The sequence below is a fragment of the Podarcis filfolensis genome (assembly GCF_964270895.1).
Source record: "Podarcis filfolensis genome assembly, chromosome: 13".
Classification (NCBI taxonomy): Eukaryota; Metazoa; Chordata; class Lepidosauria; order Squamata; family Lacertidae; genus Podarcis; species Podarcis filfolensis.
This window is the reverse complement of record NC_139615.1, coordinates 10,879,460-10,937,551: the sequence shown is the minus strand read 5'-3', so window position 1 is coordinate 10,937,551 and position 58,092 is coordinate 10,879,460. Positions and strand designations below refer to the sequence as shown.

Below are 58,092 nucleotides of genomic sequence, written 5' to 3'. Positions count from 1 at the left end.
CCAAACTGCACAATTTATTTAACCAACACTGAGGTCCTTAAAATTTTGTTGTTAAAATTCTGGTGTGGGGGAGGGTTAAATAATAGATTTTTAAATTGTTCTTATTGTTTGCAATATGATCTTTAAAACATCCTGAAGAAAAAATATTTAGAAAGGAAGGTAATACATTTTACATTCATATTCTACTAAATTACGATGGAGAAGAAGATTTATGATCGATGAAGAAGAAGGCAGTTTGGGGAGAGAATGAATGTCTCATTCATTGCACCTCTCACAGTTCAGAAGATTTTAGCTGTAATATTGCTCTCATTTCACTACAGAGGAGCTTGTGATTCTAAGAAAGAGGAGGAGGACCACTAAAACATAGAGATGTCCTCTATGTAGAAATTCCAGATTTGATGCATGAGATTTATTTTTGAAATATCTCAAACAAAAGTCTTTGAGCTAGAGGTTTTGAAAGCTACCCTGGTAAAGAACATTAATTAGTTGAACTCCGGATGACAAACATTCTTAAGAATTTTCTTCATAATTTCATTTTGTCTTTTCAGACATGGAAACATGTATCAGATGCCCAGCAAATAAGTATCCAAACCAAGACCAGGATCATTGCATTCTTAAAATACCAAACTTTCTGGGCTTTGATGAAACTTTGGCCATCATTTCAACTTTCTCGGCACTTCTGTTGTCTCTGATCACAGTTCTAGTGTTGGGCATCTTCATTAAACATCAGGACACTGCCATCGTCAAAGCCAACAACAGAAGCCTCACTTACATTCTCCTTGTGTCCCTTCTCTTGTGTTTCCTCTGCTCCTTGATGTTCATTGGAACACCTAAGGCGGCAACCTGCCTTCTCCGACAAACAAGTTTTGGCATCGTCTTCTCTGTGGCCCTCTCCAGTATCTTGGCCAAAACTATATCAGTGGTTTTGGCATTCATGGCTACCAAGCCAGGATCCACAATCAGGAAGTGGGTAGGCAAAAAACTGGCTTATTCCATCATCCTCTCAGGCTCCATCGTTCAAGTAGGGCTTTGTGGTCTTTGGCTGGCAACTTTTCCCCCTTTTCCAGATTTGGACATGCAGTCAATGAGTGAAGAAATTATATTCTTATGTAATGAAGGGTCAGTCTTCATGTTCTTCTGTGTTTTGGGCTACATGGGCTTCCTGGCCACTGTCAGCTTCACTGTGGCTTTCCTAGCTAGGAAGTTGCCAGACAGTTTCAATGAAGCCAAGTTCATTACCTTCAGCATGCTGGTCTTCTGCAGTGTTTGGCTCTCCTTCATTCCAACCTACCTGAGCACCAGAGGAAAATACATGGTGGCTGTGGAGATCTTCTCCATCTTGGCTTCTAGTGCTGGATTACTGGCTTGCATCTTTTTCCCCAAATGCTACATTATTGTAGTGAGGCCTGAGTTGAACACCAGAGAGCATTTAATACAAAAAAGATATAAATAATATAAGAATTTATGCTTCCATGATTGTTCTTAGTTTTCAACACTGAAACGTCAAAAATGTTAATGGATGAGGACAATGTGACCAAATAAAAATATTTCAGCTTTTTTGTGCTCTGTTTGTTGCATGTTATTGTAAGAGGCCAATCTGATCAAATGAGGCAAATGTTCACCTCAGCTTCTGAGCTTCAGTAAAAATCAGTAAAATTCTGAAAGAGAACATCAACATTACTCTATAGCTATTCTGATTAAACAGCTAATATGAATGAAGAGTAGAGAGTATTAGTAATAGAGTTGGTGGGGTTTTTTTGACTAAGTGATATATGAATTATTTAAGAATCTAAATAAAAAAGCTATGTTATATTTGTGAGGCCTGAATCCAACAATAGAGAGTAACTGACAGAGAGAAATATGTAAATGAGAGATGTGTTTAATATCTGTTCTTGGTATCAATCTAGGAACATGTGGTATTACAAATGTAAATTGGAATCCCCATGTGTGTCCACAACCTACCTAACTCCTAAAACACACTCCCTTGTGAGATCTTTTGCTGGAGTCAACTGGGCACAGCTCAGAGAATAGGCCCAAATTACCTTATGACCTCTCACAAACTGGACTGTTCCCCACAGTTTTGGTTTATGACTGAAAATGCTGAGTTGCAGTGATGGTGATAATGAAATATATTAGCAGTGGAAACATCACTAAATGCAGATTTCAGAACCTGAGATTTTTTTCCGAACCTATGGAGAGAGTATTCCTCAGTCAACTATATATACCTAAATGTGGGATGAGTAGAATAGCTGGTCATGTTGGGTGTCCTGACTAGCCAGGAACAAGATGTACAAAACTTCCTTAAGGTAGGAAATGCATTCAGGAGGACTCTCTTTAAGATAACCTCCTTGACTGCACTTTGTCATGTACACAGTCATTTGATTATTAAGGCCCCTGTCACACGGCAACTTGCTAGAGAGGGTTGGAAAAGAAATAGGCAAAGGGGGTGATTACCCAGGATACACTGCAGGTTAGGCCAACTTCTTAAAAGGTAAAGGGACCCCTGACCATTAGGTCCAGTCGTGACCGACTCTGGGGTTGCGGCACTCATCTCGCTTTATTGGCCGAGGGAGCCGGCGTACAGCTTCCGGGTCATGTGGCCAGCATAACTAAGCCGCTTCTGGCGAACCAGAGCAGCGCATGGAAACGCCGTTTACCTTCCCACCAGAGCGCTACCTATTTATCTACTTGCACTTTGACGTGCTTTCGAACTGCTAGGTTGGCAGGAGCAGGGACCAAGCAACGGGAGCTCACCCTGTCACAGAGATTGGAACCGCTGACCTTCTGATCGGCAAGTCCTAGGCTCAGTGGTTTAACCCACAGCGCCACCCGCATCCAACTTCTTATCCAGTTACAAACACAAAATGTAGGTCAAGCATAATAGACCTACATAATAGAGGTGTTATAGGGACTGTGTGAAGGAATGAAACTATGGATGCTATGCAACATCAAATGACTGAAAACCTGCTTCTGCTGTTCCTAAAGTCATGGTCTGTGAAAGGCTCCTAGGGCTGAAGGGTGGGGCAAGGCAGATGGGAAAAGCCATTGCCTGATAGCCAACAGAAAGTCTTTCTCCCCTCACCCCTCATTTCTCCTTCCTCTGCTTCTCCTGCACACCATGGGTACACTCCTATGGGAAGCTGCAGAGGGAGGAGAAGGAAGGGAACATAGGAACATTAGAAGCTAGATTATACTGAACCAATTCACTACTGCATTTAGTTCCATATTGTCTACAATGATGGACAGCAGCTTTATAAGGTTTCAGACTGGGGTCTCTTCCAGCAATACATGGAGATGTTAGGTACTGAATGTCAGACCCTCTGCACATGAACCATATGTGGTACCACTGTGTAATAGCTTTTTTTCTCTTTCTTCTCCACTCGTAGAAGTTTGTCCCATTTATAAATGGATGCAGTTGGATATCAGCCCTTCTTCATCTGTTTTGCTTTTCTGTTTTGGATTGTATAGTGACTTCTGGCAAACCAGAGCAACGCCGTTTACCTTCCCGCCGGAGCGGTACCTATTTATCTACTTGGACTTTGACGTGCTTTTGAACTGCTAGGTTGGCAGGATTTGGATTGTATAGTGACTGCTTTTTCCTTGAAGTTCATTTTACCATACATATTTTTGGGTTGGTGAGGATTCACAGAAGGGTCAAGGGTTCAATTAATGAACGATGGACCCAGGTGCATTTTTTAGGAGGAACTTCGACTTTGGCTCTTCACACCTCACTGCCAGCCCTGCGCCAGTTTGCGAGGCTGGCATCTGATCTCAGTGATTTACCTAGCAAACTAGTAAAATCTTACTTTTCCTAACTGAGAATTGCCTGAGGCAACAAATGTTTACTTGACAGTTCTGCCAAAGATGATGCTCCATGGAGTCCGTAAAAAATTGCAAGTGGTTGTCTCCCCTGCAATTATTAAAATGACAATAATTATGTCACCTTGCCAATGCCACAGAAGGCAAAATGTCGGGTAGGGGAGAATCAGCAAACAAGTCTGAAATGTTTATAGTCTCCCAGTGTTCCATAGACAGTTAGAATAATGCAGGAGAGAGAGGCCAGGCTCTGTGATTGTACAGGTCATATATCAAATCACATCATCTTATTTACCGTTCAAGGCAGGTATTTGCAACAGAGTTTAATGATAAGATGCATGCGTGTCCCTTTAAGTACTGAATTGGCAGAATCAGCTGCCTCCAAATCCATGCTGTTCAAATCAGGCTGCTGATGATGATAATGATATTGTAGAGAGGCAAAGAAGAGTCCATGTGTAGAACCTTGCTGCTGCTGCTTCTCCTGCTCTCCCCCAACATGGTGTGCCAAGTGCATAGTGCTAATTTTACCACAGCCAACCCTGTACCTATTCCACATGAGTGGTATGAGCCAGGTGACCCTGTCATTGGTGGCATAGCATCTCATATCCGCTACCTCTTCCCCACTGTTTTATTCAATAAACACCCCTCTGAAGTCTTGATTGACAGACCAATGTAAGTAAATAGTCCTTAATATTATTTTTTTCATTCTTTACATTTTTATATTTGACTGAAATATACTTTGTTTTGAATGAATAGTTTTAGAACTGTATTGATTTGATGGATGATATAAGAAATATCTGTGCATACAAGTTATGTCTGCACTGTCAGTTAGACATTAGGAATCCTTAAGATTTAGTGATCCAATTTTGCAAAGAGAAAATTGAGTAAGAATAGAACAGGGCGACATAAAAACCTAAGAAATGAAACAGTCAAATTTGCTGTTGCGACAAAAAATTTTCAGAGTGCCTAAAACAAAAATGAATTGTGAAGAACTCCAAACATATTTTGCTAAGCTGGATGTATAGACAGTTAAATGATGAATGTAATTCAATCTGTAAAGTGATGTATGTTTGGGCAAAAATAATAATAATCCTTCTTTCTCTTATAAGTCTGTGGTGTTTAAACTGGGGGTGTTTGCCCACAAATGAGATACTGGGACAGTAATGGATAGCTCATTGAAAATAATGACTCAGTGTATAGAAACTGTAGAAATGACAAATTCCATGCTAGGAATCCTCACTTAAGCCTTAAGGGACTGAAAACAAAACCACCCAAATCATAATGCTATCATACTAATTATGGAATAGTGTGTACAGTCCTGGTCACCTCATCTAAAAAGATATATTGTACATCTGGAAAAGGTTCAGAAAAAGCCAAAATCTATGGTGTGACTACACTTGGAATACTGTGTTCCGGTCACCTCATCTAAAAAGGGATACTGTACACATCATAATGCTATTATACTAATTATGGAATGTTGTGTACAGTTCTGGTCATCTCTGAGGCAGAGAGCAGCACAACAGTTCGTAAATGCTGGTCCAACTGTTAAGACGGTTCAGTTAACTGCCATAACTGTCAACTGTCATAACTTCCACAACTTGTATGACCTCACAGAGTTCTACAACTCTTGAAATTAACCTTTTACATATGCATTTTGGATGCTAACATCCCACATTCTGAGGGGAAGAAGAAGTAGAGAGTACACTCGCTATCATTGCTAGCATACAAGTAGGGATACTTGGTAGAAATACATGTGAAACTCCCCATTGCTGTATCTTTATTCTCTTGAAAACCTGATGATTTGCATTGAAAATGGCAACTGCCATCAGCTTTATTATCATTTAATGCAAGTTTGCATTTCCAGAGAAAGCTACAGCCAAAGGGATATAGCAGTAATTTCAAAAACTGTAGCATAGTCATATGACACAGCAGTTATTTCTAGATGAAGTGAAAGTCAAGAAAATTCCTGACCCATTCTGTATCGATCTATTCACAATCTATGTCTTTGAGAAATAAAATAAAAAATATTTGGGCTAAAGAGCAATTCAAATATTCTAACGGCACAAAACAAGGAACAAAACAAGACCCATCTTTCCTCTGAAAGTTCTCTCTCTCAGATGTAGATTTTGTGCACTATTTACTTTCCCCACAGAATAATGCCACTTTATTCACAGCGTGTTATCAAAGTTCTACCAGCACATCCTTGCCCTGGTGTTTGCGATTGATGAGATCAATGAGAATCCCAAGGTCTTGCCCAATGTCACTCTTGGGTTCCACATCTATGACAGCTACTATCAATCTAAGATGACCTACCGCACCACTCTGGATCTGCTGTTTAACTCATATACCTTTGTCCCCAACTACAAATGTGGCTCCCAGGAAAATGTAATAGGAGTCATTGGGGGACTGAGCTCTGAGGTCACCTTGTGCATGGCAGACATCTTGGGTCTTTACAAAATTCCACAGGTAGGAATATTCTGGGTAAGAGAAAATTGAGGTTTCACACTATAATTCACTCTTCAGCTCTCTTTGCAGTAGGAGTCTATTGATTCATAAATTTGGAGTGGCATAACAAGGACAACTGAAAGGGACTTAAATGTATGGGTTTGTTGTTGTTATAGCATGGGGGTCTCTAACAATGTGCATGAGAGGGGGTAGGTTACTAGGGATGTGTGATTAATGCATATAAGGGAAGATTAATTCAAAGGTGCCAGGTTGGTAAATGGGATATCCAGATGGAATCATATAAGATCCTGGGGAAAAATTATCAGTGGATCATATAAGATCAGGACATGTTAACTAGAAATGCTCTCCATATGAAATAGGAAATTGAGCAAGATTACTTGTGCATTTTTTATGTAAGAGGAAGTGGGTTCCCCCCAAAAAAAACAACAACAACCCAACAACAGTAAATTTGAGATGTGTGGGATAAATAGGTTTGTTATGAATACTTCCATCAATTCCTTATGGTTGTCTTTTTTCTTTTTCAGATTTCATATGGTTCATTTGAAGCAGCCACAAATGATCAAATTAAATTCCCTTCTTTTTACCACATGGCTCCTAATGAAGCTCTTCAGTATCAAGGAATTATCCAGTTGCTTCTGCATTTTGGATGGAAATGGGTTGGGCTCATCACTCCAGCTAATGAAGCTGGAGAACGTTTCTTGAATACCATTGAACCAATGTTTTTCAAAAATGGGATCTGTTCAGCATTCACAGAAAGAGCTGAATACCATGTGCATGCCACTGGTAAGATAACTGATATGCTGAGAGAGACAAGGATTTTGTCCCCAGCTTTCATAACAAGCAAAGCAAATGCAGTTGTTGTATATGGAGAAAGTGCATCTATCACATGGTTGTCAACTGCTCTAAAGCTGATGAAGTTATCTGAGTTCATATTTTCTCAGTCCAAAAAGAACTTACGTGAAGGAAAGGTATGGATTACCACAGCTCAGATTGACTTCATTTTATATGAACTTCAGAAAGTTATTGATGTTAATATACAAATGTTGCATGGTGCTATCTCTTTTGCAATTCATTCCAAGGAAGTTCGTGACTTCCGAGATTTTCTGCAACATGTAAATCCTTCCTGGGAAGAGGGAGATGATTTTATCTCAGGTTTCTGGGAACAAACATTTGATTGTTCACTTGCACACTCCACAAAGCCTTGTACTGGAGAGGAAATGTTGGAGAGCCTTCCTGCGCCATTTTTTGAAATGAGCATGACCAGCCACAGCTACAGTATCTATAATGCTGTCTCTGCTTTGGCACATGCCTTACATAGGCACTTGGCTGGATCCAACCGCAGAAGAATGGAGGCTGCCGGCAGACAATCTCCTCAGAATATAGAGCCTTGGAAGGTAATGTTTGCGGTTACAAAAAGTTTGGTTTACAAAGTGTTCACTATTGTGCCCTACCTTGATATTTTTTTGTCAGTTGGTATTTAGTTATAAATAAAACAATAAAAGGTATCCTGTTAAAGAAACAAACAATGAAGATTTCTACTGCATTGCAGGCTATGCTTCTTATAGCAGAACATAAATTAAAGAGGGGGTTTGTCATAATGTTAACTTAAAAAACAGCAACCCTCAGTTGTCATCTCCCCTCTCCTAGAGCACGTTCCTCTTAGAGTTAGAGTATCTGCATGGAGAAACAATTGCACATATTTCAATATGTGACTGATTGGTCCCAGTTATCCAGGAGCATATAATAACATAATACTGATTAAAAAGTGAGATGGAAAAAGGGCATAAAAGAAGTCTTTTACTGTGACAATATGTAACCTTTCTTTCAAATGTTTTCAAAAATTATCAATCTGACTGTGTCATGTATGGTATAAATTCCTTCATTTGCAGAAAACAAGAATGGTTCTGCCAATTGTACACTTTCATAAACTATACTTTGAATTAAAACTTTATAACCCCTAATTACAAAGATCTTGAATTCATCTAGGAAAGCTATTCAGCAATCTTAATCAGAATGTTATAATACTTTATAGACCTTTTGATTCTCTTTCCACCTAGCTTCATTCATTCCTACAGAAGATCTCATTCAACAACTCTGTTGGTGATGAAATTACATTAAATGACCGTGGAGAATTAGCAGCTGGTTTTGATATTACAAATTTGATCACTTTCCCAAATAGATCCTACATCAGGGTCAAAGTGGGAAGGCTGGATCCTCAGGCCCCTCCAGGCAAAGAGCTCACCATTAATGATGGACAAATTAAATGGCACAGGGACTTTACTCAGGTGAGGAAATTAATTTCTCAAATGCCAACATTTCAAATAAAATGGGATGCAATGAAAACAAGGAGGCTTTTTTCACTTAGCAGTTAATTAAATGTGATGTTTCCTTGGAGAGGAAAGTAAGGTTTATGGAGAGGAAATTCATATATAGATGGATAGTATTTTGATGGAGAGAATCTATGTTTGAACAATTGGCTTTACTTGTGGGAACATGCTAGCATGTTAGTTTAAGAGATCCTACTTGTTGCCCAGCTGATGTTAATCACAATTTGCTTTGTATGTGATATTATATTGTATATGATATGAAAATTGCCGTTCTATATATTGTTTATTTGTAATCCACCAAGGAGTAGGCAATGTCCTTTAAGTAATACTGTAAGGTCTAACACTAAATAAACATATGATCCACAATACGAAAAAGAGCAACATGCACAGAAGACATCACACATTAAGGACCAATGGGTATCAGATACTGTTGTCAGCCATTCTTTTATGTGAAGTCCCAGAGGAAGATCCAGTTAGTGGAATCTGATATAATGCTAAGCTTGTTACAGCATTGCTTGGGCTTAAAATGAACATTATAATCTTCTGGAGTTTGCATGATGCTATGTGCAGCAGGTATACATCTAGGCATAGATGTACCTAGTGCATCAACCTAAAAGGGGCATAAGCAGACCAGCCACAGAAGCCACTTGAGACCCTAGTGAGGAGTTGGAATCTCAAGGTAGTTTCAGACTACAAATTTCTTCCTTCACAGTGAGTCCAATCCCTCCCAGAAGGCATGCCAATCCTTTTGAGAGACAGCATCCACTCACCCAAAGCACTTTGGAGTTATAAGGATTCAGCCACCATCCTGTCCAACACAACCTTCAGACAGCAGTGCAGCACCTTCACTGTTTCTCCTCATTCCAAGGGAATTCTAAGATACCGGTGTTCATCATCAGTACACATATGAACACTGTGCTCCAGATTCCTTGAAGATAGCCCCTAACTGTTTCATATAAATGTTGAATCACAAAGATGAAAGAACCTGAAACCTCATGGGGAACCACAGCCCAAAAACCATGGAACTACACAAGATGCTCCTGGTAGAACATTCATGAAACAATTCTGCAAGTAGAAGCAGAACCTCTAAGTTATACTCAAATCTAATAATGCTTAACGGCTGCTTTTTATCCCATTTTATGTTCCACGTGCCCATATGGATCATAGTTTTCACGTTATTGGTCCTCCTATTGCTGATAGATCCCCTGATGTTAGATTAAATCCCATAAAACCTTTAAAAACAAAATTATTCCTATATATTTGGATAGGTGCCACCCCTGTCAGTATGTAATGACAAATGCCATCCTGGTTACGGGAAGAAAAAGAAGGAGAGAAGTAAATTTTGCTGCTATGATTGTGAACCATGTCCCAGCGGGATGTACTCAAGTGAAAAGGGTGAGAAATGTCATCTTAAGATAGACCAAACTGCACAATTTATTTAGCCAACTCTGAGATCCTTAAAATTTGTTGTGGTGTGGGGGTTAAATAATTTATTTCTGTATTGTTCTCATTGTTTACAATATAATCTTTAAAAAAATCCTGAAGAAAATATTTTTTCAGAAAGGAACGTAATACATTTTACATCCAAATTCTACTAAATTCTGATGGAATAGAAGTGATGGTCACTCCACGAAGAAGAAGACAGTTTGGGGAGAGAGTAGATGTCTCATTCAGTGGACCTCTCTTGGCTCACAAGATTTCAGCTGTAATGTTGCTCTCTTTTCACTACAGAGCATTCTAAGAAAGAGGAGGAGGGTCACTAAAAGATAGAGATATCTTCTATGTAGAAATTCCAGATTTGATGCATGAGATCTATTTTTGAAATATCTCAGACGAAAGTCTTTGAGTTAGAAGATTGAAAGCTACCCTGGTAAACAGCATTAGCTAGGTGGACTCCTGATGACTAAAATTCTTAAGAATTGTCTTTGTAATTTCATTTTGTCTTTTCAGAGATGGAAAGATGTATCAGTTGCCCAGCAAATAAGTATCCAAACCAAGACCAGGATAATTGCATTCCTAAGATACCAAACTTTCTGGGCTTTGATGAAACTTTAGCCATCATTTCAACTTCCTCTGCACTATTGTTCTCTCTGATCACAGCTCTAGTGTTTGGCATCTTCATTAAACACCGGGACACTGCCATCGTCAAAGCCAACAATAGAAGCCTCACTTACATTCTCCTTGTGTCCCTCCTCTTGTGTTTCCTCTGCTCCTTGATGTTCATTGGAACACCTAAGCAGGCAATCTGCCCACTCCGACAAACAGGTTTTGGCATCGTCTTCTCTGTGGCCCTCTCTAGCATCTTGGCCAAAACTATATCAGTGGTTTTGGCATTCATGGCTACCAAGCCAGGATCCACAATCAGGAAGTGGATAGGCAAAAAACTGGCTTATTCCATTGTCCTCTCTGGCTCCATTGTTCAAGTAGGGCTCTGTGGTCTTTGGCTGGCAACTTTTCCCCCATTCCCAGATTTGGACATGAAATCAATGAGTGAAGAAATTATATTGTTATGTAATGAAGGGTCCGTCCACATGTTCTACTGTGTTTTAAGCTACATGGGCTTCCTGGCCACTGTCAGCTTCACGGTGGCTTTCCTAGCTAGGAAGTTACCTGACAGTTTCAACGAAGCCAAGTTCATCACCTTCAGCATGCTGGTCTTCTGCAGTGTTTGGATCTCCTTTATTCCAACCTACCTGAGCACCAGAGGAAAATACATGGTGGCTGTGGAGATCTTCTCCATCTTGGCTTCTAGTGCTGGATTACTGGCTTGCATCTTTTTCCCCAAATGCTACATTATTCTTGTGAGGCCTGAGTTGAACACCAGAGAACATCTAATGCAAAGAAAGATATAAATAATATAAAAATTTGTAGTTCCATGATTGTTCTTAATTTTCAACACTGAAATGTCAAAAATGTGAATGAATGAGGACAATGTGACCAAATGAAACTATTTCATCTATCTTGTGCTCTGTTTCTGGGCTGCAAAATTGTTGCATGTTATTTTAAGAGGCCATTCAGACCAAATGAGGCAAATGTTCACATTACCTTCTGAACTTCAACTGAAGACAATGAAACTCTGAAATTGAAAGAGAAACATCAACATTATTCTATAGCTATTCTGATTAGACAGCTAATATGAATAAAGAGTTAAGTATTAGAGTTGTTTTTTACTAAGTGGTATATTATTTAAGAAACTAAATAAAGAAGCTATGTTATATTAGTGAGGCCTTAATTCAACAATAGAGAGCAACTGATAGAGAGAAATATGTAAATGACAGATGTGTTTGTAGTTTCACTAATGTTCTTGGTATCAGTTTAGGAACATGAGGTCAGACAAGTGTATATTGGAATCCCCATTTGTGTCTACAAACTAACTCACCCCTAAATATTACGGCTTGGTCTCTCCCACAAACGCGAGACGACTCTGGCTGTTAATTATTTCAGATTTATTGCTACAATAACAAACTAGGCCGGAGCTCCTCTACTCATCGTCCTCCCCAGAAGATGATATTGCCTGGACTGAGCTCCTCCCCCTTCCCAAGCACGGAAGCCCCCGCCTTCTCTTCCAGTATCTTTTGAGTGTCTCTGCCACTTTTGAAATCCTACGAGATTTGGCAGAGAGTGTTTCCTGCATTCCAACATCTTGCCCACTATCGGAGTTCTCACACATCTGTCTGTCCCTTTGGTCAGAGCTCAGATTACAGCTGCTCTCCCCCTCCTCTCTGCTTTCTGCTGTTAACTGTCCTCTCCCTGTGCCTGCTTCTTCTCCTCCTGTCAGCATCTGAGCTTCACTGACACTAAAGCACACTGCCTTGTGAGCTATTTTGCGGGAGTCAACTGGACACAGCTCTGAGAATAGACCCAAATTATCTTATGCCCAGTAAAGAGCTCTCACAAACTGGACTGTTCCCCATGGAGCTGGTTTATTACAAAAGAATAAATGATCTTTTAACAATAGATTGATTAGCATAGTTCAAAATATATAGAACCATGGGTGCAATTGAAGTAATATCCTCATGCATTCAAACTCAAAGTAAAAAGTTCCTACACTACAAGGGGAAGATAAAGGGATTGAGGATAACAGTGTGTTGTATGATTCCCAAGCAGGGTTGGCCCTCCCATGAGGAAAGGTGAGGCAACCATCGCTGGTGGCAAGATCCACAGTGGCAGCAGATCCCAATGTTGATTTTTATTCCCCCCTTGTTCCTGATGGAGACATTCACTCATTCCTTCTTCCCTGGAGAGGATGGAGGTGCCATTTTGTGGCTTACCTCAGGCACCAAAGTGTTCTGGACCAGCTTTGCTCCCAAGAAGATAGTGATCGATGCAGAGTTTACCTGTACCTATCCAACCAATGACTAGAGCAACTGCTGCAGCTGTGTGGGCATAAGGATGTGCTGGACCCAGGATCCAGGATCCAGAATCCAGGAATTCTATGCCTGAAGCTATTGTAGTTCTGAATGATATATCTGGGCTTCACACTGACAGGCAACTTCCCTAAAATCTAAATTGACTTTGATTTAACATCATCAAAGGCCATGTCATTCAAACCTCCACAAGTAGCATCTAATACAAAGAAAGTTATAAACAGAAGACTTTCTGGGTTCATACATGTTCTTTGTATTCTACATCAAAATATCAACATATGTAAATCAATTAGAAAATGTGGCCAAATGAAACTATTTCAGCAATTTAGGATTAAATGGTGAACATCTTATTTATGTAATAAAAAATCTTTTATTTCTGGGTTGCACAATGGTTGCCTCTTCTTTAAAGAAGCTGTTCTGACCAAATGTGAAAAACAGTTGAAAAGCGGATCCAAAGTTCAACTGAAGAAACTGAAACTTTGAGATGGAAACAGAAACTTATTATTTATTTTTATGAAGCTATATAGAGCTTGTTGTTTGCCAGGCCACTATAAATTCTGGACCCAGCAAGTGTCAGAATTTAATTAGGGTTTGGGATGCCAAACTATGTACTAGACATCTCTAATCCCCTGAATCAGCAGCTGATAAATATAAGCTAATTTCCCATGAAGTGATAGGCTGGGTGATGGGTCAAACGAAGGATCAAAGGGAACCCGGTGTGAAATGGCAAAGACATCCCCTCCCCAAAATTATCCAGTTCCCCTCCCCCATTACATTCATACAATTGACCTAGGTACCCAGAAGCCATTGTTCTTGGTGAGAACTTGCTGCTCACACAAATAGAAAGTTATCATGTTGCTTCCATCAACACCTTGATGACAAGGTACCCACGAAGGCACAAGAAGCAGGATCTACCACCCCTCCATTTTCTCGCTTCTCAATTACATGGTTGCATACAAAAAAACAACAACAAAAAACAAGCAAAGTCATGTTCTTCCTAAGCTATAATTCCATGAGGTGATAAATATATTTACTTGACAGTTCTGCCAAAGATGATGCGCCATGGAGTCCATAAAAAATTGCAAGTGATTGTCTCCCCTGTAATTATTAAAATTACAATAATTAAGTCACCTTGCCAATGCTCCAGAAGGCAAAATGTTGGGTGGGGGAGAATCAGCAAGCAAGCCTGAAAGGTTTCATAGACAGTTAGAATAATGCAGAAGAGAGAAGGCTCTGTGATTGTATAGGCAAAATTTCAAATCACTTCATCTTATTTACCATTCAAGGCCGGTCTTTGTGACAGGGTTTAATGATAAGATGCATGCATGTCCCTTTAAGCACTGAACTGGCAGGGTCTGCTGCCTCCAAATCCATGCTGTTCAAATCAGGCTGCTGATGATGATAATGATGATATTGTAGAGAGGCAAAGAAGAGTCCATGTGTAGAACCTTGCTGCTGCTGCTTCTCCTGCTCTTCCCCAACATGGTGTGTCAAGTACATAGTGCTCATTTTACCACAGCCAACCCTGTACCTATTCCACATGAGTGGTATGAGCCAGGTGACCCTGTCATTGGTGGGATTGCATCTCATATCCGCTACGTCTTTCCCAATGTTTTATTCAATAAACACCCCTCTGAAGCCTTGATTAACAACCCACTGTAAGTAAATAGTACTTAATATGATTTTATACATTTGTTAAATATCAATATTTGACTGAAATATACTTTGTTTTGAATGAGTAGTTTTAGAATTGTATTAATAAACTGTATTAATCAATTGACTGTATTAATTTGAAAGATTTGATAGACTGTATGAGAAACATCTGCGCATACAAGCCACGTCTAAACTCTCACTTGGACATTAGGAATCCTTAAGATTTAGTGATTCAATTCTGCAAAGAGAAAATTGAGTAAGAGAAGGAGAAGGGGTGGCGGCAAAAAACCGACAATGAAGCAGGCAAGTTTGCTGATGCGACCAAATTTTTCAGGGTGTTTAAAACAGAAATAGATTGTGAAGAGCTCCAAACAGATCTTTCACAAGGGGATATATGGGCAGCAAAATGACAAATCCAATGTGCAATCCAATGTGTGAAGTGATGTACCTTTGGGCAAAAAAGCCTTAATTTCACTTACAAATCTATGGTTTTTAAACTGGGGGTGATTGACCACAAATGAGATACTGGGACAGTAATGACAGCTCATTGAAAATGCTGACCTGGTGTATAGAAGCTTTGCAGATGGCAAATTCCATGCTAGGAATCCTCACTTAAGACTTAAAGAACTAAAAACAAAACAACCCAAATCATAATGCTATTAAACCAATTATGGAATATTGTGTACAGTTTTGCTCGCCGTATCTAAAAAGATATATTGCACATCTTGAAATGGTTCAGAAGAAGCAGGGGAAAAGTGATCAGATCAACTCGCCTATGAGAAAAGGTTACAACATTTGGGACTTTTTAGTTCAGAGAAAGGTGAGCAAGGGGTGACATTATATAGGTGCACCAGGTTATATATGGTGTGGTGAAAGTGGATAGATAATTTTTTTTCTCGTCTCTCATAATTCTTGAACATGGGAAAATCCTATGAAGCTAAATGTGGAAAAATTCAAGACAAAAGAACCTACTTATGCACACACTGAATAGTTAAACTGTGGAATTTGCTCCACCAAGAGGTAATGGAGAATGTCCTGAACTTGCATAAGGACTGGCTGCTAAAATACAACAAAATGAACCTATAAATTTCACTAGGCAAAACTATTATTTCATGTCATGTATCATTATTAATTGATTGCTTCCCCCGTATTCAGAAAGGTCTTCGCACAAAACATAATGTTGGTATTAGTTACTCAGTTATTCATAAACGAAGTGGGTTTATAAAAGAAGAATAAGATAAAATTATGTGATTTCCAGTCTCCCATATAAACTTTGACTAGGGCAAGTTTTGGTGTTCAAATTATTTTCTACTTACTCTTGCTCAATTGCCATTTGTTCTTCTATTAACATTCTTTCAAGCACTCAGTGACTCAATCCCTTCCACATTTCTCTGATGAAAATAGTGACATCCTATTCAATAAGAAGAAGACGAATTTGACTATTTATTTCCCGCCCAACTCATTGGGTTGCTACTCTGGGTGGCTTCCAACATATATAAAAACATAATATTACATTAAACATTTAAAAACTTCCCTATACAGGGCTGCCTTCAGATGACTTGGGGGTCAGATAACTCCATACCCCCCCCACAACATTTCTCCAATAAAAGTAGGGACCTCCTAAGGAAAACTGGGAAATTCCGGGATCCAACCATAAACCAGGATGGCGTCTCTTTATCAGGGACTTCCCTGGAAAATAGGGACACTTGGAGAGTCTGTAGTTGCCTCTTCAGTATTTGCCGAAAGCTACATAGTGATGTTGCCAGATGCACTTCTTGTGGGAATTAGACTCTAGTTCCCATTTCCAGAGTGTGCAGAAGTCAGCCTTGGGTCGTTTGATCCTTTAATGAGTTCTCTTTTTTCTCTTATAAAAACTATGCAAGACATTCTCTTTTAAAGTTTAAAGAACCAATAACTTTTACTTAGTGTACTTGCAGTTGCAGATAAAAAGTGTACAACGCAGGTAGGTGAGACTTAAATAGCTAAAACTTCTTACATAGATAAAACTGTGGGTCACCTACAGCCTAGGGGGTGTTATGAGGATTCATAGCGAGTGAAAGCCAGCCTGTGTTTCCTTGATGAATTGGGGGGGGGGTCAATTGCTTGTGTCCTTTTTCATTGGAAAGAATCGGAGATAAGTTAGTAATGGATTTTGTAAACATGGGATCAGAGCCTTTCACAACCATCATTGCTAGCTTGCAAGCAGGCATACTTGGTAGAAATATATGTGAAACTCTCCATTGCTGTATCTTTATTCTCTTGAAAACCTGATACTTTGCATTTAAAATGGACGCTATCATGAGCTTTATTATCATTTAATGCAAATTTCCATTTCCAGAGAAAGCTACTGCCAAAGGGATACAGCAATAATTTCAAAAACTGTAGCATAACCATATGGCAAAGCACATGTTTATAGATGAAACTGAATACAGAGAAGGAACAACATGGTCAGAAATGCAAAAAATGAAGTTAAATTCAAGAAAATTTATGACCCATTCTGTATAGGTCTCTTCAGAATCTATGTGTTTGAGGAATTAAAAAACCAGATTTGGGCTAAAGAGGAATCCAGACATTCTAAAGGAACAAAACAAGACCCATCCATCCAATAATACTTACTTCATGACTAACTTTCCTGCCTTTCCTTATAGTCCTTATATACCACAATAGTTTGAAAGTTGTACCTCTCAAAACTAGATTATGTGCACTATTTTATTTCCCCATGGAATAATGCCACTTTATTCACAGCGTGTTATCAAAGTTCTTCCAGCACATCCTTGCCCTGGTGTTTGCGATTGATGAGATCAATGGGAATCCCAAAGTCTTGCCCAATATCACTCTTGGGTTCCACATCTATGACAGCTACTGTAACGCTAAGATGACCTACCGCACCACTCTGGATCTGCTGTTTAACACACATACCTTTGTCCCCAACTACAAATGCGGCTCCCAGGAAAATGTAATAGGAGTCATTGGGGGACTGAGCTCTGAGGTCACCTTGTGCATGGCAGACATCTTGGGTCTTTACAAAATTCCACAGGTAGGAATATTCTGGGTAAGAGAAAATTGAGATTTCACACTTTAATTCACTCTTCAGCTCTCTTTCCAGTAGGTGTCTATTGATTCATAAATATGGAATGGCATAACAGGGACAAGTGAAAGAGACTGAAATGTATGGGTTTGTTATTGTTATAGCATGGGGGTCTCTAACAATGTGCATGAGAGGGGGTAGGTTACTAAGGATGTGTGCTTAATGCATATAAGGGAAGATTGATTCAAAGCTGCTAAGGTGGTAAATGGGGCAACCAGATGGAATCATATATGATCCTGGGAAAATATTATCAGTGGATCATATAAGATCGGGACATGTTAACTAGAAATGCTCTCCATATGAAATGGGAAATTGAGCAAGATCAGTAAATTTGAGACATGTGGGATAAATATGCTTGTTATAAATTCTTCCATCCATTTGGAATGGTTCTCTTTTTTATTCTTCAGATTTCATATGGTTCATTTGAAGCATCCATGAATGATCACATTAAGTTCCCTTCCTTTTATCACATGGCTCCTAATGAAGCTCTTCAGTATCAAGGAATTATCCAGTTGCTTCTGCATTTTGGATGGAAATGGGTTGGGCTCATCACTCCAGCTAATGAAGCTGGAGAACAATTCTTGAAGACCATTGAACCAATGTTTTTCAAAAATGGGATCTGTTCAGCATTCACAGAAAGAGTTGAATACCATGTGCGTTTCAAAGATAACATACTTCATATGGTGGATGATACAAAGATTTTGTCCCCAACTTTCATCAGAAGCAAAGCAAATGCAGTTGTTGTATATGGAGAAAGTGCATCTATTATATGGTTGTCAACTGCTCTAACTATAATGAAGTTAACTGAGTTCATACTTTCCCAGTCCAAAAAGAACTTACCTGAAGGAAAAGTATGGATTACCACAGCTCAAATTGATTTCATAGTATACGTTCTTCAGAAACTTATTGATGTTAATATACAAATGTTCCATGGTGCTATCTCCTTTGCAATTCATTCCAAGGAAATTCATGACTTCCGATACTTTCTGCAGAATGTAAATCCTTCCTGGGAAGAGGTAAATGGCTTTATCACAGGTTTCTGGGAACAAGCGTTTGATTGTTCATTTGCAGACTCTGCTAAGTCAACATACAAAGCTAAGCCTTGTACTGGAGAGGAAATGCTGGAGAGCCTTCCTGCGTCATTTTTTGAAATGCACATGACCAGCCACAGCTACAGTATCTATAATGCTGTCTCTGCTTTGGCACATGCCTTACATAGGCACTTGGGTGCATCCAACCACAGAAGAATGGAGGCTGCAGGCAGACAATCTCCTCAGAATATAGAGCCTTGGAAGGTAGTGTTTGATGTCAAAAAATGTTTGGTTTAGAAGGTGTTCTCTATTGTGTCCTGGAAGTAGTGTTTTCCAAAATTTCAAATGACATTTAATTAAACAATTTTTATAGCTTTGTGGTGCATAGTAACCATGGGGTGGGTAGTAACAGAAATCCAAACCAAGTTTGGTTAGATGCGGCATAATTGTTTAAATATATTTGCTAGGAAGGTGTGCCTGTCTTCTTTTTCCTTTCCCTACCTTTTGATTGTATGCACTGGTCTAGCAAAGTATAGGGATGCCATAAGCTGAAAAGACAAAGCAAATTAAAATCAAACACATTCTCCACTTGGCCACCTTGTGATGTTAAGTAAGGATAAGAAATAATATAGGCAATTCACTTCCCTCTTTGAGTTTTTTAAGAACTTTCTGACTCACCCATACAAACTTTGAAAAACCTTCTCTGTGCTGCCAACACCAGCAAAAGCATCAGAAAAATCAACTCTTAATTTGCAGAGGAGAAGGAAGCCATTGGTGAAATGAGGCAGTAGAGTCATTTGGCATTGCACTAGATATAACTAATTATTCAAACTGTCAATATTGAAAAAGTATCTCTAAGGTCCCAATATACCTTTTTTTTAAAAGTAATATAGGGTAGGAGGCGCATCGTAGAATAACAAACTGCAGCTTCTCAATAAATTGGTTTGTTGTTGTTGTTTAGTCATTTAGTTGTGTCCAACTCTTCATGACCCCATGGACCAGAGCACTCCAGGCACTCCTGTCTTCCACTGCCTCCCGCAGTTTGGTCAAACTCATGTTTGTAGCTTCGAGAACACTGTCCAACCATCTCATCTTCTGTCGTCCCCTTCTCCTTGTGCCCTCAATCTTTCCCAACATCAGGGTTTTCTAGGGAGCCTTCTCTTCTCATGAGGTGGCCAAAGTACTGGAGCCTCAGCTTCACGATCTGTCCTTCCAGTGAGCACTCAGGGCTGAATTCCTTAAGAATGGAGAGGTGTGATCTTCTTGCAGTCTATGGGACTCTCAAGAGTCTCAAGAATAGTGGGTTTAATTATTGTCATCCAGAGAAATTGTTCAAAACCTCTGAAAAATTGCTTCTAAAATGTCATGTAATACAGATCAGCAAAGAGATGCTTTTCATGCTAAGTTTAACAATTTATCACCAGACAGCACTTCCAATGGAGTCTTCTGAACAAACTTCTTTTATCCACTTTTTGATGTGCACAAGCGATAAGTTAGAATAGCAATGGTGTGCCTAAAATGAGACAGCAGTCATTTGACTTAGCAGGAAGTGACGGAAATACCTGCTTACAAAGAATTTCCTTCAACATATCCTACCTGATTTCTGTAATGGAGGCTTTTGAATGGCCTCTTCAAATCTAAAAGAAGATTCCTACTGCGTTGCAGGCTATGCTCCTTAAGCAGAACATAAATCATTGGGAGGTTTTGTCATAACATTAACTTTTTAAAACCCCTCAGTTGTCATGTCCACTCCAGATATGATCCTTAGACCATCTTCCTCCTAGAGGTGAGATATTGGCATGGAGAAGCAATTGCAAAGATTCTAATATGTCCCTGACCAGTCCCAATTATGCAAGAACATATCATCACACAATACTGATTAAAAAGTGAAATGGAAAGGGGGCATAAAAGAAGTCTTTTGACATGACAGCATGTAACTTTTGCTCCATATGTGGTGTGTGTGGTATAAATTCCTTCATTTTCAGAATACAAGAATGGTTCTACCAATTCTACACTGTCATAAACTATACATTGAATTAAAACTTTATAGCTCTTAGTTATAAAGATCTTGAATGCATCTAGGAAAACTATTCAACAATCTTAATCAGAATGTTATAATACTTTATAAACCTTTTGATTCTCTTTCCATCTAGCTCCACTCATTCCTACAGAAGATCTCATTCAACAACTCTGTTGGTGATGAAATTGCATTAAATGAACGTGGAGAATTAGCAGCTGGTTATGATATTACAAATCTGATCACTTTCCCAAATAGATCCTACATCAGGGTCAAAGTGGGAAGGCTGGATCCTCAGGCTCCTGCAGGCAAAGAGCTCACCATTAACGATGGGCAGATTAAGTGGCACAGGGACTTGACTCAGGTGAGGAAATAAATTTGTGATTCGAGGACCCGATCCCCGCTTGGGGAATAAAGACACCTGGACACAGAATGTAAGGTTAATGGGTAAGGTAAAGGCCACAACTTTATTGATTACAGCATGTGAGAAGGTATTGGCTTAGGCATTGGACCACGGAACATTAGACTCCACCTACTCATAGAGGGGTGAGTCTGAGGAGGGGTTAACCACCAGTAGGGGAAGCCTGTTGATGCTAATCCAACTATAGGCTCTTCCTGATGTCACCGAGGGTCGTGACATGGCCCCCCGCCACACGGGCATCGGACAGGATCCACGACCGCCGGATTCCTTTAGCGGAATACCCAAAATTGTCGGGGAAGGCGATGGCCACACCTTGCCCCCCGAAACACCAACAACACATTCCAATGCCTAACTGCCAAATACCACGAAAGTTGTGACGGTTGCTACGAGGTAGGCGAAAAAAACCAAGAGGCCGGGCCAATTTAGCCAATTGGAAAAAAACTCCTACCAGGCCCCCTGGTTAAACAGGGCGACCAACCAGAGGTCCATAGCAAAGTCTCAGGAACAGCTAATCTAAAGGGAGTGGAGGGTGGGTGACTCAAAGAAAATGTGTGTGCAATGGTGGGGATGGCTGGCGTGGCTGCGTTTGAGCAGCAAGCCACGCCCCTGTCGAGCTCCCCTATTGGGTGTCCATTGGGGAGGGGCGTGGCGCCAGCCCTGGAATAGAAGCAGGGGGCAGAGCGCCCCCTGCATGACGCAGGAATCGTCTCCCGCTCACAACCCCTTCCCTCCTGGGAGTAGGAAAGGCTTTCTCAAATGCCAACATTCATGATTATCTAGATAAAATGGGATGCAATGAAAACAAGGAGGCTTTTTTCACTTAGCACCTGATTAAATGTGACGTTTCCTCGGAGAGAAAAGTAGGGTTTAAGGAGAGGAAATTCATATATAAATGGATAGTATTTGAATGAAGAGAATATCTATTTGAACGATTGGCTTTATTTGTGGGAACACGCTAGCATGTTAGTTTAAGAGAACCTACTTGTTGCCCAGTTGATTTTAATCACAATTTGCTTTGTATGTGATATTATATTATATTGTATAGGATAGGGAAATTGCTAATGTTGTTTATTTGTAAGCCACCAGGGAGTAAGCAATGTCCTTTAAGGAATACTGTAAGGTCTAACACTAAATAAACATATGAGCCACAATACGAAAAAGAGCAACATGCACAGAAGACATCTCACATTAAGGACCAATGGCTATCAGATACTGTTGTCAGCCATTCTTTTGTGTAAAGTTCCAGAGGGAGATCTCCAGTTAGTGGAATCTGATATAACGCTAATCTTGTTACAGCATTGCTTGGGCTTAAAATGAACATTATAATCTTCTGGAGTTTGCATGATGCTAGGCATAGCTGCAGCTAGTGCATAAACCTAAGATGGGCATAAGCAGCCCCTAGTCACAGAAGCCACTTGAGACCCTGGTGATGAGTTGGAATCTCAAAGTACTTCCAAAATACAAACATATTCCTTCATAATGAGCCCAATCCCTTCGGAGAGACAGAAACCACTCAACCAAAGTACATTGGATGCATAAAGATTCAGCCACCATCCTGTCCAATACAACCTTCAGACAGCAGTGCAGCGCCTTCACTTGATGCTATGTGGCTGCTTTTTATCCCATTGTATGTGCCACCTGTGCAAATATGGACCACATGTTTCGCATTATTGGTCCTCCTATTGCATATACATCCCCTGGTATAAGATTAAATCTCCAAAACATTTTTTAAAAAACTAAATTCTTCCAATATTTTGGATAGGTGCCACCCCTTTCAGTATGTAATGACAACTGCCACCCTGGTTACGGGAAGAAAAAAAAGGAAACAAGTAAATTTTGTTGCTATGATTGTGATCCATGTCCCAGCGGGATGTACTCAAGTGAAAAGGGTGAGAAATGTCATGTTAAGATAGACCAAACTGCACAATTTATTTAGCAAATTCTTAGATCCTTAAAATTTTGTGGTCATTAAAATTTTGCTGTGGGGAGGGTTAAGTAATGGATTTCTATATTGTTATTATTGTTGTTTACAATATAATAAATAATAATAATAATTTTGTTATTTATACCCCACCCATGTGGCTTGGTTTCCCTAGCCACTCCTGGAGGCTCCCAACAGAGGACTAAAAGCAGAATAAAACTTCAAACATTAAAAACCTCCCTAAACAGGGCTGCCTTCAGATGTTTTCTAAAAGTCAGATAATTGCTTGATCTTTAAAACATCCTAAAGAAAATGTTTTTAGAAAAGAACGTATTGCATTTTACATAGATTTCTAAAAAAAGAGGAGGAGGTACACTAAAACACAGAGATGTCCTCTGTGTAGAAGTTCCATATTTGGGCTAGAGGTTTTGAAAGCTGTCCTGCTAAAGAAAATTAAACAAGGTGAACTCCTGACGACAATTTTTTTTAAGAATTTTCTTCGTAATTTCACTTTGTCTTTTCAGACATGGAAACATGTATCAGTTGCCCAGCAAATAAGTATCCTAACCAAGACCAGGATAATTGCATTCCTAAAATACCAAACTTTCTGGGCTTTGATGAAACTTTAGCCATCATTTCAACTTCCTCAGCACTACTGTTCTCTCTCATCACAGCTCAAGTGCTGGGCATCTTCATTAAACACCGGGACACTGCCATCGTCAAAGCCAACAACAGAAGCCTCACTTACATTCTCCTTGTGTCCCTCCTCTTGTGTTTCCTCTGCTCCTTGATGTTCATTGGAACACCTAAGCAGGCAACCTGCCCACTCCGACAAACAGGTTTTGGCATCGTCTTCTCTGTGGCCCTCTCCAGCATCTTGGCCAAAACTATATCAGTGGTTTTGGCATTCATGGCTACCAAGCCAGGATCCACAATCAGGAAATGGATAGGCAAAAAACTGGCTTATTCCATTGTCCTCTCTGGCTCCACTGTTCAAGTGGGGCTCTGTGGTCTTTGGTTGGCAACTTTTCCTCCTTTTCCAGATTTGGACATGCAATCAATGAGTGAAGAAATTATATTCTTATGTAATGAAGGGTCAGTCCTCATGTTCTACTGTGTTTTAAGCTACATGGGCTTCCTGGCCATTATCAGCTTCACTGTGGCTTTCCTAGCCAGGAAGTTACCTGACAGTTTCAATGAAGCCAAGTTCATCACCTTCAGCATGCTGGTCTTCTGCAGTGTTTGGCTCTCCTTTATTCCAACTTACCTGAGCACCAGAGGAAAATACATGGTGGCTGTGGAGATCTTCTCCATCTTGGCTTCTAGTGCTGGATTACTGGCTTGCATCTTTTTCCCCAAATGCTACATTATTGTAGTGAGGCCTGAGTTGAACACCAGAGAGCATTTAATACAAAGAAAGATATAAATGATAATAAGAATTTGTGCTTCCATGATTGTTCTTCGTTTTCAACAGTGAAACATAAAAAAATAGAAAAATATGTGCTGGAACTCACAGTGAACTTCTCACTTATTCTCTTAGAATGGCAATGGCACCCACCTGAGAGATGTCAGAAATGAGTTACGGTGAAATCAGTTTCGGCTGAAAAGAAGCCCTGATTAGGACTATGTGACTAAATAAAACTATTTCAACAAAAATGTGAATGAATGAGAACAATGTGACCAAATGAAACTATTTCATCTATTTTGTGCTATGTTTCTGGGCTGCAAACTTGTTGCATGTTATTTTAAGAGGCCATTCAGACCAAATGAGGCAAATGTTCACATTACCTTCTGAACTTCAACTGAAGACAATGAAATTCTGAAATAGAACGAGAAATATTACTCCACAGCTATTCTGATTAGACAGCTAATATGAATGAAGAGTAAAGGATAAGTATTAGAGTAATTTTTTTTGACTATGTGATATATTAATTATTTAGTAAAGGTAAAGGTACCCCTGCCCGTAAGGGCCAGTCTTGACAGACGCTAGGGTTCTGCGCTCATCTCACTCTAGAGGCCGGGAGCCAGCGCTGTCCGCAGACACTTCCGGGTCACGTGGCCAGCGTGACGAAGCTGCTCTGGCGAACCGGCACCAGAGCAGCACACGGAACGCCGTTTACCTTCCCGCTATAAAGCGGTACCTATTTATCTACTTGCACTTAGGGGTGCTTTCGAACTGCTAGGTGGGCAGGAGCTGGGACTGAAAGACGGGAGCTCATTCCGCCGCAGGGATTCGAACCGCCGACCATGCGATCGGCAAGTCCTAGGCGCTGAGGTTTTACCCACAGCGCCACCCGCGTCCCTATTAATTAATTAATTATTTAAGAAGCTAAATAAAAAAGCTATGTTATATTAGTGTGGCCTGAAATCAACAATAGAGAGCAACTGATGGGGTAAAGGTAAAGGTAAAGGTACCCCTGCCCGTACGGGCCAGTCGTGTCTGACTCTGGGGTTGCGCGCCCATCTCGCTTAAGAGGCCAGGGGCCAGCCCTGTCCGAAGACACTTCCGGGTCACGTGGCCAGCGTGACAAGCTGCATCTGGCGAGCCAGCACAGCACACGGAAACGCCGTTTACCTTCCCGCTAGTAAGCGGTCCCTATTTATCTACTTGCACCCGAGGGTGCTTTCGAACCCCTGTGAGTGTTTGAGGGCCCTGCTCTTGCCATTTCCACCTGGCCCAGGGCGGGGCCTGAAGCCTCAAAAGGACTGCTCTGCTGCCCAGGAGGACTGCCCTGTGAGTGCCTGAGGGCCCTGCTCTTGCCATTTCCACCTGGCCCAGAGCGGGGCCTGAAGCCTCACAAGGACTGCTCCTGCCACTTACCGTATTTTTCGCACCATAGGACGCACCGGACAATAGGACGCACCTTGTTTTAGAGGGGGGAGAACAAGGGAAAAAAATTATTCCGCTCTCTGCCCAGTGCCCCTTCAGCGAAGTGGCAGGAGGCGCTGCGCAGAGAGTGGGAGAATTTTCCCCCTCTTGTTTTCCTGCTCTAAAACAAGGTGCCGTTTAAGGTGCGTTCAGGCGGCTACCTTGGAAGCCTGGAGAGCGAGAGGGGTCGGTGCGCACCGACCCCTCTCGCTCTCCAGGCTTCAGGTTCCTTTCGACCTGCGCTTTGGGGCTGGCAGGGGGAAGCCCACCACCAGCCCCAAAGAGCAGGTCAGGGAGCAGCGGAAAGGCGCAGCGGAGAGGCTGCTGCCATAGTCACGCGTCACTTCTCCAGCCGGGAGAGGGTCGCAGAGGGCTGCTTTAGCCCCGCGCGCGCTCTCCCGGGTGGAGAGGTGACGCGCGCCTATGGAGGCTCCTGCCATAGGCGCGCGTCACCTCTCCAGCCGGGAGAGGGTCGCGGGGGGCTGCTTTAGCCCCGCGCGCGCTCTCCCGGGTGGAGAGGTGACGCGCGCCTATGGAGGCTCCTGCCATAGGCGCACATCACCTCTCCAGCCGGGAGAGGGTCGCGAGGGGCTGCTTTAGCCCCGCGCGCGCTCTCCCGGGTGGAGAGGTGACGCGCGCCTATGGAGGCTCCTGCCATAGGCGCGCGTCACCTCTCCAGCTGGGAGAGGGTCGCTGGGGGCTGCTTTAGCCCCGCGCGCGCTCTCCCGGGTGGAGAGGTGACGCGCGCCTATGGAGGTTCCTGCCATGGGCGCGCGTCACCTCTCCAGCTGGGAGAGGGTCGCTGGGGGCTGCTTTAGCCCCGCGCGCGCTCTCCCGGGTGGAGAGGTGACGCGCGCCTATGGAGGCTCCTGCCATAGGCGCGCGTCACCTCTCCAGCCAGGAGAGGGTCGCGGGGGTTGCTTTAGCCCCGCGCGCGCTCTCCCGGGTGGATAGGTGACGCGCGCCTATGGTGGCTCCTGCCATAGCCGCGCGACACCTCTCCAGCCGGGAGAGGGTTGCAGGGCTATGGCGTCTTCGCTCCATAGGACGCACACACATTTCCCCTTCATTTTTGAAGGGGAAAAAGTGCGTCCTATAGAGCGAAAAATACGGTACTATCTGGCCCAGGTGGGGCCTCACAGGGACGGTTGTTGCCACTGATGCTGCTACTGCCCAGGAGGACCCGGAGGGGTGCAGAGTTCTTTTTAACATGTTTTAAAATGTTCCTTTTCCTTTAGATTTTCTATACATGGGGGTGGGATGGATGTTTGGGTGGGCTTGGGAATTTGTTAGATTTTGATGAATTTGTAATTTTTGCAGTTTTTATTTGTATTGTTTTATTGTTTTCTGGGTTGTTCTTGTTTTTTGTTTTTCTTGTTTTAAGGTTTTATTGTTTTAGGCTGCGAAAGAATAACATTAATTACCATCAATGGAGGCTACTATGAGGCTTGGGATTGCTACCGTGGAGGGGCGAGGGAGGTATAGCGGTGGGGGCAGATGTTATAGGCAAAGGGGATCGAGATACAGATATGCTTGTACCCCTTCCAATCTGCGCCTCATCCCGAGGGACGAGGGTAGGGCGAGCAAGGATTACTCACCTCCGTCACTGGTGCTGTGCAATGCCAGGTCTATAGGCAACAAAACCGCCACCCTGCGAGATTTCTTTATCTCGCAGGGGGTCGACCTGGCTTGTGTGACGGAGACCTGGGTGCACGAAGGGGCAACAGTTACCTTACGAGAGATGGCGCCCCCGGGTTTCTCCGTCCTCCACCAGTCACGGACTGTGGGCCGGGGGGGAGGGGTGGCATTATTAATCCGGGAAGATTGTCCTTTCAGGGCTCTACCATCGCCATTGATCCCCGGCATTGAATGTGTTGGCCTAGTGTGGGGCTCCGAGGAGAGCTTGGCTGTCTGGCTGGTGTACCGGCCACCTAGCGCACCAGCAGCCACCCTGTCAGGCCTATTGGAGGCGGTGGCCGGCTGGGCCTTGGAGTTCCCTAACCTATTGGTATTGGGGGACTTCAACATCCATGCTGATGCCACTCCCTCCTCACAGGCTCTGGACCTGGTGTCTTCCATGGCGACACTAGGGCTCTCCCAGTTTGTTTCGGGCCCCACACATCAAGCAGGCCACACGCTGGATTTGATCTTTGGCGTAGGTATAGATGTGATCATGTCTCCTTCGATGAAGGTGCCATGGTCTGATCACTACGCTCTGAAAGCCAGGATTGACTTTCCACCCCCACTCTGCTTAGGTGCCGAGCCAATTTGGGCTCGCCCGCAGAGGCTGATGGACCCTGATAGATTCCGCCAAGCCTTGCGGGACCTTGCTCCCCCTGGCGACTCATTGACTGAGCTTGTTGAGGGCTGGAATATCCAGCTCCTGGCAGCCATCGATGAGATCGCACCGAAGCGCCCTCTGCGACCCCGCAGAAACTGGGCTCCCTGGTTTACCGAGGAGCTCCGGAAAATGAAGCAGGACCTGAGATGGCTAGAGCGAGTATGGAGGGGTGCCCGTGACGGAGCCTCAAGAACATCTTATAGGGCTTTTATGAAAACCTACGAGATGGCGGTGAAGGCTGCTAAGAAGTCTTACTTCTCGGCCTCCATTGCATCCACTAGCTCTCACCCGGTGCAATTATTTAGTATAACCAGGTCTTTAACGTCCCTTGAGAGACAGCCAAATTTAAATAACAATTTGACACACAGCTGTGAGACATTTGCGAGCTTTTTTGCGGAGAAGGTCTTGTTGCTCCGCCATGACCTCCCTGCCAATTTGGATACAATAAAGTAACTGGAGGCCCCTCGACTGTCCTCGGGTCCAGTATTGGACCACTTCGACTGGATATCCCCAGCCGATGTGGACAGAATCCTCCGAGCTGGAAAGCCCACCACCTGTCCTCTCAACCCGTGCCCGTCTTGGCTGATTAGAGCGTGTCCAGACGAGGTGCGGGCCCTCCTGGGAGATATCATCAATTTGTCCCTTGGCACGGGGACATTCCCAGGGGAACTGAAGGAGGCAGTGGTGCGCCCTCTCTTAAAGAAAACATCATTAGATCCTTTAGATCTATCCAATTACCGCCCGGTTTCGAATCTTCCATTCCTGGGTAAGGTGATTGAGAGAGTGGTTGCTGAACAGCTTGGTGGGTTTCTGGATGAAACATCGGCTCTGGATCCATTCCAGTCCGTCTTCCGCGCTGGTCATGGGACCGAGACAGCTCTGGTTGCCCTAACAGATGATCTTCGTAGACAGCTGGATCGAGGCGGGTCGGGGTTGCTGATTCTTCTAGATCTGTCAGCAGCTTTCGACATGGTCGATCACGAACTTCTGGACCACCGCCTTGCCGACGTGGGGATCCAGGGCACAGTCCTTCAATGGCTGCGCTCGTTTCTCTCTGGTTGGGGACAGAGGGTGGCGCTTGGGGGGGAATTGTCATCGCGCCACTCCTTGGTGTGTGGAGTACCTCAGGGTGCGATACTCTCCCCGATGCTTTTCAACATCTTTATGCGCCCCCTCGCCCAGCTTGTCCGGAGTTTGGGGCTGGGTTGCTATCAGTATGCCGATGACACCCAAGTCTATCTGTTGATGGATGGCCATCCTGACTCGGCCCCAGACACACTGACCAGATGTCTGGAAGCTGTGGCTGGATGGTTACGTGGGAGCCGGTTGAAGCTAAATCCTTCGAAGACAGAGGTCCTGTGGCTGGGATGGGACGATATGGGATTGGGGGGGCAACTCCCATCTCTAGCGGGGGCGCAATTAGTGCCAGCTCCGTCTGTTAAGAGTTTGGGTGTAATCTTCGACACCTCCCTTTCCATGGAGGCGCAGATTGCAGCTATAAGAAAGGCGGCATTTTTCCATCTCCGCCAAGCTAAGCAGTTGGCTCCTTACCTCTCTCACCCTGACCTAGCCACTGTGATCCATGCGACGGTCACCTCCAGACTGGATTATTGTAACTCGCTCTACGTGGGGCTGCCTTTAAGACTGACCCAGAAACTCCAGCGGGTGCAGAATGCTGCAGCAAGACTCCTTACGGGGTCTTTGCTGCGAGATCACATTCACCCGGTGCTATATCAGCTGCACTGGCTCCCGGTGGAGTACAGGATCAGGTTTAAGGTGCTGGTTTTAACCTTTAAAGCCCTATACGGCCTAGGACCCTCGTACATATGGGATCGCCTCTCCTGGTATGCCCCACAGAGAAACTTACGGTCTTCAAATAAAAACACCTTGAAGGTCCCAGGCCACAGAGAAGTTAGGCTGGCCTCAACTAGAGCCAGGGCTTTTTCGACTGTGGCTCCGACCTGGTGGAACACTCTGTCACAAGAGACTAGGGCCCTGCAGGACTTGACATCTTTCCGCAGGGCCTGCAAGACAGAGCTGTTCCGCCAGGCCTTTGGCCAGGGCACAGCCTGACTCCCTCCCTCAGCAATCTTCGCGGAGCTCTGGCCCAATGGTGGCCAGCGGCTTGAATTTAATTAATTTTGTAATGAATGATTTTAGAGTGTTGTTTGTGTTGTACTTTTGTACTGTTTTATTGTTGTTAGCCGCCCTGAGCCCAGCTTCGGCTGGGGAGGGCGGGATATAAATAAAAAATTTTATTATTATTATTATTATAGGTTGGCAGGCGCTGGGACCGAGCAACGGGAGCGCACCCTGCCGCGGGGATTCGAACCGCCGACCTGACGATCGGCAAGTCCCAGGAGCTGAGGTTTTACCCACAGCGCCACCTGCGTCCCTGTAACTGATGGGGAGAAATATGTAAATGACAGATGTGTTTGTAGTTTCATTTATGTTCTTGATATCAATCTGAGAACATGAGGTTTTACAAGTGTAAACTGGTATCCCCATGTGTGTCCACAACCTACCTAACCCCTAAAACATACTCCCTTGTGAGATCTTTTGCTAGAGTCAACTGGGCACAGCTCTGAGAATAGGCCCAAATTACCTTGTGCCCAAAAATGAGCTCTCACAAATTGGACTGTTCCCAGCAGAGTTGGTTTATCTTTTAACAATAGATTGATTAGCATAGTGTAGAACAGTGACATCCAATAGGTAGATCACAATCTACTGGTAGATTGTGAGGTGCCTGTGGTAGATCATGGTAGATCGCCACCCCCTCTCAAAAGCTCAACAATCACTTTGAACTTTGATTTCCTAAAACAAAAGCTCCACAACTTTGACTTCCTAAAAAAAGCTGAACAACTTTGGTAGATCACTGCCAGTTTTTTTATAGTGGGAGTAGATCTCAGTATCTTGAAAGGTGGACAAGCCTGGTGTAGAACATATAGAACCATGGGTACATTTAAAATAATATCCTCACACATTCAGACTCATAATAATAACTTCCTACAATACACGGGGAAGATAAATGGATACAGCATAACAGTGTGTTGTATGATTCCCAAGTAGGGCTGGCCCTCCCATGAGGCAAGGGGAGGTGACCACCTCTGGCAGCAAGATCTACAAGGGCAGCAGATCCCAATGTAGATCTTTATTCCCCACTTGTTCCTATTGTAGATATTTACTAACTCCTTCTTCCCTGGAGAGGATGGGGATGCCCTTTTGTGGCTTACATCAGGTGCCAAAAGATCTTGGACCAGATCTGCTCCCAAGAAGATAGTAACAATCAAAACACTGACTAAAGCCACTGCTGCATGGCATAGGTCTATTTGATGGACCCAGGACCAGAAATTCTATGCCTGAAGCTATTATAGTTCTTAATGACATATCTGGGCTTCACACGGACAGGCAACTGAATCCCTACCAAGCCCCTAGGTACACTATCCAGTGTAGTACAAATGTTGCTCAGAGAGTAGCAGGAAGATGTGTGGAAGGTTGCTGGGCTTACGTTAAGAGTACCAGAAGAGGGTGTGTATAAGTGATATAATGAAGTGGGCTGCTGATGCATAGGTGGCACTAAGATGTGATTCTTTTGTACATGACAGATTGCAGTAAAGGAAGGTTTTCTTAAAGAGAGTTCTCCTGAATGGATTTCCTACCTTAAGGAAGTTTTGTACATCTTGTTTCCTGGCTAGTCAGGACACCCAACATGACCGGCTATTGTACTACTCATCCCACATTCAGCTATCTATATTTGACTGAGGAATACTCTCTCCAGAGGTTCGGACAAAGTCAAGTTCTGAAATCTGCATTCAGTGATGTTTCCATTGCTAATTTATTTTATTATCACCATCACTGCAATTCAGCATTTTCAGTCATTTAATTATTATGGCCCTTGTCACACAGCAACTTCCTAGAGGGGATTGGAAAAGAAATAGGCAAAGTGGGTGATTACCCAGGGTACACTGCAGGTTAGGCCAACTTCTTATCCAGATACAAACACAAAATGTAGGTCAAGCATGACCCCTCGTAATAGAGGTGTTAATGAATAGGGGCTGTGTGAAGGAATGAAACTAGGATGCTATGCAACATCAAATGACTGAAAGCCTGCTTCTGCTGTTCCTAAAGTCATGGTCTGTGAAAGGCTCCTAGGGCTGAAGGGTGGGGCAAGGCAGGTGGGAAAAGCCATTGCCTGGTAGCCAGCAGAAAGTCTCTCTCCCCTCACCCCTCGTTTCTCCTTCCTCTGCTTCTCCTGCACACCATGGGTACCCTCCTATGGGAAGCTGCAGAGGGAGGAGAAGGAAGGGAACCTAGATTATACTGAACCAATTCACTACTGCATTTAGTTCCATATTGTCTACAATGATGGACAGCAGCTTTATAAGGTTTTAGACTGGGGTCTCTTCCAGTGAAACCTGGAGATGTTAGGTATTGAATGTCAGACCCTCTGCACATGAACCATATGTGGTACCACTGTGTAATAGCTCTTTTTCTCTTACTTCTCCACTTGTGGAAGTTTGTCCCATTGATAAATGGATGCAATTGGATATCAGCCCTTTTTCATCAGTTTTGCTTTTCTGTTTTCGATTGTATAGTCACTGCTTTTTCCTTGAAGTTCATTTTACCATATATATTTTTGGGTTGGTGAGGATTCACAGAAGGGTCATACGTTCAATTAAAGAATGATACACCCACATGCATCTTTTAGGAGGAGCTGTGACATTGGCTCCTCACACTATGCTGCTAACCCTGCGCCAATTTGCAAGACTGGCATCTGATCTGAATGATTTATCTGGCAAACTAGTTAAAATTTACCCTTCCTAATTGACAATTGCCTGAGGCAACAAATGTTTACTTGACAGATCTGCTAAGGATGATGCACCATGGAGTCCTTAAAAACGGCAAGAAGTGATTGTCCCCCCTGTAATTATTAAAATTACAATAATTAAGTCACCTTGACAATGCTCCAGAAGGCAAAATGTCGGGTGGGGAAGAATCAGCAAGCAAGCCTGAAAGTTTTCATGGACAGTTAGAATAATGCAGAAGTGAGAAGCCAGGCTCTGTGATTGTACAGGCAATACTTCAAATCACTTCATCTTATTTACCATTCAAGGCCGGTCTTTGTGACAGGGTTTAATGATAAGATGCATGCATGTCCCTTTAATCACTGAACTGGCAGAGTCTGCTGCCTCCAAATCGATGCTGGTCAAATCAGGCTGCTGCTGATAATAATGATATTGTAGAAAGGCAAAGAAGAGTCCATGTGTAGAACCTTGCTGCTGCTGCTTCTCTTGCTCTTCCCCAACATGGTGTGCCAAGTGCATAGTGCTCATTTTACCACAACTAATCCTGTACCTATTCCACATGAGTGGTATGAGCCAGGTGACCCTGTCATTGGTGGGATTGCATCTCATATCCGCTACGTCTTCCCCAATGTTTTATTTAATATACACCCCTCTGAAGCCTTGATTAACAACCCACTGTAAGTAAATAGTACTTAATAGGATTTTATTAATTCTTTACATTTTTATATGTGACTGAAATATACTTTGTTTTGAATGAGTAGTTTTAGAATTGTATTACTAAACCGTATTAATTAATTAACTGCATTAATTTGAAAGATTTGATAGACTGTATGAGAAACATCTGCGCATACAAGCCACGTCTAAACTCTCACTTGGACATTAGGAATCCTTAAGATTTAGTGATCCAATTCTGCAAAGAGAAAATTGAGTAAGAGAAGGAGAAGGGGCGGTGGCAAGTTTACTGATGCAACCAAATTTTTCAGGGTGTTTAAAACAGAAATGGATTGTGAAGAGGTCCAAACGGATCTTTTGAAATGGGATATATGGGCAGTAAAATGAAAAATGCAATCCAATGTGTGAAGTGATGTACCTTTGGGCAACAAAGCCTTAATTTCACTTACAAATCTATGGCATTTCAACTGCTGATGATTGACCACAAATGAGATACTGGGACAGTAATGAATAGCTCATTGAAAATGCTGACCTGGTATATAGAAACTGTGGAAATGGCAAATTCCATGCTAGGAATCCTCACTAAAGCCTTAAGGAACTAAAAACAAAACTACACAAATCATAATGCTATTATACCAATTATGGAATATTGTGTACAGTTCTGCCCACCGTATCTAAAAAGATTTATTGTACATCTTGAAATGGTTCAGAAAAAGCAGGAAAAAGTGATCAGATCAACTCGTCTATGAGAAAAAGTGGAAACATTTGGGACTTTTTAGTTCAGAGAAAGGTGAGCAAGAGGTGACATTATATAGGTGCACCAGATTATGAATGGTGTGGTGAAACTCCTCTCTCATAATTCTTGAACATGGGAAAATCCCATGAAGCTAAATGTGGAAAAATTCAAGACAAGCAAAAGAACCTACTTATGCACACACTGAATAGTTAAACTGTGGAATTTGCTCCACCAAGAGGTAATGGAGAATGTCCTGAACTTGCATAAGGACTGGCTGCTAAAATACAACAAAATGAACCTATAAATTTCACTAGGCAAAACTATTATTTCATGTCATGTATCATTATTAATTGATTGCTTCCCCCGTATTCAGAAAGGTCTTCGCACAAAACATAATGTTGGTCTTAGTTACTCAGTTATTCATAAACGAAGTGGGTTTATAAAAGAAGAATAAGATAAAATTATGTGATTTCCAGTCTCCCATATAAACTTTAACTAGTGCACGTGTGTTTACATGTGTTGGTGTTCAAATTATTTTCTACTTACTCTTGCTCAATTGCCATTTGTTCTTCTATTAACATTTTTTCAAGCACTCAGTGACTGATTTCCTTCCACATTTCTATGATGAAAATAGGGACGTCCTATTCAATAATAATAAGAATAATTTTACCATATATTCCCCACCCAACTCATTGGGTTGCCACTCTGGGCGACTTCCAACATATAAAAAAATAATATTACATTAAACATTTATAAACTTCCCTATAGAGGGCTGCCTTCTGATGACTTGGGGGTCAGATAACTCCATACCCCCCACACAACATTTCTCCAAAGAAAGTAGGGACATCTGAAGGAAAACTGGGATGTTCCGGGATCCAATCATAAACCAGAATGGCTTCTCTTAATCAGGGATGTCCTTGGAAAATAGGGACACTTGGAGAGTCTGGAGTTGCCTCTTCAGTACCCTGAAAGCTACATAGTGAAGTTGCCAGATGCATTTCTTGTGAGAATTAGACTCTAGTTCCCATTTCCAGAGCATGCAGAAGTCAGCCCTGGGTTGTTTGATCCTTTAATTAGTTCTCCATTTTCTCCTATAAAAACTATGCAAAACTCTCTCTTTTAAATTTTAAAGAGCCAATAACCTTTACTTGGTGTACTTGCAGATTAAATACAGTGCCATAACTGTCAAAACTGCCACAAAGTGTATGACATCACAGAGTTCTACAGCTCTTGAAATTAACCCTTTACATATGCATTTTGGATGCCAACATCCCACACGTCTGAGCGGAAGGTGGAGCAGAGGGTGCACTGGATATCATTTGACTTGCTCTACTGTGGTATGAAACACTGTCTGACTCTGAGTGATATTGTCCCCAAAGTGCCACCCTAAATTGTTACGGCAGGCTGATGTCAGAGAAATGCTAACTTGGCCAGATGACAGATACCCATTCACTACGCATAAAAACTCTGCCATATTGCTGTTTGTCAGCACAATAGTGGCTGTAAGAGTGAGCACTCTTTGCCTCTGCCATTGCCATGTGTTTGGTGTGCTAATGTTCCCTGACATGTGTTTGATCTGTTTCATATGGAAACTTACATCACCTGCGTTCTAGTCCTCTGCCCTCCTATTTCATTGCCCACATGTCATTTATCATGGCAGACTAGCACTAGGGAGATACAGTTTCAAATCTCCATTCTCTGGGTCATCTACAACCTAGGGGGTTTTGTGAGGATTCATAGCAAGTGAATGCCAGCCTGTGTTTCCTTCATGAAGTGCGGTAAGAATATTTATTAAAATAAAATGGCAGTGTCCAAAGCTTATTGGAAAGAAGCAGAAGTAAGTTTAATGAAGAATGTATTCAAAGTGCTTTGTAAACATGGGATCAGAGCTTTTGACAACCATCATTGCTAGTTCACAAGTAGGCATACTTGGTAGAAATACAATATGTGTTACTCCCCATTGCTGTATCTTTATTCTCTCGAAAAACTTATACTTCACATTGAAAATGGCAGCTGTCATCAGCTTTATTGTCATTTTTATTTCCAGAGAAAGCTACTACCAAAGGGATATAGCAATAATTTCAAAAACTGTAGCATAGCCATATGGCACAGCACATGTTTCTAGATGAAACTGTATAGAGAGAAGGAACAACATGGTCAGAAATACAGAAGATGAACTGAAAGTCAAAAAAAATTCTATAAATTCTGTATAGATTTCTTCACAATCTATGTGTTTGAGAAAATAAAAAAAAAGATTTGGACTAAAGAGCAATCCAAACATTCTAAAGGAACAAAACAAGGAACAAAACAGCACCCATCTTTCCAATAAAGCTTACTTAATTACTAACTTTGCTACCTTTGAATATAGCCCTTATATATCCTAACAGTCTGAAAGCTGTATCGCTCAAATCTAGATTATGTGCCCTATTTTATTTTCCCATGGAATAATGCCACTTTATTCCCAGGGTGTTATCAAAATTCTACCAGCACATCCTTGCCCTGGTGTTTGCGATTGATGAGATCAATGAGAATCCCAAGGTCTTGCCCAATGTCACTCTTGGGTTCCACATCTATGACAGCTACCATAACTCTAAGATGACCTACCGCACCACTCTGGATCTGCTGTTTAACTCACATAGCTTTGTCCCCAACTACAAATGTGGCTACCAGGAAAATATAATAGGAGTCATTGGGGGACTGAGCTCTGAGGTCACCTTGTGCATGGCAGACATCTTGGGTCTTTACAAAATTCCACAGGTAGGAACATTCTGTATAAGAGAAAATTGAGATTTCGCACCGTAATTCACTCTTCAGCTCTCTTTTCAGTAGGAGTCTATTGATTCATAAATATGGAGTGGCATAACAGGGACAAGTGAAAGGGACTGAAATGTATGGGTTTGTTGTTGTTATAGCATTGTTATAGCATGGGGGTCTCAAACAATGTGCATGACAGGAACAAGGTTACTAAGGATGTGTGCTTTATGCAGGTAAGGGAAGATTGGTTAAAAAGTGCCATGTTGGTAAATGGGGTATCCAAATGGAATCATATACAGTGGTACCTCGGGTTACAGATGCTTCAGGTTACAGACTCTTCAGGTTACAGACTCCACTAACCCCCAAATAGTACCTCGGGATAAGAACTTTGCTTCAGGATGAGAACAGAAATCGTGTGATGGCAGCACAGTGCCAACAGGAGGCCCCATTAGCTAAAGTGGTATCTCAGGTTAAGAACAGTTTCAGGTTAAGAACAGACCTCCAGAACAAATTAAGTTCTTAACCCGAGGTACCACTGTAATCATATAATATTTTCATTTAAGCCCAGGACATGCTAACTAGAATGCTCTCCATAAGAAATGAGAAATTGAGCAAAATTGTGTCTGTACTTTTTTATATAAGGGGAGGTGGATATTTTCCAAAATATCAGTAAATTTGGGATATGTGAGACAAATAGGTTTCCTTTGAATTCTTCCATCCCTTTGGAATGGTTCTCTTTTTCTTTTTTCAGATTTCATATGGTTCATTTGAAGCATCCATGAATGATCAAATTAAGTTCCCTTCCTTTTACCACATGGCTCCTAATGAAGATCTTCAGTACAAGGGAATTATCCAGCTGCTTCTGCATTTTGGATGGAAATGGGTTGGGCTCATCACTCCTGCTAATGAAGCTGGTGAACGTTTCTTGAATACCATTGAACCAATGTTTTTCAAAAATGGGATCTGTTCAGCATTCACAGAAAGAGTTAAACAACATGTTCATATCACTAGTAACTCATTTAATATAGTGGGTGACTCAAGGATTTTGTCCCCAGCTTTCATAACAAGCAAAGCAAATGCAGTTGTTGTATATGGAGAAAGTGCATCTATTATATGGTTGTCCACTGCTCTAAATATAATGAAGCTAACTCAGTTGATACTTTCCCAGTCCAAAAAGAACTTACCTGAAGGAAAAGTATGGATAACCACAGCTCAAATTGATTTCATAATATATGTTCTTCAGAAAGTTATTGGTGTTGATATTCAAATGTTCCATGGTGCTATCTCTTTTGCAATTCATTCCAAGGAAGTTCGTGACTTCCGAGACTTTCTGCAACATGTAAATCCTTCCTTGGAAGAGGGAGATGGTTTTATCTCAGGTTTCTGGGAACAAACATTTGGTTGTTCAGTTACAGACTCTGCTAAGTCATCAGACAAAGCTAAGCCTTGTACCGGAGAGGAAATGCTGGAGAGCCTTCCTGCGCCATTTTTTGAAATGAGCATGACCAGCCACAGCTACAGTATCTATAATGCTGTCTCGGCTTTGGCACATGCCTTACATAGGCACTTGGCTAAATCCAACCACAGAAGTATGGAGGCTGCTGGAAGACGATCTCCTCAGAATATAGCGCCTTGGAAGGTAGTGTTTGCTGTTACAAAGAGCTTGTTTTGCAAAGTGTTCGTGCACTCCCTTGATATTTTATGTGAGTTGGTATTTACTTACAAAGAATGAAAAATATTCAGTTACAGAAATAAAATTTAAGTATAATAGATACAATATCAAAGATGGGAATTAGCATATTTCTTAAAACGATACAGAACCAATACTGGATGAGGGACTTTCATAAGCACCAGACTAGCAGCTACCTGAAGACAGAATAGCTGCTAAATAACAGCAGCTGAGAATGAGTTGGAAGTAGTGTTTTCCAATATGTCAATTGGCATTTAATTAGACAATTTTTGTAGCTTTGGGGTGCATAGTAAAAATGGGGTGGGTAGTAATAGAAATTCAAACCATGTTTGGTTAGGTGCAGCGTAATTGGTTAAATATATTTGCTAGGAAGGTGTGCCTGTCTTTTTTTTTTTCTTTTGCTACCTTCTGATTGTATGCACTGTTCTAGCAAAGTATAGGGATGCCATAAACCAAAAAGAGAAAGAAAATTAAAATCAAGCACATTTTCCACTTGGCCACCTTGTGATGTTAACAAAGAATAGAAAAAATATAGGCAATCCCCTTCCCGCTTTGAATTTCTTATGAACTTTCTGACTCACCCATACAAACTTTGAAAAACCTTATCTGCACTGCCAACACCAGCAAAAGCATCAGAAAAATCAACTATTGATTTGCAGAGGAGAAGGGAGAGATTGGTGAAATGAGGCAGCAGAGTCATTTGGCATTGCACAAAATATAACTAATTATTCAAATGATCAGTATTGAAAAAGTATCTTTAAGGTTCAAATATACCTTTTTTTAAAAAAATATCATAGGGTAGGAGGCGCATCATAGAATAACAAACTGCAGCTTCTCAATAAATTGGTAGTGGGCTTGAATATTGTCATCCAGAGAGATTGTTCAAAACCTCTTAAAATTGCAAGAACATATCATTGCACAATACTGATTAAAAAGTGAAATGGAAAGGGGGCATAAAAGAAGTCTTTTGACATGACAGCATGTAATTTTTCCTCCATGTGTGGTGTGTGTGGTATAAATGCCTTCATTTGCAGAAAACAAGAATGATTCAGCCAATTCTACACTGTCATAAATTATACGTTGAATTAAAACTTTATAAACCTTAGTTATAAAGATCTTGAATGCATCTAGGAAAGCTATTCAACAATTTTAATCAGAATGTTTTAATACTTTATAGACCTTTTGATTCTCTTTCCACCTAGCTCCACTCATTCCTACAGAAAATCTCATTCAACAACTCTGTTGGTGAAGAAATTACATTAAATGAACATGGAGAATTAGCAGCTGGTTATGATATTACAAATTTGATCACTTTCCCAAATAAATCCTACATCAGGGTCAAAGTGGGAAGGCTGGATCCTCAGGCCCCTCCAGGGAAAGAGCTCACCATTAATGATGGGCAGATTGAATGGCACAGGGACTTGACTCAGGTAAGGAAATAACTGCACAGTCTGTCAAATTCATGGCTATCCCATAAAATGGAATGCAATGAAAACAAGGAGGCATTTTTGTCACTTAGCACTGATTAAATGTGAAGTTTGCTGGGAGAGAAAAGTAGTCTTGAAGAAGAGGAAATTCCTCTCTAGATGGATAGTATTTTAATGGATAGAATCTCTATTTGAATGATTGGCTTTATTTGTGGGAACATGCTTGTAGATTAGTTTAAAAGAGCCCACTTGTTGCCCAGCTGAGGCTGATTGCACTTTGCTTTGAATTAGATATTATATTGAATAATATGGGGATATTGCCTTTCTATTTATTGTACATTGGTAAGCCAACAAGCAGTAAGCAATATACTTTAAGGAATACTGTGAGGTCTAACACTAAACAAACATATGAGCCACAATACGAAAAAGAGCAACATGCTCAGAAGACATCTCACATTGAGAAGGACCAATGGCTATCAGATACTGTTGTCAGACATTCTTTTATGTGAAGTCCCAGAGGTAGATCTCCAGTTTGTGGAATCTGATAGAATCCTATGATTGTTGCAGCATTGCCTGGGCTTAAAATGAACATTATAATATCCTGGATTTTGTATGATGCTAGGCATAGCTGCACCTAGTGCATAAACCTAAGCTGGGCATAAAGAGCCAACCACAAAAGCCACTTGAGACCCTAGTGATGAGTTGGAATCTCAAAGTAGTTCCAACCTATAAACTTCTTCCTTCAGATTTAGTGCCATCCCTCCCAGAAGAGATCCTTCACATAATTCTGAGACACAGAAAACACTCACCCAAAGAACTTTGGACTTATAAGGATTCAGCCACCATCCTGTCCAACACAACCTTCAGACAGCAGTTCAACACCTTCACTGATTCTCCTAATTCCTACGGAAAGCCAAGACAGAGATGCAGGTCATCAGTATACTTGTGACACTGTCCTCCAGATTCCTAGAAGATAGCCGCTATTCCATATAAATGTTGAATCATAAAGATGACTGAACCTGAAACCTTGTGGGCCAGCACAGCCCCAAAGACATGCAACTAAGCAATACCCTCCTAGTATTACTTACTAGTAACAACACTGCAGGTAGGAGCAGAATCATTATACTACAGTACCTCCAATTCCCACATCCTTTAGTTGCATCATAAGGACACCAAGTGACATTCGTGAAGGAAACAGCTGTGGTTCCTACAACTGGCATAGCCAATTTATTGAATTCTAATAAAGTTGTATGTATAGCTATGCCAAATATGTATACTCAAATTATATTGGGCTCGTATGATGCTTAACAACAGCATTTTATCCCATTCTATGCGTCACCTGTGCACATACAGACCATATGTTTCATGTTATCGGTCGCTCCTTTTGCTGATAGACCCCCTGGTGTTAAAAAATAAATTATTCTTATATTTTTGGATAGGTGCCACCCCTGTCAGTATGTAATGACAACTGCCGTCCTGGTTACGGGAAGAAAAAGAAGGAGGGAAGTAAATTTTGTTGCTATGATTGTGATCCGTGTCCCAGCAGGACGTACTCAAGTGAAAAGGGTGAGAAATGTCATATTAAGACCAAACTACACCATTTATTTAGCCAACTCTTAAGTCCTTAAATTTTTGTTGTCACTAAAAGCATGGAGGTGAAAGGTTTAAAATTGTGGTGTCTGTATTGTCCTCATTGTTTGCAATATAATCTTTAAAACACCCTGAAGAAAATATTTTTAGAAAGGGAGGTAACCTCTCTCAGTTCAGAAGATTTTAGCTGTGATAATGCTCTCATTTCACTATAACAGCTTGTGATTCTAAGAAAGAGGAGGAGGACCACTAACACATAGAGATGTCTTCTATGTAGAAATTCCAGATTTGATATATGAGATTAATTTTGAAATATCTCAGACAAAAGTCTTTGGGCTAGAAATTTTGAAAGCTACCCCGGTAAAGAACATTAGCTAGGTGAACTCCTGATGACAAAAATTCTTAAGAATTTTCTTCATAGTTTCAAATTCTCCTAATCATTTGTCTTTACAGACATGGAAACATGTATCAGTTGCCCAGCAAATAAGTATCCAAACAAAGACCAGGATAAATGCATTCCTAAAATACCAAACTTTCTTGGCTTTGATGAAACTTTGGCCATCATTTCAACTTCCTCAGCACTACTGTTGTCTCTGATCACAGCTCTGGTGTTTGGCATCTTCATTAAACACCGGGACACTGCCATCGTCAAAGCCAACAACAGAAGCCTCACTTACATTCTCCTTGTGTCCCTCCTCTTGTGTTTCCTTTGCTCTTTGATGTTCATTGGAACACCTAAGCAGGCAACCTGCCCACTCCGACAAACAGGTTTTGGCATCGTCTTCTCTGTGGCCCTCTCCAGTATCTTGGCCAAAACCATTTCAGTGGTTTTGGCATTCATGGCTACCAAGCCAGGATCCACAATCAGGAAGTGGGTAGGCAAAAAACTGGCTTATTCCATTGTCCTCTTCTGCTCTAAAATTCAAGTAGGGCTTTGTGGTCTTTGGCTGACAACTTTTCCCCCTTTCCCAGATTTGGACATGCAATCAATGAGTGAAGAAATTATATTCTTATGTAATGAAGGGTCAATCCTCATGTTCTATTGTGTTTTGGGCTACATGGGCTTTCTGGCCATTTTCAGCTTCGCTGTAGCCTTCTTAGCCAGGAAATTGCCGGACAGCTTCAATGAAGCCAAGTTCATCACATTCAGCATGCTGGTTTTCTGCAGTGTTTGGCTCTCCTTCATTCCAACCTACCTGAGCACCAGAGGAAAATACATGGTGGCTGTGGAGATCTTCTCCATCTTGGCTTCTAGTGCTGGATTACTGGCTTGCATCTTTTTCCCCAAATGCTACATTATTCTTGTGAGGCCTGAGTTGAACACCAGAGAACATCTAATACAAAGAAAGATCTAAATAATATTAGAACTTGAGGTCCCATGGTGTTTTTCTTTGTATTCTACAGTGAAACATCAAAAAATGAGAATAAATGAAACTATTTCAGCAATTTTGTCTTTTTTTCTGGACTGCAAAATGGTTGCATGTTATTTTTGGAGCCCATTCTGACCAAATGAGGCAAACATGAGCTTCAACTGAAGAAACTGAAACTCCGAAAGAGAAAGAGAAACATCAACATTATTCTATAGCTTTTCTGATTAGATAGCTGATATGAATGAGAAGTAGAGATAATATATGTATTATAGTATAGTTTTTGATTAAGTGATATATGAATTTAAAAAACTAAATTTAAAAAGTTACATTATTTTGGAAAGGCCTGAATTCAACAATAGAGAGCAGCTGATAGAAAGAAATAAGTAATCAACAGAGATGTTTGTAGTTTCACTTATGTTGTTCGTATCAATGTAGGAACATGAGGTCCTAAAAGTGTAAATTGGAATCCCCATGTGTGTGTGCAACCTACCTAACCCCTAAAACAAACTCCCTTGTGAGATCTTTTACTAGAGTCAGCTGGACAGAGCTCTGAGAATTGACCCAAATTATCTCATGCCCAGAAATGAGCTCTCACAAATTGGACTGCTCCCCACAGAGTTGGTTTATTACAAAATAATAAATGATCTTTTAATAATAGATTGATTAGTATGGTGCAGAATATATAGAACTATGGGTGCATTTAAAGTAATATCCTCATGCATTCAAACTCATAGTAATAGGTTCCTACACCACAAGGGGGAAATAAAGGGATAGAGGATAACAGTGTGTTGCATGATTCCCAAGCAGGGCTGGCCCTCCCATGAGACAAGGTGAGGCAACCACCTCTGGCCGCAAGATCCACGGGGCAGCAGATCCCAATGTAGATCTTTATTCCCCACTTGTTCCTGGTGGAGATCTTCACTCATTCCTTCTTCCCTGGAGAGGATGGGGATGCCGTTTTGTGGCTTACCTCAGACACCAAGATGTCTTGGGCCAGCTCTGCTCCCAAGAAGATAGTGATTGATGCAGAGTTTACCTATCCAACCACTGACTAGAGCAACTGCTGCAGCTGTGTGGGCATAAGGATGTGCTGGACCCAGGATCTAGGAACAGGAATTCTATGCCTGAAGTTATTGCACTTCTGAATCATATATTTGGCCTTCACACTGACAGGCAACTTTACTAAAATCTAAATTGACTTTGATTTAACATCATCAGAGGCCGTGTCATTCAATCCTCCACAAGTAGCATCTAATACAAAGAAAGCTATAAACAGAAGACTTTGTGGCTTCAAACACGTTCTTTGTGTTCTACACCAAAACATCAACATATTTAAATTAATTAGGACAATGTGGCCAAATGAAATTGAGGCAGTTTTATGATCAGATTGTGAACATTTTATCTATGAAATAAATAATATTTTATTTCCCGGTTGCAAAATGGTTGCCTGTTCTTTTAAGAGGCCGTTCTGACCAAGTGCGACAGAAGTTCAAATGCAGATCCAAAGTTCAACTGAAGAAACTAAAACTTTGAGTTGGAAAAAGAAACCTCAACAGAATGCAATAACTGTTCTTAATAGTCAGCTGATATGAATGAGGAGTAGAGATGATTAAACCTATTATTTATTTTTATGAAGCAATATAGAGCTTGTGGTTGACAGACCATTGTAATCTCTGGACCCAGCAAGTATCAGAATTTAATTAGGGTTTGGGGCGCTAAACTGTGTACTAGACATCTCTAATCCCCTGAATCAGCAAGATAATTCAGACAAGCTAATTTCCCATGAAGTGATAGCCTGGCTGACAAGTCATTGAGGGAACAAAGGATCAAAGGGGCCTCGGTATGAAATGGCAAATGGGTGAGGCCTCACTTCCTCAACTGATAAAGATACATACCAATAACATTCCATCTTACAGACCAATCTAATACAAAGTTTTCCTCATGCCAAGGAACAGAAAATTACAATTTCCCCCCACATATTATCCAGTTTGCCTCCTCCGTTGCATTCATACAGTTGACCTAGTTACCCGGAAACCATTGTTTCTTGGTGAGAACTTGCTGCTCACCAAAATAGAAAGTTATCATGTTGCTTCCACTGAAGATTTGCTGACAAGATACCCACGAAAGCACCCAGAGCAGTATCTAACATCACCTCATTTTCGCTCTTCTCCATTACATGGTTGCATACACACACAAAACAAGCAAGAAAAACCTTGTTCTTCCTAACCTATAATTCCATGAGGTGATAAATATATTTACTTGGCAGCTCTGCTAATGATGATGCAATGTGGAGTCATAAAAAAACTTGCAAGAAGTGATTGTATCCCCTGTAATTATTCAAATTGCAGTAATTAATTCACCTTGCCAATGCTCCAGAACACAGAATGTGGGGTCAGGGGGAGAATCAACAAGCAAGCCTGAAATGTTTATAATACCCCAGTGTTCCATAGCGAGTTAGGATAATGCAGGAGAGAGAGGCCAGGCACTGTGATTATATCAGCAAAATTTCAAATCACTTCATCTTATTTACCATTCAAGGCCGGTCTTTGTGACAGGGTTTAATGATAAGATGCATGCATGTCCCTTTAAGCACTGAATTGGCAGAATCTGCTGCCTCCAAATCCATGCTGTTCAAATCAGGCTGCTGATGATGATGATGATATTGTAGAGAGGCAAAGAAGAGTCCATGTGTAGAACCTTGCTGCTGCTGCTTCTCCTGCTCTTCCCCAACATGGTGTGTCAAGTGCATAGTGCTCATTTTACCACAACTAATCCTGTACCTATTCCACATGAGTGGTATGAGCCAGGTGACCCTGTCATTGGTGGCATAGCATCTCATATCCGCTACGTCTTCCCCAATGTTTTATTCAATAAACACCCCTCTGAAGCCTTGATTGACAACCCACAGTAAGTAAATAGTCTTTAATGTTTTCTCATTCTTTACATTTTTATATTTGACTGAAACATACTTTGAATGAATAGTTTTAGAACTGCATTGATTTGACAGCCTGTAATTATTTGAAGATTTGATAAACTGTATGAGAAACATCTGTACATACAAACCATGGGATACAGCACCTCGCCTATGAGAAAAGGTTATAACATTTTAGTTCTGAGAAAGGTGAGCAAGAGGTGACATTATATAGGTGTACCAGATTATGTATGGTGTGGTGAAATTGGATAGAGAAAAGTTTTTCTCCTCTTTCCTAATACTAGAACTTGGGGAAATCCAATGAAGCTAAATCAGAGCCAGTGTGGTGTAGTGGTTTAGACTGGTAGACTCCTAATCTGGTGAACCGGGTTCGCGTCTCCGCTCCTCCACATGCAGCTGCTGGGTGACCTTGGACCAGTCACACTTCTCTGAAGTCTCTCAGCCCCACTCACCTCACAGAGTGTTTGTTGTTGGGGGAGGAAGGGAAAGGAGAATGTTGGCCGCTTTGAGACTCCTTCGGGTAGTGATAAAGTGGGATATCAAATCCAAACTCTTCTTCTTCTAAATGTGGAAAAATTTGAGACAAGCAAAATAACCTATTATTCACAAACTGCATAGTTAAACCATGCATTCTGCTCCCCCAAGAGGTAATGGAAAATGCCTTGAACTTGCCTAACGACTGGCTGCTAAGATAAAACAAAATGAGCCATAATGTTGGTCTTAGTTACTCAGTTATTCATAAAAGAAGTGGCTATTTAAAAGAAGAAATTACCTATGTGATTTCCAGTCTCCCATATGAACTTTGACTAGTGCAGACGTGTTAACACATGTTGGTGTTCAAGATCTTTCTTACTAAACCTTGCTAAATGGCCAATTGTTCTTCTATTAGCATTCTTTCAAGGACTCAGTGACTCATTCCCTTCCACCTTTCTCCAATGAAAATAGGGACGCCCTATTCAATAAGAAGAATTTTACTATTTATTTCCCACCCAACTCATTGGGTTGCCATTCTGGGTGGCTTTCAACATATACAAAACCATAATATTACATTAAACATTTTAAAACTTCCCTATACAGGGCTGCCTTCAGATGGCTCGGGGGTCAGATAACTCCATACCCCCCCAACATTTCTCCAAGGGAAGTAGGGACATCCTAAGGAAAAGTGGGACATTCCAGGATCCAATCATAAACCAGAATGGCTTCTCTTAATCAGGGACATCCCTGGAAAATAGGGACACTTGGAGAGTCTGGAGTTGCCTCATCAGTATTTGCTGAAAGCTACATAGTGAAGTTGCCAGATGCACGTCTTGTGGGAATTAGACTCTAGTTCACATTTGCAGAGTGTGCAAAAGTCAGCCCTGGGTCGTTTGATCCTTTAATGAGTTCTCTTTTTTCTCCTATAAAAACTATGCAAAACTCTCTCTTTTAAAGTTTAAAGAGCCAATAACCTTTACTTAGTGTACTTGCAGTTGCAGATTAAATACAGACAAAGCACGTAGCTGAGACTTAAATAGATAAAACTTAGATAAAACTATGACAGACTTAGCTAACTCTGAGGCAGAAAGCAGCACAACAGTTCATAGCTGCTGCTCTCACTGTTAAGACTGTTCAGTTAAGTGCCATAACTGTCATAACTGCCACAAAGTGTATGACATCACAGAGTTCTACAGCTCTTGAAATTAACCCTTTACATATGCATTTTGGATGCCAACATCCCACACATCTGAGTGGAAGGTGGAGCAGAGAGTGCACTAGATATCATTTGACTTGCTCTACTGTGATATGAAACACTGTCTGACTCTGAGTGATATTGTCCCCAAAGTGCCACCCTAAATTGTTATAGCAGGCTGATGTCAGAGAAACGCTAACTTGGCCAGATGACAGATACCCATTCACTACTCATAAAAGCTCTTCCATATTGCTGTTTGTCAGTGCAATAGCGGCAGAGAAGTAAGCAATCTTTGCCACCGCCATTCCCATGTCGTTGGTTTGCTAATGTTCCCTGACATGTGTTTGATCTGTTTCATACAGAAATTTACAGTACAATATGTGTAACTCTCCATTGCTGTAACTTTATTCTCTCGAAAACCTGATGATTTGCATTGAAAATGGCAGCTGTCATCAGCTTTATTATCATTTAATACAAGTTTTTATTTACAGAGAAAGCTGCTGCCAAACGGATATAGCAATAATTACAAAAACCGTAGCACATTCATATGGCACAGTACATATTTCTAGATGAAACTGTATAGAGAGAAGGAACAATATTTTCAGAAATGCGGAAGATGAAGTGAAAATCAAGAAAATTTCTGACGCTTTTTAATTCTGATGAATTTAAAAAAGCAGATTTGTACTAAAGAGCAATCCAAACATTCTAAAGGAACAAAAAAAAAGGAACAAAACAAGACCTATCTTTCCAATAAGACTTAATTCATTACTAATTTTGCTGCCGTTGAATATAGTCATTATATATCCTAACAGTCTGAAAGTTGTATCTCTCAGATTTTGTGCACTTTCCCCACGTAATAATGCCACTTTATTCACAGCGTGTTATCAAAGTTCTTCCAGCACATCCTTGCCCTGGTGTTTGCAATTGATGAGATCAATGAGAATCCCAAGGTCTTGCCCAATGTCACTCTTGGGTTCCACATCTATGACAACTACCATAACTCTAAGATGACCTACCGCACCACTCTGGATCTGCTGTTTAACTCATATACCTTTGTCCCCAACTACAAATGTGGCTCCCAGGAAAATGTAATAGGAGTCATTGGGGGACTGAGCTCTGAGGTCACCTTGTGCATGGCAGACATCTTGGGCCTTTACAAAATTCCACAGGTAGGAACATTATGGGTAAGAGAAAATTGAGATTTCACACTTTAATTCACTCTTCAGCTCTCTTTCCAATAGGAATCTATGGATTCATAAATTTAGAGTGGTATAACAGGGACAAGTGAAAGGGACTGAAATGTATGGGTTTGTTGATGTTATAGCATGGGGGTCTCCAACAATGTGCATAAGAGGGACAAGATTACAAAGGATGTGTGCTTAATGCGTGTAAGGGAAGATTGATTCAAAAGTGCCAGGTTGATAAATGGGATATGCAGATGGGATCGTATAATATCCTTGGAACATGTTATCAGTGGATCATGTAAGATCAGGACATGTTATCTAGAATTGCTCTCCATATGAAATGGGAAATTGAGCAAGATTGCTTGTGTATTTTTTATGTAAGAGGAAGTGGATATTTTCCCCAAAAAAATCATTAAATTTGGGATGTGTGGGATAAAGAGGTTTGCTTTTAATTCTTCCATCCTTTTCTAATGGTTCTCTTTTTCCTTTTTCAGATTTCATATGGTTCATTTGAAGCAGCCACAAATCATCAAATTAAGTTCCCTTCCTTTTACCACATGGCTCCTGAAGAAGCTCTTCAGTATCAAGGAATTATCCAGTTGCTTTTGCATTTTGGATGGAAATGGGTTGGGCTCATCACTCCGGCGAATGAAGCTGGCGAGCATTTCTTGAATACCATTGAACCAATGCTTTTCAAGAATGGGATCTGTTCAGCATTCACAGAAAGAATTGAATACCATGTGCATTACACTGGTAACATACTTGAGATGGTCCGTGATACAAGGATTTTGTCCCCAGCTTTCATAACAAGCAAAGCAAATGCAGTTGTTGTATATGGAGACAGTGCATCTATTACATGGTTGTCAACTACTCTAACGTTAATGAAGTTATCTAAGTTCATATTTTCTCAGTTCAAAAAGAACTTACCTGAAGAAAAAGTATGGATAACCACAGCTCAGATTGATTTCATTTTATATGAACTTCAGAAAGTTATTGATGTTAATATTCAAATGTTCCATGGTGCTATCTCTTTTGCAATTCATTCCAAGGAAGTTCATGACTTCCGAGATTTTCTGCAACATATAAATCCTTCCTTGGAAGAGGGAGATGATTTTATCTCAGGTTTCTGGGAACAAACATTTGGTTGTTCACTTATAGACTCTACTAAGTCAACAAAGAAAGCTAAGCCTTGTACTGGAGAGGAAATGCTGGAGAGCCTTCCTGCGTCATATTTTGAAATGAGCATGACCAGCCACAGCTACAGTATCTATAATGCTGTCTCTGCTTTGGCACATGCCTTACATAGGCACTTGGCTGGATCCAACCACAGAAGAATGGAGGCTGCAGGCAGACAATCTCCTCAGAATATAGAGCCTTGGAAGGTAGTGTTTGCTGTTACAAAGAGTTTGGTTTACAAAGTGTTCACTATTGTGCCCTGCCTTGATATTTTATGTGAGTTGGTATTTAGTTACAAAAAAAAGAATGAAAAATATTCAGTTACAGAAATAAACTTTAATAGATACAATATCAAAGATGGGAATTAGCATATTTCTTAAAATGATACTAAACCAACTCTGGATGAGAGACTTTTATAAGCACCAGACTAGCAGCTACCTGAAGACTGAATAGCTGCTAAATAACAGCAGATGAGAAGGAGTTGGAAGTAGTGTTTTCCAATATTTCAAATGGCACTTTAAGACACTTTTCGTAGCTTTGGGGTGCGTAGTCACCATGGGGTGGGTCATAACAGATATCCCAAGCAAGTTTGCTTAGGTGAGGCATAATTGTTTAAATTTATTTGCTGGGAATATGTGTCTGTCATTTGATTTAGCAGGAAGTGACAGAAATACCTGCTTACAAAGAATTTCCTTCAACATATCCTACCTGATTTCTTTTATGGAGGCTTTTGAATGGCCTCCTCAAATCTAAAAGAAGATTCCTACTGAGTTGCAAGCAATGCTCCTTAAGCAGAACATAAATCATTGGGAGGTTTTGTAATACTGTTAAGTTTTTAAACATCTTCCGTTCTCATGCCCGCTCCAGATATGATCCTTAGAACATCTTCCTCTTAGACATGAGAAATTTGCATGGAGAAGCAACTGAAAAGATTTTCATATGTGCTGATTGGTTCCAGTTATTCAAGAACATAACATCACACAATAGTGATTAAAAAGTGAAATGGAAAAGGGGCATAAAAGAAGTCTTTAAACATGACAGCATGTAACTTTTCCTCCATATGTGGTGTGTGTGGTATAAATTCCTTCATTTGCAGAAAACAAGAATGGTTCTGCCAATTCTACACTGTGATAAACTATACTTTGAATTAAAACTTTATACCCCCTAAATATAAAGATATTGAATGCATCTAGGAAAGCTATTCAACAATCTTAATCAGAATGTTATAATACTTTATAGACCTTTTGATTCTCTTTCCACCTAGCTCCACTCATTCCTACAGAAGATCTCATTCAACAACTCTGTTGGTGATGAAATTACGTTAAATGAACATGGAGAATTAGCAGCTGGTTTTGATATTACAAATTTGATCACTTTTCCAAATAGATCCTACATCAGGGTCAAAGTGGGAAGGCTGGATCCTCAGGCCCCTCCAGGGAAAGAGCTCACCATTAATGATGGACAGATTGAATGGCACAGGGGCTTGACTCAGGTGAGGAAATAAATTTATCTAATATCAGCATTCATTGTTATCCCATAAAATATGGTGCAAGAAGGCTTTTTTTCACTTAGCTTCTGATTAAATGTGAAGTTTACTGGGACAGAAAAGTGGGCTTTAAGAAGAAGACATTCATATCTAGATGGATAGTATTTTAATGGAGATAATCTCTGAACAATTAGCTTTCCTTGTAGGAACATGTTTGCACATTAGTTTATGAGATCCTATTTGTTGTCCAGCTTATGTTGACTGCATTCTGTTTGGTGTGTTATATTATATTCTATATGGCATGAATATTCCCTTTTTATTTATTGCATATTTGTAAGCCACCAAATAGGAAACAATATACTTTAAGGAATATTGTAAGTCTATCACTAAATAAACAAATGAACCACAATACAAAAAGAGCAGCATGCACAGAAGACATCTCATATTAAAGATGACCAGTGGCTATCAGAGAGAGTTGTCAGCCATTCTTGTTTGTGAAGTCCTAGAGGCAGATCTCCAGTTAGTGGAATCTGATGATGATGATGATGATGATGATGATGATGATGATGATAGATTTACTTATATCCCACCCATCCTGCTGGGTTTCCCCAGCCACTCTGGGTGGCTTCCAACAAAATATTAAAATACAATAGTCCATCAAACATTAAAAGCTTCCCTAAACATAGAATAGTAAGCTTGTTACAGATAGAATACAGTGGTGCCTCGCAAGACGAAATTAATTCGTTCCACGAGTCTTTTCGTCTTGCGATGTTTTTCGTCTTGCGAAGCACGGTCCGTCGCAACTGCGCCTCTTCAAGCGGCTTTAGGAAAAAAGCAAACAAACTCGCAAGATGTTTTCGTCTTGCGAAGCAAGCCCATAGGGAAAATCGTCTTGCGAAGCGACGCAAAAACCGAAAAACCCTTTCGTCTTGCGCGTTTTTCGTTTTGCGAGGCATTCGTCTTGCGAGGCACCACTGTACTAAGTTTGTTACAGCATCGCTTGGGCTTAGAATGAACATTATAATCTTCTGGAGTTTGAATGAAGCAATATACAGCTGGTATATATCTAGGCAGTGCTTTTTCTCTTTAAAAAAAATGTTCAGGGGTACTCTCATTTTGACTCAAGAAAATCAACATCTTATAATTCAAATAAAATGTATGATGCTATGTGCAGCAGGTAGACATCTAGGCATAGCTGTAGCTAGTGTATAACCCTAAGATGGGCATAAGCAGCCCAGACACAGAAGCCACTTGAGACCCTAGTAATGAGCTGGAATCTCAAAGTACTTCCAGAATACAAACGTCTTATTTCACAGTGACTCCAATCCCTCCCAGAAGGGATCCTACACATAATTCTGATACAGAGAAACCACTCACCCAAAGCACTTTTGACTTATAAGGATTCAGCCACCATCTTGTCCAACAAAACCTTCAGATAGCAGTGCACCACCTTCACTGCTTCTCCTCAGTGACACTGTTCTCCAGATTCCTAGGAAATAGACCCTCTTCCATATAAATGTTGAATCACAAAGATGTCAGAACCTGAAACCTCGTGGGCCAACACAGCCCAAAAATCATGGAACTGAGCAATACCCTCCTAGTATTACTTTCTAGTAACTACCCTGCAGGTAGGAGCAGGACCCTTATACTATAGTACCTCCAATTCCCAAATCCTTGATTTGCATCATAAGGACACCAAGTGACATTCCTGAAGGAAACAGCTGTGGTTCCTACAACTGGCATACCCAGTTTATTGAATTCTAATAAAGTTGTATGTTTAGCTATGCCAACTATGTTTACCCGAATCTTATTGGGTTTGTATGATGCTTAACAACTGCTTTTTATCCTATTCCATGCACCACCTGTGCTCGTACAGATCATATGTTTCATGTTATCAGTCCTCCTTTTGCTGATAGACCCCCTGGTGTTAGATTAAGTCCCCCCAGACATTTTCTTAAAAAATAAATTATTCCTATATATTTGGATAGGTGCCACCCCTGTCAGTATGTAATGACAACTGCCGTCCTGGTTACGGGAAGAAAAAAAAGGAGACAAGTAAATTTTGTTGCTATGATTGTGATCCGTGTCCCAGTGGGATGTACTCAAGTGAAAAGGGTGAGAAATGTCATCTTAAGATAGACCAAACTGAACAATTTATTTAGAAAATTCTTAGATCCTTAAAATTTTGTTGGCGTTAAAATTCTGGAGGTGAAAGGGCTACAATTTTGATGTCTGTATTGTTCTCATTGTTTGCAATGTTATATTTAAAACATCCTGAAAACATTTTTAGAAAGGAATGGAATGCATTTTACATACAAATTCTACTAGATTATGATGGAATAGAAGTGGTGGTCACTTCTCTAAGAAGAAGGCAGTTTGGAGATAGAGTGAATCTCTTATTCAGTGGACCTCTCTTGGCTCACAAGATTTCAGCTGTAATGTTGCTCTCTTTTCACTACAGAGCACCTTGTGATTCTAAGAAAGAGGAGGAGGGCCACTAACACATAGGGATGTCCTCTATGTAGAAATTCCAGATTTGATGCCTGAGATTTATTTCTGATATATCTCAGGCAAATGTCTTTGGGCTAGAAGCTTTGAAAGCTGTCCTGGTAAATAGCATTAGCTAGGTGAACTCCTGATGACAAAAATTCTTAAGAATTTTCTTCATAGTTTCAAATTCTCCTAATCATTTGTCTTTACAGACATGGAAACATGTATCAGTTGCCCAGCAAATAAGTATCCAAACAAAGACCAGGATAATTGCATTCCTAAAATACCAAACTTTCTTGGCTTTGATGAAACTTTGGCCATCATTTCAACTTTCTCGGCACTACTGTTGTCTCTGATCACAGCTCTAGTGTTTGGCATCTTCATTAAACACCGGGACACTGCCATCGTCAAAGCCAACAACAGAAGCCTCACTTACATTCTCCTTGTGTCCCTCCTCTTGTGTTTCCTCTGCTCCTTGATGTTCATTGGAACACCTAAGGAGGCAACCTGCCCACTCCGACAAACAGGTTTTGGCATCGTCTTCTCTGTGGCCCTCTCCAGTATCTTGGCCAAAACCATTTCAGTGGTTTTGGCATTCATGGCTACCAAGCCAGGATCCTCAATCAGGAAGTGGATAGGCAAAAAACTGGCTTATTCCATTGTCCTCTCCTGCTCTAAAATTCAAGTAGGGCTTTGTGGTCTTTGGCTGACAACTTTTCCCCCTTTCCCAGATTTGGACATGCACTCAATGAGTGAAGAAATTATATTCTTATGTAATGAAGGGTCAGTCCTCATGTTCTATTGTGTTTTGGGCTACATGGGCTTTCTGGCCATTGTCAGCTTCACTGTGGCCTTCCTAGCCAGGAAGTTACCTGACAGCTTCAATGAAGCCAAGTTCATCACCTTCAGCATGCTGGTTTTCTGCAGTGTTTGGATCTCCTTCATTCCAACCTACCTGAGCACCAGAGGAAAATACATGGTGGCTGTGGAGATCTTCTCCATCTTGACTTCTAGTGCTGGATTACTGGCTTGCATCTTTTTCCCCAAATGCTACATTATTCTTGTGAGGCCTGAGTTGAACACCAGAGAACATCTAATACAAAGAAAGATAAATAATAAATAATATTAGAATCTGTGATTTTCAAGTTGGTATTCTACAGTGAAACTTCATAAAATGTGAATGAATGAGGACAAGGTGACCAAATGAAACCATTTCAGCAATTTTGTGCTTTGTTTCTAAACTGCAAAATGGTTGCCTGTTCTTTTAAGAGCCCTTTCTGATCAACTGAGGCAAATGTTCAGCTAAAGTGGATACAAAGTTCAGCTTAAATAACTGAAACTCCAAAAGAGAAAGAGAAACATCAGCATTATTCTATAGCTATTCTGATTAGATAGCTGGTATGAATGAGATGTAGAGATAATATATGTATTACAGTATATTTTTTGACTAAGTGATATATGAATTTAAAAAGCTAAATTTAAAAAGTTACATTATTTTGGAAAGGTCTGAATTCAACAATAGATAGCAGCCGATAGAGAGAAATATGTAATCAACAGACATGTTTGTAGTTTCACTTATGTTGTTGGCATCCCTGGAGAGGATGGGGGTGCCCTTTTGTGGCTTACCTCAGACACCAAAATGTCTTGGGCCAGCTCTGCTCCCAAGAAGATAGTGATCAATGCAGAGTTTACCTATCCAACCACTGACTAGAGCAACTTCTGCAGCTGTGTGGGCATAAGGATGTGCTGGACTTTAGTGTCAGTGTCGTTTGTGTAGGTTCTCTTTGCTATTCGCTTCTGTTCCTTTGGTGGTGAGAGAGGTTGGGGTTGGCCTAGGTTGTGGTTGCTTGTTTGTGATTGGCTGTGGTGAACTTTGTTTTCATGAGTGAGTGGGGTGGGTGGGTGTTTTAACACAAAACCCCACACGTACATTAAGCAAAAGAGAAACATCGCCACCAGACCCCACCCATCATGGTCCCCTCCACCTTTCTCCCCCCCTTTTTTCTTCCTAATGTAACACTAAAGTCTCAACAAATGAAACTGACCTGTAGAAAATGTAACTTGAAAAAAGAGAATTTGCACATACTTTTGTAAACTAAGAAATCTTTAATAATAAGAAAAAGAAAAAGGAAAAGAAAAGAAAGAAAAAGGATGTGCTGGACCCAGGACCCAGAAATAGGAATAGTGACCAACAAGGCTAAAATCTGAACTTCTCTATAGGATTTTGGGTACCAGAAGTGGGCATGTTTGTGATGCAACAAGGAGGAATGTTGATGCATAGGTAGGCTTGCCCCATGGCATGCTATAGTTTTACTCATCCCAGATTTACGTATCTATATTTGACTGAGTTAGCCTCTCTCTGGAGACACGGCTCTCAAGCTGTAAAATCTGCATTCAGGGATGTTTCCATTGCTCATGTATTTCATTATCATCATCACTGCGACTCAGCATTTTCAGTCATTTAATTATTAAGGCTCCTGTCACACAGCAATTGCTAGGGAGGGTCAGAAAGACATGGGCAGAGGAGGTGATTACCCAGAGTACACTGCAGGTTAGGCCAGCTTCTTCTCCAGTTACAAACACAAAATGTAGGTTAACCATGAACCCTCATAACAGAGGTATTAATGAATAGGAGCCATGTGAAGGAATCAAACTATGGCTGTTACACTGGTTAAAGGATGTAGCCCAGCTGTAGAAAACTAGACACATAGAGAAAAGTGTTGTTCTTTTTTCATGATACTCTGTTGCATTGTTTTGTGTTTCACTGTTCTAACCTAAGATGTCATTTTTTCCCATTTAAAAATATTGAAAATCTAGTGTAAGCTGGGGGTCTGTTCATATTGTTATGAGTTTGGAGTGATAAATTGGGGTCCTGACCCTTCTAATCCCTGGATCCAGCAAGTGTTAAAAGTTAATCAAGCCAGACTAGCTTCCTGAACCCCAGGGTCCAGCAAGTGTTCAAATATAGGCCAGGCTCCCTTACTGATGAGGTGATCACCTGGGTGATGAGTCATTAAGAAGGATTAAGCGGCTCAGTGTGAGAAGGGAAATGGGTGGGGCTCCATCCCTCAACAGATAAAGCCAGAGTTTAGAGTAGAGTTTGGAGGGCAGTGATGTAAAATGGAGGGGAAAAGCGAAAAGCTGGAGACGGGGGGGGGGGGCGGGAATGTTTCATTTGTATCTAATCAAAGGCTGTGGCTATGGGCTAAACAAGCCCCTTTTGGGGTGTTGATGCTGTGAAGCCTTCCGTTGCAGGGTCATGTTGTATATATGTGCTAATGAACCATATACTGTGGTACCTCGGGTTAAGTACTTAATTCGTTCCGGAGGTCCATTCTTAACCTGAAACTGTTCTTAACCTGAAGCACCACTTTAGCTAATGGGGCCTCCTGCTGCTGCTGTGCTGCCGCTGCCGCATGATTTCTGTTCTCATCCTGAAGCAAAGTTCTTAACCCGAGGTACTATTTCTGGGTTAGCGGAGTCTGTAACCTGAAGCGTATGTAACCTGAGGTGCCACTGTATCATAAAGACACCACAAAGAACCCACGGAGGGGAGGAGGGAGGTCTTGAGATCCGGAAGAATCTTGTGTAATTTTTAATATCTGTGATTTTGAATATGAACGAATTTGTAAAATAAAGTAAAAATTATTTCAAAAAAAAAGAGTTTCATTTCTATCTAATCCAAGTCTGTGGCTATGGGCAAAACAAGTCCCTTTGAGGGTGATAATGCTCCATTGCAGGGTCAGGTTGTATATATGTGCTAATAAACCATATATCATAAAGACACCACAATC

The 58,092-nt window shown here is 41.1% G+C and overlaps 7 protein-coding genes and 1 long non-coding RNA gene across 9 annotated transcripts; 7 read left to right on the top strand and 1 right to left on the bottom strand.

Moving 5' to 3' along the window:
* Positions 1-2,893: 2,893 nt before the first annotated feature.
* LOC310748524 (vomeronasal type-2 receptor 26-like) lies at positions 2,894-7,763 on the top strand (the record flags this gene model as incomplete). Its single annotated transcript, XM_083584355.1, has 4 exons — positions 2,894-3,452; positions 3,571-4,488; positions 5,991-6,282; positions 6,807-7,763. The coding sequence occupies exons 2-4, from the start codon at positions 4,268-4,270 to the stop codon at positions 7,761-7,763; spliced, it is 1,470 nt and encodes a 489-aa protein (XP_083440481.1). The 5' UTR covers positions 2,894-3,452; positions 3,571-4,267.
* Positions 7,485-11,656, top strand: LOC310747153 (vomeronasal type-2 receptor 26-like). 2 transcript variants are annotated; one of them, XM_083581505.1, is made up of 3 exons: positions 7,485-7,676; positions 8,462-8,567; positions 10,560-11,656. In XM_083581505.1, exons 2-3 carry the CDS (start codon positions 8,546-8,548, stop codon positions 11,459-11,461), a joined length of 924 nt encoding a protein of 307 aa, XP_083437631.1. In that variant the 5' UTR covers positions 7,485-7,676; positions 8,462-8,545; the 3' UTR covers positions 11,462-11,656. The 2 variants fall into 2 exon arrangements, with proteins under 2 accessions (XP_083437631.1, XP_083437632.1); XM_083581506.1 differs by adding an exon at positions 9,878-10,004 and having other exon boundaries at positions 7,485-8,567.
* LOC310747208 lies at positions 11,353-18,677 on the bottom strand. Its single transcript, XR_014540899.1, has 4 exons — positions 18,558-18,677; positions 15,946-16,040; positions 11,655-11,685; positions 11,353-11,440 (listed from the first exon to the last, which is right to left on the bottom strand). It is a non-coding gene; the product is annotated as an uncharacterized lncRNA (long non-coding RNA).
* LOC310747111 (vomeronasal type-2 receptor 26-like) lies at positions 16,828-22,052 on the top strand. Its single transcript, XM_083581445.1, has 4 exons — positions 16,828-17,666; positions 18,125-19,012; positions 20,902-21,145; positions 21,938-22,052. The coding sequence occupies exons 1-3, from the start codon at positions 17,505-17,507 to the stop codon at positions 21,139-21,141; spliced, it is 1,290 nt and encodes a 429-aa protein (XP_083437571.1). The 5' UTR covers positions 16,828-17,504; the 3' UTR covers positions 21,142-21,145; positions 21,938-22,052.
* A 946-nt stretch (positions 22,053-22,998) lies between these two features.
* Positions 22,999-25,013, top strand: LOC310747159 (vomeronasal type-2 receptor 26-like). The gene is made up of 2 exons (XM_083581513.1): positions 22,999-23,075; positions 23,632-25,013. Exons 1-2 carry the CDS (start codon positions 23,057-23,059, stop codon positions 24,531-24,533), a joined length of 921 nt encoding a protein of 306 aa, XP_083437639.1. The 5' UTR covers positions 22,999-23,056; the 3' UTR covers positions 24,534-25,013.
* A 10,727-nt stretch (positions 25,014-35,740) lies between these two features.
* On the top strand, positions 35,741-39,016 carry LOC310747117 (vomeronasal type-2 receptor 26-like; the record flags this gene model as incomplete). The annotated part of the gene is made up of 2 exons (XM_083581451.1): positions 35,741-37,287; positions 38,036-39,016. Exons 1-2 carry the CDS (start codon positions 37,126-37,128, stop codon positions 39,014-39,016), a joined length of 1,143 nt encoding a protein of 380 aa, XP_083437577.1. The 5' UTR covers positions 35,741-37,125.
* Positions 39,017-39,707: 691 nt separating this feature from the next.
* Positions 39,708-43,346, top strand: LOC310747315 (vomeronasal type-2 receptor 26-like; the record flags this gene model as incomplete). Its single annotated transcript, XM_083581681.1, has 4 exons — positions 39,708-39,725; positions 40,177-40,404; positions 41,841-41,967; positions 42,445-43,346. 4 exons carry the CDS (start codon positions 39,708-39,710, stop codon positions 43,344-43,346), a joined length of 1,275 nt encoding a protein of 424 aa, XP_083437807.1.
* Positions 43,347-47,907: 4,561 nt separating this feature from the next.
* LOC310748523 (vomeronasal type-2 receptor 26-like) lies at positions 47,908-55,421 on the top strand (the record flags this gene model as incomplete). The annotated part of the gene is made up of 5 exons (XM_083584354.1): positions 47,908-49,131; positions 49,641-50,528; positions 51,587-51,814; positions 53,797-53,923; positions 54,511-55,421. Exons 1-5 carry the CDS (start codon positions 48,970-48,972, stop codon positions 55,419-55,421), a joined length of 2,316 nt encoding a protein of 771 aa, XP_083440480.1. The 5' UTR covers positions 47,908-48,969.
* Between the last annotated feature and the right edge of the window lie 2,671 nt (positions 55,422-58,092).

Bases quoted from the DNA above. Each gene is read 5' to 3' on its own strand.
- LOC310747111 (XM_083581445.1), top strand. From the start codon at position 17,505: ATGACCTACCGCACCACTCTGGATCTGCTGTTTAACACACATACCTTT. The intron at 17,667-18,124 runs GTAGGAATATTC...TTTATTCTTCAG, and splicing joins GTCTTTACAAAATTCCACAG to ATTTCATATGGTTCATTTGA. The intron at 19,013-20,901 runs GTAGTGTTTGAT...CTTTCCATCTAG, and splicing joins AGAATATAGAGCCTTGGAAG to CTCCACTCATTCCTACAGAA.
- LOC310747153 (XM_083581505.1), top strand. From the start codon at position 8,546: ATGGCACAGGGACTTTACTCAG. The intron at 8,568-10,559 runs GTGAGGAAATTA...TTGTCTTTTCAG, and splicing joins GGCACAGGGACTTTACTCAG to AGATGGAAAGATGTATCAGT.